This window comes from Apium graveolens, chromosome 5 (genome assembly GCF_009905375.1).
Source record: "Apium graveolens cultivar Ventura chromosome 5, ASM990537v1, whole genome shotgun sequence".
In the NCBI taxonomy this organism is placed as follows: Eukaryota; Viridiplantae; Streptophyta; class Magnoliopsida; order Apiales; family Apiaceae; genus Apium; species Apium graveolens.
Window position 1 is genome coordinate 3577578 of NC_133651.1, and position 72089 is coordinate 3649666.

A 72089-nucleotide genomic window follows, 5' to 3' on the forward strand; every position below is an offset into this window, starting at 1 on the left:
CCAAAAAAATTCAACGGCAACACTTTTGTGATGTTAGTATTTTTGGCGTTGCCTTAGGGTTCAAAGGAAACATTTTATTATCAAGGGCAACACAAAAAATTATGTTGCAAAAAGCAATGACATGTCAAAAAAAGGGGGCCAAAGTGACACGTGGACTGACACGTGGCTTTTTGACACGTGGCAGTTGTGGGGCCCACTGACAGGTGGAGCCTACTGACAGGTGGAGCCCACTTACATGTGGATCCAGCTTGACATGTGGCACTTTTGCAACACTTTTTAGTACCTATTTACAACATTTTTAATACCTATTACAACACAATAACAATGGTCAAATTTTGAAATGTACTTTCTGCATACATTAAAGCCCAGTTCTATATTAGAACTATTTTCCCAATCCCAATCAAATCATTAGAAAGACAGTACAATATCACCACTATGATGAACTGCATCATTTAGACAATTTCTAATTACAAAAAAAATTATATTTGCAAATGTGATATTACTAGACAATTCCAAAGTACCAGAATTAATACAGCTACTACACACGTTCAGACTTGAAAATTACTACATAACTCTGGTTTACAAAATCAACAACTACTTCAGCAGATAAAATGGCATGTCCTTGGCCTAGTGTCATGGCCATTATTTGACCACTATAATGAGGTAGTTCTTATAAAATCTGTCGTCATGGGTGGTTTCAGACCAGAATCCTTTAACGGGCTCTCGTCATCATAATCTTCACACAAAAAAACTCTAGTTAGTCAAGGGTATATCTTGTATACATACAAATTATGTGTGCAGAAAAGAAAGGCTACCACATTTGTGTGGCGAGCGTGGGACTTGGATATTGATCAACGCATTTGATTCCTAATATAGAAAATATCAAGAATCCTAAACACAAAATTGGACACGAGTGCAGGGACAAACCTGCAAGGGTGACAGAGTAATCTAATTTGATAAAATATTTCATTATTAAACAGTGTCTTTTTTCAATAAAAAAAAAAGGATTACCAATAAAATTGTTTTACATAATCATATAACTACTTTAAACACAACATCAAAAAGATAAAAAAAAATTAAAAAAAACATCAAAAGGATAAACTAGAGCCAGTTTTCAAGAGGTCTTGTTCCTTAAAAATAAGTTTCTCAACGACTTTAAATCCTATTTGTAGCATAAAGTGTAGAACTGCAACATCAAGGATCAGATTCAGAGCCCAGCAGTCAAACACACACTGATTTGCCGAGTATGGTAACACAATAAGATAGTGAAATTAAGAGATTCTAAAATTACGTCTTGCTAATAATTCTTTTTTTCTATTTTGGATAACAAATACAAGATACGCAAATGAGTGAATTTTGCATTCCTCATTTGTTTAAAAACACTCACCTTTTTACCCATAATCCTTATTATGTGTAACAAAATAACCACTTTTTTCTTCAAACTCATACTCCCTTCGTTCTGAAAAATGTTTATTTTTTGTATTGGACATAATTGTCAATGCACACTTTTGATCATTAATATCTTTAATTTCGTACTAATAATAAATGTAAAAACTTCATCCTATTAAAGTAGTTATAAATACGAATCCAACAAAATCACTCATGATTATATTAAATCTTACAGATTAGGTATAATTTAATAATTTATCTCATGTTATGAATACGTAAGTGACAGAGGGAGTACCCTTTCTTAAGCACATAATGCACCCAGTGAGCCCAGCAAAATAAATGTACATGTACATATGAAACTCCCTATCTAACCAAAAAAACAAGGCATTCATGTAATTGCATACTTTTCTAATATTTTTATTATCAACAAGACAGTGAACACATAATGATCATATTTGCTTTCTCAATCTGAAATTATTAATAATCATGTACATACAGTTACATTCATGCAAAGCATTAAATAAGTGATCTTTATAAAAACTACACTTAAATTTCGATACATCGGGAACATACAATTTTATTAATTTATCTCAATTGTTATTTATACTAAAAAATAATCTGACATTGGGAGCAATTAATTATTAATTTAACAAGATTATTAGTAAAAATCAACGAAAGTTTTTGCAGTTACCTGACAAAGCAGCTTGTGGTTAACCACTAAATTGTAGAAAAAACCATTGTACTAAGGACATGTACTATTTCTTGCACAAAGAACCCTTACCTCTAATATGTGCAGGTCCTCATCCATCAATTTGACATCTGCATCAGAAAATGCACAAGAGGGCCCCCCATTCATAAGTACCCAAACATAGCCAACCTATACCAGGACATTACCATATCAATACATCAGAGCTTGGGCCTTAAATGATGCCATACAAATGCTTGCCACCACAAGATCTCTAAGTATGTCATCCACATAACAACATATATTATCACTGCACCAGAAACTGAATCAGACAACACCTATTACACAATGGTGGCCAATAAAACTGTTGTCTCAAAAAATCAGACAACAATTAATTGGTAGTTGACCAAAAAGCCTTGTATCATTCTTTTTCACACAATGGTGATTCAACTTATTCGAAATTGTTGTCTAAATGGTGCCCCTGTTCTCCAATGAGACAATGGTTATATTTATCCTCATTGTGTGACATCTATTGGCATAAGTGTTGTTTAGGTCATAATAAACCGGTGTGCTTTCTATGGTTTTACACAATGGGTTTTAAGGACTGTTGTGCAACTTAGACAACGGTTTTCAGGTACCAATGTGTTATTTATTTGAGACAATAGTGCAGAAAAACCAATGTTAGAAATAAAGCATAACAGACAATAGTTTATCACCCCTGTTGAGTAAAAGAGTTTCAGACAATGGTGTCTTACTCGTTGTCTGAATCACCTGCATTAGAAAATATGTTACAACAACTTTTATGAAAAACCGTTGTCTAATTTTCAGAGGGTTTTAAAAAAATTGCCTAAAACATAAATCTTTAGACAAAAAGCAAACCAAATGCTTTAAGAACATTGTCAAATAAATGCTTCCAACAAGTTGTCAAACCAGATGTACAAAAAACTTCTCAACCTAACTGAAAGGTACAAATTACATATAACAATTCTTGGATAAAAATCAAACCAAATCCTTCAAGAACAATGCCAAAACAAATCTTACAATAAACTGTCCAACCAAATTTGATTTAGTACAAATTATAAGCAAAGGGGATAACATAGGCACTTATAGGCAACATCTGATCAGTTGATATAATTATGGAAGTTGAATCATCTCTTCTTCCTCCCGCATGTAACTTCTATTTTCTTCCTCGACTTCATCAACAGTTGGGAACATGGTGACATCTACCTCATTTTCAAGTTCAATTTCTACGGATCCCTCATTTTCATCGTCACTTTGATCATCGAACTTGTTTGGTAATTTTAATACAACTGACCAGAATTTTTCAAGAGGGTCATCAATGTAACAAACTTGCTTGACATGTTTACCTAACACAAAAGGGTCGTTCAGAAAACCTAACTTGTGTAAATTAACAACTGTGTATCCTAAATCATCTATCTTAACCCCTTTGTTCATATCTACCCAATTGCACCGAAAGATAGGGACTCGAAAATGGTTATAGTCCAACTCCCAAATACTTGTGATTACTCCATAAAATGTATGTGAAATATGCTCAATGTTCTTATCCTTATCCTGCACGAGCATTGTATCAGCATGAACACAAACACCGCTGCATTGAACTTGTCGCGTATCATCACGATCTTTTGTGCTGTAGGTAACACCATTGACTTTGTAGCCACTGAATGTAGGGACATACTTGTTAGGCCCTTCTGCAAGCCACATTACCTCCTTAGATACCATACTTTTCACATCAAGCAATTCTGACGAAATCTTTCCAAAAAATAAAATACTAAAGCAATTAGACATTTACTTGATTTCTTTAAATTAGAAAAAAATTATTGTCTAGCTATTACCTTCTTTTGAAACCAATTAGGGAATGTTTCATTTTGCTTGTTCTTAAGCCATTCTTCATCATTTTCATGTAATGGATATCTTTCCACCAAGAAGGCCATATGTTCACTGTGAGTATATCAATTTCAGCTTTTGTTGAAAAAAATCATAAAATCATGGAACAAAAAATAGATGTATTTATTACTGAAAAATCAGAAATCTAAATAAAGAAACTTACTTGAAATATGGGGTCAATTCATTACTGTTTTGAAGAAGACACAGATGTGCTTGGTGCAAATCCTTGATGCTCGGCTTTATCATTATTGCACCAGATAAGGGTCTATATTTCTCCTTGTTCTTATCCCTTCCCGGTAACCCAACTGTTGGTTCTTCAAAATTAACTAAACACTCAACCGCCTCTTCTGCAATATAGGCCTCAACGATGCAACCTTCCGGATGAGCCCTGTTTCGAACATATCCCTTGAACGTCTTCATATATCTCTCGAAAGGATACATCCAACGTAGGAAGATAGCACCACAAAGCTCAACTTCTCTTACAAGATGAACTGAGAGATGGATCATTACATCAAACAAGGAAGGGGGGAAGTGCTTTTCTAGCTGGCATAAGGTCTCCACCAATTGAGACTGCATTTTTTCTAATTTATCGACCTCAATGACTTTACTACAAATTGCCTTGAAAAAAAGGCAAAACCTGATAATAGTGCACCTGACCTGTTTTTGAAGTACTAACCGAAGTGCGATGGGGAGCAAGTGATGCAACATTGTGTGACAGTCGTGAGATTTCATTCCAACAAGTCACAGAGTGTCCATTGATACTATACCCTTAAGGTTCGAACAAAAACCATCAGGTAACTTCATGCCAATCAAGGACGAGCAGACAATCTTTTTTTCTTTATGCAATAAGTTCCAAGATGCCATCGGTAACTTCTCTTTTTTTCCAGAATTTTTTGGTCTCAGCTCCATTCTTATTCCCATTTCAGCCATATCAATACGAACAGATTCTCTATCTTTTGTCTTCCCGGGAATATTTAGCAATGTACCGGTTAAAGCCTCGCATATATTTTTTTCTATATGCATCACATCGAGGGTATGGCGAAATGGCAAAAACTTCCAGTACTCAAGCTGAAAAAATATAGACATCTTTTTCCAAATTGGTCGAGGTTCCCCTTTTTTCCACCGAGGTTGGTTTTGTGTCTTACCATAAACATGGTCCGCTAGTGGTAGTACCCTTTCTAACACCTCCTCTCCAGTTAAAGGAATAGGTTCTGATAACTTCTCCATGGTGTTATCAAAGGCTAATTTTTGCCTTCGATATGGATGATTTCTGGGCAGCCATCTACGATGTCTCATAACCACCGTCTTTTTGTAAGTAGCCAACCTGGTAGCTTTTGTTTTATCAACACAAACTATACAAGCATTATATCCTTTAATGATGTTACCCGACAAGTTTCCTAAGGCTGGATAATCACTAATTGTCCACAATAAAACTCCTCTTAGTATGAAAGACTCTTTCTTAAATGCATCATAAACTTGTTTCCCATGCCACAATTTCTGCAAATCTTCTATAAGTGGTTGAAGGTATACATCAATATCATTTCCAGGCTGATTTGGTCCGGATATCAATAGACTTAGCATAATGTACTTTCTCTTCATACAAAGCCAAGGTGGGAGGTTGTAAATTGAAAGCAACACAGGCCATGTTGAGTGATCACTTCCTGGTCCATGGAAAGGATTAAATCCATCGGAGGATAAAGCTAACCGAAGGTTCCTAGCCTCTGCAGCAAACTCAGGCCACCTTTGATCGACATCCTTCCATGTCTTTGAGTCAGCCGAATGTCTAATTTTACCATCATTTTGTCGCTTGGTTTTATGCCAAGTCATGTCCTTCGCAATCTGAGCTGTATTGAACAAATTTCTCAATCTTGGTATCAATGGAAAGTACCATAGAATCTTAGCAAGGATCCCTTCCAATTCTTCTCCTTTCTTGTTTAACTTCCATCTAGATGCCCCACATATTCGGCAAATCATCTCATCTTCGTCCCTCTCACCGCGGTATAAGAGACAATCATTCGGACACACATGTATTTTTTCAAAATCCATGCCTAAAGTACATAAAGTTTTCTTGGCTTCACCAAAAGATGAAGGCATACTGTTGCCTTCCGGAAGCATTGATGCAAGCAAGAGAAGGACATCAGAAAAGCATTTATCAGAAATACCATGTTTTGCTTTTAAATTATACAACTTGACTAAAGCTCTCATTTTTGTAAAACTCTCGCATCCAGGATAAAGTGGTTCATTTTCACCTTGAACATGATTCATAAAATCAGAAGAATCTAATGAAATATCCTCATCATCGACAATATCCTGCCCCATTCTCATGTTTGTAGGATCAACGGATGATTCTGAAGTTTCCTGTTCAGAAACTACATGACTCTGTACATAATTTGACTCTCCATGCCATATCCAACACGTATAGGTTTGATCAATACCATATTGATAAAGATGATCCTTAACAGTCTGAGCATTCCAAGATTTACTATGAGCGCATCTTAAGCATGGACAACTAATTTTATTTTCTTTAAACCCATTCAGAAATGCAAAATTTAACAATTCTACCACTCCAAGTTTAAATTCTTGTGTTCTTCTATCTGCTTTCAACCAAGATCTATCCATTTTTACTCAACCAAGTTTAAACCCATTCTTTTGCTCAAATTCCACAAACATATATATTCCATAAAACTCGATATGGACCCTTATTAAAATTCTCCAAATAGATATGAACCCTAATTTCAAGTTTTCCAAATCGATATAAACACCAAATCCCCAAATTGATATGAATTCAGCAGAAACTTACCTGAGTTCAGTAAAGTGAAGTTCCCCTGGATTACTTCAGACATCAAAGAACTGAGACAAATATATGGTTAAGAAATGGTGTATGAAGGAGACAATAAAAGAGGCATAATAAAACATAGATACTTCAGACAGACAATGATCACGTATAATAATGCTAGTCAAACTACTTTATTGCTAGTCAAAATTATTTACACTTTCCCCCTCTTTCACCAGTGTTCCCACTTATATTTTTTTTGAAAAAAATAGAAATTTTCTTAAAGTAAAAGAATTTGGTGTCTTGGTTTATTTAAAACTCAGGACAATGGTTTCAACAATATTGCATTGTAAAAAAATGTAAACACAATGGTTTGTAGCATAGTTTATTTAAAATCTTGGACAACGGTTTTAACAATTTATCATTGTAGTAACACCTACAAACAAGTGTTTTTTCAATAAACCATTGTCGTATTATATCAACTTTTTCGACAAACACAAGGACTATAAATGATTTTGTAGGCTTCGAAGACATGCAACAAAAGGAACAATTGACATGTTAAAACTTACATTATTAAATATATATTTAAATATCACTAATTGTTTATGAAATAATTTCAAGTGTCTTCTTTTAATTTGTTACATTGTAATCATATACTATATGTGCATTCAGTGGTTACTTTCGAACTATATAGTCGATAACTCTATATAAAAAATTCGGGATTTGTTAAGTTTTTAAATAGACACTATATCCGTTACAAAAGTGAAACGAGTCATTTTAATGTCGACAAATTTGAATATTTCGCCTTTAATTTTTGTTAATTTTTGTTTGATCTAGGGTCATAGGGTTTAGGGTTTAGGGTTTAGGGTTTGGTGGAATAATTTTTTCTTACATAAGACAACGGTTTTTGTAATTTCCCATTATAAGAACATGTAAATTATTGTGTCATCCTTATCATGTCGTGTATTCGAAATCCAAACACAAATACTAAATTATCGTGGTGTGTTAAAAATTGTCGGGTGTAGCTTATATAAACAACTTTTTAGATACACTTAATTTATACATGACCTCGTTTACTTACTAATTCATTGCCTTTTTCTAATTTTTGGAAAATTACCTTCGGGCATGATACTCAAGATTCCTGGTATGTTATGAAATATTCCCTAAATTTTGCCAACATACCAGGATTCTTGAGTATCATGCCCGAAAGTAATTTTCCAAAAATTAGAAAAAGGCAATGAATTAGTAAGTAAACGAGGTCATGTATAAATTAAGTATATCTAAAAAGCTGTTTATATAAGCTACACCCGACAATTTTTAACTCAACACGATAATTTAGTATTTGTGTTTGGATTTTGAGTACACGACATGATAAGGACGACACAATAAGGTACACGACACGAGATACACAACTGAGAAAATTCAAAATTATGAATTAATTAATATCGAAATTATTTAGAAAAAAAATCAAAATGTTACTTCAAAATTTTCCCAATCGTAGATTAAGGATAGATTTAATAGTAACCGTTGTTTAAAAAATATTTAATATTCTCTTCTTTTCAATTAATTTCAAAAAATTATGAATAATTCACTCATCAATCAATTAAAATACACCGTTGGATTGGTAAAACACTAACAATCCAAGCCGTTGGTTTATTCCCCAAAATTATTTCACTTCCCCCTCTTTTCATTTTCATTCCCCCCTTTTGTTCCCCCTTTGTGATTTCTTTTTTCTTACCCGATAATACTTCATTCCCCTTTTTTATTTCTCTTCCATTTTCTTTTCTCAATTTCTAATCGAAGCAAATCTAAGAAAGGTACTTGCATGTTTTAATCTGTTCAGTTCTTGGTTGTTGTTGCATGTTACTTGATTAAGCTTGTTCTGTTCAGTTCTTGTTTGCTCTTGCTTGTTCTTCATTGGTTATGTTCAGTTCTTGCTTGTTCTTGATTTGTAATGTTTTTACTTGTTTGTTTTGATTCTTATGCTCTTCTTTTCATTTTCATTCCCCCCTTTTGTTCCCCCCTTTGTGATTTCTCTTTTCTTACCCGATAACACTTCATTCCCCTCCTACTTCTCTTCCATTTTCTTTTCTCAATTTCTAATCGAAGCAAATCTAAGAAAGGTACTTGCATGTTTTAATCTGTTCAGTTCTTACTTGTTGTTGCATGTTACTTGATTAAGCTTGTTATGTTCAGTTCTTGTTTGCTCTTGCTTGTTCTTTATTGGTTATGTTCAGTTCTTGCTTGTTCTTGATTTGTAATGTTTTTACTTGTTTGTTTTGATTCTTATGCTCTTCTGCTGTGATTCTTTTATATTTTGGTTCGATTCTTGTGAAACCCTCGTATGTTATGTAGTTCTTGTTGGATTTTTATAAAACTCTCATATGACTTGTTTCTTTGGTATTTTTTTAATTGTTGTTACTTGCTACTGATTTAAATGGTTCACTTTGATGATGTCTTGGTTAGTTATTAGATTTTGTTTCTCATAAAACCCACATTATTAGAGATTTTTTGGTGGTTAGATTTTGTTTCTCATAAAACCCATATAATTTCTTAGCTTGGCAAATCCTTCCTTATAATGGTTTGTGGTACACAAATTATGGCTCCTCCAAAGAAGAAGACACAAGCTTCTCATAAAAAAACAAAGTCTTCTCCAAACAGAACAACGATGAGAGTTGTGAAGGCTATAAGGAAAACACAATCATTGAACAAAGTTAACCCCTCTTGTTCTTCTCCTATATTTGTCAAGAAGAATCCGATATCTGAAAATTTAAAGAAGAAGTTGTCAAAGAAGAAAAAACAAGTGGATTTTAAGAAAAAGCAAGTGGATTCTAAGAAAAATCCAGAAATACCGGAAGGACTAAAACTATTGAAACGTGGTTGTGTCACGATACACAGAATTCTGAGACGGAAGATAATGAATTAAAAGCTTACTGTGACCTTCAATGCAAAAGGGGAGCCGTATGGTGATGAAGCTGGAGAGATGCAGTCGTACATTGGAGTTTTGGCAAGGACCAAAGTCCCCATTTGGCATGATAGTTGGAAGCAAGTTCCTGAGCAGACAAAGAATAAAATTTGGGACTGTGTGCAGGTATAGTAAATTGTCTACACACACATGCCTATCTTTCTCTTTGATATTGGTTTTTTTCTTTTCTTTCTATAGATTTTGTTCATTCGTTAACTTGCATATTTGAATTTTTTTGTTTCTTATGTACGTAGATGGCCTTTATTGTACCTCCGACAGCAAGGAAACTGGTATGGGAATCCGCTTGTCAAAAGTGGAGAGAGTTCAAATCCCGGCTCACGACAGAGTACATCCTTCCACACCGGAATCAACCAGAAAAGCTCACTTTTCCTCCGGCTGACTACACGTTCATAGAAAAGTCGCATTGGGAGATGTTTGTTGCTGATCGTCTCGGAGATGATTTTAAGGTAAACTTTTTATTATTTTTATTTATTTATCAATTTCAATAATTGGATAGGTATTTAGCGTGATGTTTTAACCTTGTTGGTGCTTTTTTCTACAGAAAATTCATGAAGAACAGGTGAAAAGAAGCCGGATGAATGAGTATCATCATCTAATGTCTCGAAAAGGTTATGCCAACCTAGAAATGGAATGGGTTAGTGATGACAGCCTAAATCTACTTAGTCTTTTTATATACTTTGTGTGATCAATATGAATTTGTATCTTTGAATCATTAATAAAACATGTCGTACATGCAGTTGAAAAAACATCCAGAAGAACCGATAGATCGATCGGATGCCTGGGTCCTTGCAAGGAAAGACAAAGATGGTAATTTTAAAAATGAGAATGTTAAAGAAAAAGCTGAGAAAATAGTAAGTTATTCATTTATATTTCAACCGAGAATATTCATCATAGTTCCAATTTGATTTATAACTTCTTCTATACTGTGGTGTTTTTAGGAGTTGCTCAAGAAGAAGGTTAAAGAAGGGGAATTGGTAGAAGAAGGTAGAAATGATGTGTTAACCATGGCGCTCGGTAAGCCTGAGCATGGAGGCAGAGTACGTGGGCAGGGGAGCCACATGAAACAGTCTATCTATTTTGATCTGCCGAGACAGAAAAAATCAAGGACTATTGAGGAGAGGATACATGAGGGGGTTAAAAACTTTATGGCTGACGAGACTCCGAAAATTATAAAACAGAGAGATGCATTTTGGACTGCTGAAATTGAAAAGATCAGAGCAGAATTGAAAATGGCTAAAGGTATTGGTCAAAAGGGTAGCCCAATCATTGATTCCCAACAAGGAAGCTGCTCAGATTTAAAGGGCGTGCCTCAGTTCGTAAACGAGAATGATAGGAATGATATTGTGAGGAAAAAGCTGAACGTGGAATCTGGGGATGAAGGTTCAGATCATGGTGATGAGGAGAATGTAGAATGTTTTTCTAAGGACAATATTGGATATAAAAATATTGAAGAGGAGAATGAGCATAATGTTTTTTTCAAAGGTGAGGAGGCCTTTATGGTTGACGCTGATACTGAGTTTGTTGAAATTGAGAATCATCCTAAAGGGTTGAAGTTGGATGGTTTATCCGGTGTTTGTCAACTGGCAATAGGATCAGTAAGTAACATCGTAGCATATGGCCGGGTTGATGAAATCCCTCTTGCTGAAGGATGTGAGCCGACTCTTCACGGAATATGCCTTTCGAAGGAAAATGCAAGAGTGTCCATTTCTTATGCAATTCAAGAGGATGCTAAGATCCCATTTCCCGTAGGAGATGAAATTGTAACTGTGAAACAAGCAATAGGTTCTTTTATTGCATGGCCAAAAGATCTCGTGGTGGGGAACACAAGCAGTACCCAAGTTTTGTCTACTCCAAAGGTAAAGATTGATGATAGTGTGTGTGTAATTGATATATTTTGTTATGTTTTTACTGTGTTGACGTGCATGTTTTTATTTTCAGAATGTCAAAAAGCGTGGTGCGAAGAAAGTTGGTTCCAAGAAAACAAAGAAGCATGTAGTGATAGAAACTGATGATGTGGAGGATGAGCTTCATGTAGAGATGGGTGTAAATTATCCATCATCTTTAAAACGGTTGTGGATGTGGGCAAAGGATGCTTTAAGCGATGGAAGAACCGTAAGTTTTCAGTTATATGAACAAGCATTTGCTGTCACAAAGAAGCAGGTGATCTTTCTGCAAGATATACATTCCCTATGTGGTAGAGGTGAAATATCCGGATCGATCATTACCATATTCATTCAGTAAGTTTCCACGTACATTATCTTTTTCAATTTGTTGTTAATTATCTTGAATTAAAAATGAGTGCATTCTTATTTTAAATGTTCTCTAAATAAAATTAAATTAGATTCCAACTATTGTTTAATTTGTTTACAGCTTCTTGTATGAGTTTTTGAGAAAGAATAAAATGATGAATATGATTGCTTTTGTGGATCCGGGTATGGTTGGAGCCATTGGTTGTGGCAATGCAGGGGAGAGGTCATGTGCGCTTGCCAACCATTTTATGAATGCTAAGGAAGGACAATGCTTTCTTATTCCTTTCAATGATGTGTAAGCATTTCTCACTTTATAAGTACACTTCATATTTTATGATCTCATTAAGATGTTTAAGTACTTGTAATTTAATTTTCATTTTTTTTTATATTTTTAGTGAATTTTAGAAATTTGTAGAATATATTTGTATGGATGGAACTTTAAATTTGGTAACTTGTAAATTAATTTGCTAACTTGTAAATTGTTAAATATATAATTAAATGAGATATAAGTAATTTATTTAATTATTTCTTTAAGTTACCTTTTGTTATTTTTGAGGTAACATCTAACTGCATAATTAAATTTCTGAATGACACATCTTCTCATGCTTTGATAGGAATCACTGGTCACTAACCGTTGTTGTTCCAACGACGGAGGTAGTATACCACATGGATCCTCTTAAGTGTCGTATTGCAAGCGATAAATGGGTAGAAGTTGTTGATAAGTGAGTCAATATTTTTAATTGCTTTAGGTAATTTATGCAAAATGTTTTTTGTTGACTTGTACTACTTTCTAACAGTTTGATAAAGATGTACAAAGAGAGGCTGAATAAGGTTGCCAGGAAGAAAATTTGTTGGGAGAATATGGCGGTAATAATATTTTTTTATAATTTCTCATATATGCAAGTAAAATATGTGATTAATTTTATTTTTTATTTTTTTTTCAGGGAGTTCCTTTGCAGACAGGGGTACGGGACTGTGGCCTTTTTGTCATGGGATATATGAAAGAAATTTGTTATGACAAAGAGCTTCAATTTGCAACTAAGGTATGATTTTTTCTTGTTTTTAATTTTAAATTACAACTTTATGTCGGTTGGTACTTTATTTTCACTATCAACACAGTGGCTTACAAAATTGTCAAAACTTTATTTGATTTTCAGTGGATTTGTAGAGGCAATCTGGCTTACAATGAGGATGACTTAAACGTGATCAAGATGGACTTCGCCAAATTCTTCATGAAGTTTTATTCATGTTAAGTTAGTCTCGCGAATAGTTTATATGTAATTTGTGATGGTAAGATGAACTAGTTTAAGTTATATTGACATTGTTGGTATGGTGTTTAAGTGGAGTTTTTCTGAACTTTTTATGGTTGTTGAAGTTTGGTGGATATATGTGTTGGAAAATATGGGTATAAGTCCCATATTGGTAAGTCATATTTTTGAGCATTATGACTAAAAGATGTGTGAGATATGATGATATTCTCTTAATAATGGAAATTATTATTTTCCATTAGAATTTGGCTCAAATATTATGGCATAAATTAATTTGATTTTGTTTCAGATTAATTGATATGGTGTATGTCTTGATATATTTAATCTGATTCTGTTTCAGATTATTTATGGAATAGAGTAGCTTGCAAGTATTACACCGATTCCATAATTAATGATATTTAATTATGGAAAAGAATAGCGCACAAGTCTATCTACACCTATATAAACACCTCTAAGGCGTTAGGGTTAGACACACCAAAAACATATTCGCCTCTAAACACAAATCTCTCTCTCTCGGTGATAGTTTCGTGCCCGTTCAAGCTCGCTGAAGGTGCTCGTTATCCGTAACGCCGCCGCTACCTCGTTTTATCCTGGGAGGCTATCGACTCCCACATACGGTGAGAGGCGAAATAGCTTTAAGGAGACAGTTTCAACTGGACTCGAGGATCTCTCTTCTGTTTATATCTTTTCTTCCTCCGTTTGATTTCGTTTACTCACGCACACACTTGTTTGATTATTTGTATTAATCGCAGATTGTTTTCACAATCTTAAAGCTATTTATTTTATATACATCTGTGACTGATACATCTGTATCTGCTTGTTTTGTTGAGTAACAGATCGATGGAGAACCAAACTGTGAACGATTCGATGAACATGACGGCTGATCCCAACGCACAGATCACTGGATCTGATGGGGTTCACCAGCAGCCGATTAACCCTAACGCACGGATCGTACGATCTGATGGGGGTCAAACGCCTGTTGGACATGTGCCTTCGGGACATGTGCCTTCGGGACATGTGCCTGTGGGACACACTATCATTGGACAGTTTAGTATTCCTCTTGGACAGATATCGGCAGGATTCACTCCTCCGATCATACCTGCGGTGCCTACTGGTGTGCATACACCTGTAGTATAGACGCACGTACCATCTGTTCCACCCGTGGTGCCTGCTGCACCTGTTATGCCAACTGTGCCTGCTGCACATGCTGAAAAACCTAAGAAGTTCAACGGAACGAACTTCAAACGTTGGCAACAAAAGATGCACTTTTATCTGACCACGTTGCATATGGATCGCTTCCTTAAGGAAGAACCACCGTTGCTCACTGCTGAGAGTAACATGCAGACTGTGTATGCTGCTGATGCTTGGAAGCACTCCGACTACATCTGTCGGAACTATGTGTTAAATTGTTTGTCTGACTCGTTGTATAACGTATATAGCGCGAAGCCAACAGCTAAGGTCTTATGGGAGTCACTTGACCATAAGTATAAAACCGAGGACGCTGGGGCAAAGAAGTGGATTGTTGGCCGCTTTCTTGATTATAAGATGACAGACTCTAAGACTGTGGTCAGTCAGGTGCAGGAACTGCAGGTGATCATTCATGACATTCATGCTGAGGGAATGGTCATAAGTGAGTCTTTCCAAGTTGCTGCTGTTATTGAAAAGCTTCCACCTGGATGGAAAGATTTCAAGAACTACCTTAAGCACAAGCGAAAGGAGATGTCTATGGAGGATCTTATTGTTAGACTTCGTATTGAAGAAGACAACAGAGGGTCCGAGAAGAAAGTTAACGTTGCCACTGAGAAGGCAAACATGGTGGAGCATGCTCAAAGCTCTAAGCCCAAGAAGGCTAATTCTGGTAAAGGGGCAAGGCTGGCACCCAAGGGAGGGATTTCGAAGTCGAAATTTTAAGGGAAGTGCTACAACTGTGATAAAGTTGGTCATAGGTCTTCTGACTGCAAGAAGCCCAAGAAGCCCAACAAGAATAAAGAAGCAAACATGGTAGAGAATATCTCCAAGGAGATGGGTGACATAGACCTCTGTGCTACGGTCTCTGAAGTGAACCTGGTCGGTTCTAATCCACGTGAATGGTGGATTGATACTGGTGCTACTAGGCATGTTTGCTCAGACAAGGCGGTTTTCTCTAGCCTCAAAGCTTCCGATGCTGGTGAGAAGCTCTACATGGGGAATTCAGCAACTTCTACCATTGAGGGTGAAGGCACGGTGATCCTGAAGATGACCTCTGGGAAGAATCTGACTTTGAAGAATGTACTTTATGTGCCTGATATTCGCAAGAACCTTGTGTCTGGTTCTCTATTGAATAAGCATGGCTTTCGCATTATAATAGAGTCAGATAAAGTTATTTTGTCTAAGAGTGGTATGTTTGTAGGCAAGGGTTATTTAACTGATGGGCTTTTTAAGCTCAATGTAATGTCCGTTAAGGACGATAATGAAATGAAGAATTCTTCTGCTTACTTGCTTGAGTCTCATAATTTTGGCATGCTAGATTAGGACATGTAAATTATGACACTTTACGACGTTTAAGTGCAAAAGAATACATACCTAAACTTACTATCGATCCAAAACATAAGTGTGAGACTTGTGTTGAGGCAAAATTAACGAGATCATCATTTAAACGTGTGGAAAGGAACACCAAAGTGCTAGACCTAATACATAGCGACATATGTGATTTAAAATTCGCTCCAACAAGAGGAGGAAACAAGTATTTTATTACATTCATTGATGATTGTACAAAATACTGCTATGTATATTTGTTGAAAAGCAAAGACGAAGCTATAGATAAATTTAAAATCTATAAGGAAGAAGTTGAGACACAATAAACTGAGAAAATCAAAACGATACGAAGTGATCGTGGAGGTGAATATGTTGAACCGTTTGGGGAATTCTGTTCACAACATGGTATAATCCATGAGGTCACTGCACCATACTCCCCTCAGTCAAATGGTGTGGCTGAAAGGAAGAATCGCACTCTGAAAGAGATGATGAATGCGATGTTGTTAAGCTCTGGGCTCCCACAATCGATGTGGGGAGAAGCCATCTTAAGCGCAAATAATATTTTAAATATTACGATACGCAAGAATAAGGATGTAAGTCCTTATGAAATGTGGAAGAAAAAGAAACCAAGTTACCAACACCTGAAAGTGTGGGGGTGCCTTGCAAAGGTACTGATCCCTACACCGAAGAAGGTGAAGATAGGTCCTAAGACTGTGGATTGTGTCTTCATCGGATATCCTCCACACAGCACTGCATATCGGTTTCTTGTTCATGAATCCAAGATTCCTGATATTCAAAAGAATTCCATTATGGAATCAAGGAATGCCTCATTTTTTGAGACGATGTTTCCCTGTAATCCAGGAAACCAACAACCTACGACGTCTAAACGATCTCATGAGTCTGTAGATGACGATAATGAGAATGACGAAAGTGAAGACGAAAATGTGGGGGTAGTGAGAAGGAGCAAAAGACAACGAACGGAGAAATCCTATGGGTCTGATTTTATGACCTATTTGCTCGAAGAAGGTGACCCAAAAACTTATAAGGAGGCGGTTACCTCACCTGATGGGCCTATGTGGAAAGAGGCCATCAAGAATGAAGTTGATTCAATTATGCAAAATTATACTTGGGAATTAGTGGACTTGCCAACTGGTTGCAAACCATTAGGTAGCAAGTGGGTTTTCAAGAAGAAGTTGAAAACTGATGGCACTATTGATAAGTATAAGGCCAGACTTGTAATTAAAGGATACAAGCAACAAAAAGGCCTTGATTACTTTGATACATATTCTCCTGTAACGAGAATAACATCCATAAGGATGATGTTTGCTATTGCTGCAATGCGTAATCTAACTGTACATCAAATGGATGTGAAAACAGCTTTCCTAAATGGAGACATAGATGAAGAAATCTATATGGAACAACCTGAAGGGTTTGTTGTCCCAGGACAAGAAAGGAAAGTGTGTAGATTGGTGAAATTATTGTATGGTTTGAAACAAGCGCCTATGAAATGGCATGAAAAATTTGATGAGGTCGTGCTGGCCAATGGTTTCAAAATCAATGAATGTGATAGCTATGCCTATTACAAGGATAACGAGAACAGCTATGTCAAGGAGAATGATAATGGCTATGTCATGATGACACTATATGTAGATGATCTACTTATTGCTGGAAGCAATGATAAAGTTATCAAATCTACAAAGGACATGTTGAAATCAAGGTTCGACATGAAAGATATGGGACTAGCAAATGTAATTCTGGGAATTCAAATTTCTAGAACATCAGAGGGTCTCGCATTAAGTCAACCACATTATGTTGACAAGATCCTTGAGAAGTTTCTTAAGGATGACTTTGAGAAAGCTAGGACACCTGTGGATATGACTTTGCACCTATCCAAGAACAAAGGTGTAGCTGTTTCCCAATTGGAATACTCGAGGATAATTGGTAGTCTGATGTACCTCATGAGTTGTACAAGACCAGACATTGCATACTCAATTAGCAAGTTGAGTAGGTTTACGAGTAATCCGGGAGCTGATCACTGGAAAGCGATTATAAGGGTACTAAGGTACTTGAGGGGAACTCGAGACTATGGACTGCACTATGGCAGATACTCAGCAGTATTAGAAGGATATACTGACGCAAATTGGATATCTAGCAAGAAAGCACTTAAGTCTACGAGTGGCTATGTGTTTACATTAGCTCGAGCGGCAATATCATGGAAATCCTCAAAACAAACGGTGATAACTCATTCCACGATGGAAGCTGAGTTTGTGGCACTAGATAAATGCGCCGAAGAGGCTGAATATCTACGTCAATTTCTGGAGGATATTCCAAGATGGCCAAAGCCTGTAACTGCAATAGGGATTCACTGTGATAGTCAATCCGCTATTGGCAGAGCACAGAGCACGATGTATAATGGAAAGTCTCGTCATATACGACGACGACACAGTTCCATTAGACAATTGATCTCAACCGGAATTATCACTATTGACTATATACCGTCAAAGGATAATATCGCGGATCCACTAACCAAAGGGTTATCAAGAGAAGTGGTTGAGAAATCATCGAGAGGGATGGGCCTTAAGCCTATTGCTTAACGGCATCATGGTGGACACCCAACCATTGCTGACTGGAGATCCCAAGAACTTGGTTCAATGGGACAACTAAATTATGATGACCAAATCACTGTGGGGGTAACCCCTGGCCTGTTCCTATGATGAGTAAACAGTGAGACTCGTAAGGTACGAGGTTAAGCTTTGAGCCTTTAATGATCTTTGATGAATACATGGAGCTCAGGAGTGAACGCATGGAATTCAGTTGAGTAAACGCGGGTTACTCTATAAGATAAAGATCACCTATGTGGGAGAGAAGTGGGGCCGCTTCAAAGGAGAATTGTGAGGCACAATTCTTTAGAAACTTCTGCAGAACCAGGACGATGTTCCATGGCCAAAATGGACATACTCATGAGAGCTGAACGAGTCAGAAACGATATAGTGATAAGTATATCATCATTTACATAAACGGTCGAACAGTTCAAGGACAAGCACGTCTACTGTCTACCAGTAAAGTCGGTATGCTTACTCGAGCGAAGGTTCAAGGAGCATTCTCTACCTATCGTATGCTATATCTGATCGAAGAAACTATCACCAAGTCAAACTCCGTGTCTGTCTGTCTGTCTGTCTAGTGTGTGCTACTAAGATCACCAATCTCACCCATGTGGGGGATTGTTAGAAAATATGGGTATAAGTCCCATATTGGTAAGTTATATTTTTGAGCATTATGACTAAAAGATGTGTAAGATATGATGATATTCTCTTAATAATGGAAATTATTATTTTCCATTAGAATTTGGCTCAAATATTATGGCATAAATTAATTTGATTTTGTTTCAGATTAATTGATATGGTGTATGTCTTGATATATTTAATCTGATTCTGTTTCAGATTATTTATGGAATAGAGTAGCTTGCAAGTATTACACCGATTCCATAATTAATGATATTTAATTATGGAAAAGAGTAGCGCACAAGTCTATCTACACCTATATAAACACCTCTAAGGCGTTAGGGTTAGACACACCAAAAACATATTCGCCTCTAAACACAAATCTCTCTCTCTCGGTGATAGTTTCGTGCCCGTTCAAGCTCGCTGAAGGTGCTCGTTATCCGTAACGCCGCCGCTACCTCGTTTTATCCTGGGAGGCTATCGACTCGCACATACGGTGAGAGGCGAAATAGCTTTAAAGAGACAGTTTCAACTGGACTCGATGATCTCTCTTCTGTTTATATCTTTTCTTCCTCCGTTTGATTTCGTTTACTCACGCACACACTTGTTTGATTATTTGTATTAATTGCAGATTATTTTCACAATATGTACTTATGGTTGAAGTGGATCTTTGGTGTAGTTGGTAAATTATGAAGTTTATCGGATGTTATGGTATTTATCGCATGGTACATTTGGTTTTTGAATGGTTTGGTATTTGATTTTGCAATTTGTATTTGTAAAGGCTTTATTTATAAATAGAATAGGTATAGAACCATTGCTATGTTTGATAGACAATTGTTTAGTAAGATAAAAATACCTATTGTGCTAAGTTATACTAGACAACAGTTGGTACATAAGTAAACCATTGTCTTAAGCTATATCAGACAATATTTGGCACAAAAGTAAACCATTGTGCTAAAGATATTCGACAATGATGTTTTAAAAGGCATACACTTGTATGAACCAAACTTATACAACTGAATAGTAGAACTTAAACATTGTGCCTTAATGATTTGCACAATAGATCAAATTATTAACACCATTGTATGTACAAATCCTAACAACACTCTGGGATCACTACATACCATTGTTAGATTAGCTTCTAACAATATCTTGGTCATTACAAAAACTGTTGTGAGCATTGCTAAAACACAATACCCAAAAACAAAAAACTGTTGTCTAAAGTATGTCATACATTTGTTTTCTTAATAAAAACCATTGTGTAACTAGATGAAATAAATACATAAACCGTTGTAGGAGTCAATTCACATAACACTATTTTTAACTATTGTGCCTCTACATTGTTACAACGGCTAAAAAACTGTTGTTTGTAGAATATTAGAAAGGGTCATATGCGTTGTGTGAATAAAATGAGATAAAGGCTTTATATTCAGTTGTGTGATGTATTTGTTACAATGGTGCGTAACCATTGTATGAGTACCAAACACACCGCCCCCGGATAGACAACGAAATATTCATCTTTTAGACAACGGTGTAAAACCATTGTCTGATTCAATATTTCTTGTAGTGACATGCAGTGTGTGTCTGTACAAACTGAGCAAATAAGTAATGAGAAACTGTGATAGAGTGGAAAGACCTTTTGTCACCGAGTAATGCTACGTAACCCAAAACTCGTACCAAAATAGTTACAAAGTGACGTGACATGACACGTGTTTAAATATAATTTGTAGATACATATGAATGCACGCGGGGTCCCATATTATTATTAGAAAAGTTACCATTTATAAAGTATTTGGGAACAATTTTTGTAATAATATTTGGGGCCTCTAGCAATTTTCTTTGTCACCGGACTATCCGGATTGTCAACTACTTTATCAACTCAAACTGTTTGCACTTTTGACCACCCTCGGGCCTCGAAATGCATGATTTACCTATCACAATCATCGAATGTTCTTAAATTCACTTGTTACATGATAGTGTGATAGGATGCTATATATATTTACAACATTTAATTGGTCAGTTATGTATAACTTAAGATTTAAAGTTTATATCGATAGCTGACATGTCTTGGTAATAAGGAGGTATAGGAGTAAACTAATATTTTTAACATATTGATAGACGTAGTAGTTCAGATTGTTGTGAGACTTCTTCTAGGGTTTTCTGTTCCATAGCAACTTAGCAAGCTTGCTATTAGTTTCTTTTCATGTGTTATTGCTATAGCAAAAGTCGAATTGCAGTTTACAAACTCCGTAAATCTGTATGTAGCAATTATCACAAGTGACATCTGTCGCGAATGATTCAGGGTTGTAGTATAGTTTTAGAATGTTTAGTACCATCTAACGGGGTGTCAACATCGGTAAGTAACGTACACAAATTGTCATCTTCATATAGTATATACTTGTTTGAGGTGGAGGCTGTTTGATATGAAACATGAGTTTTGTGAATGGATAGCAATAATTTGATATCGTGTCCTGGATCTAACAAGAGATTCAACATGAGTCTGTAAAGAATTTCTAACACCATCTCTTCAAGCAACATTGAAGTAATATTTTTCTGCATATCTATCTAATACTATAAAGCTTTATCAGTGTTCACATATCACATATCAAAGATGCTGATATTTGCTCACAACTTCACGTATATTAGAGGTGTATAACAGTATCAGGATTGATTTTCTACCCTCTATAGGTCTCGATCTATGTGATCCTAAGTAAAAAATCCTACTTTTCCTCCTAGTCCTAGTCATAACTTTCTCACAGTTTCAAAAAAGAGCATTTGTTGCCTTTCTCACAGTTTCTGCAGAAGTATTGAGGAGAAACTTATCTTGTAGTCGCCTCTAAAACCAATGCAAGCTTGTGTGGTTGATTGTGAATTACAAATTCAAGAATCCCGCCAAATTTGAAGCTTTCGTACCAACGTACGCAATCATAGTAGAAGGACTGACCACATACATCACAATGATAGAGCAACCACTGATTGCTAACTTGTTCTTCGCATATTTCACAGCAAAATGCTCCCTCGTAGAAGAATGGAGGCTCTGTTATGGGTTAAGATCATACTTGGTGATTCATCCTACTTGGATAACTTCTTTCTGCAACATGAAGAATTACTCGGTTCCTATTCTTCCACTTCAAAAATGTATAGTGGAAGGTTTTTGGTATATTCTGCTTAAAATTAAAAAGCAACTTAAAATTTTGAAAGTTCAAGATCTAAACAAGAACACTTCAAATTGTATCTTATAATGCTCCGTCCAACTACATATGTCGGTTTCATAGAAACGATGAAAAAGGGCCTATTCGATTCAAAAGCATTAGCAGAGGCAAGTGCTCTATCTTTCTCTTCTTCACTTGCAGACACTCCATCTCTAATTGCTAGAAAGTTCCAAATTTGTGATTTAAATCTTAATACATGCAGTGTGTGTCTGTACAAACTGAGCAAATAAGTAAATGAGAAACTGTGATAGAGGGGAATGACTTTTTTCTTGCTTCAGTTTTGGTCCATCGCGATGAAGGCTTCTCGACTAAAAAAGCTTGCTCTAGTCATCTTAGAAGGCATAGTTCACAGCTACTTGAATCATCAACTGCAGTTGGTATTTTTCTTATCCAAGTGACATGTTCTTCATCATTAAGTTTTGTATACTTTATTTCAGTCGTGCTTGTATCGAATACACGTACTTGAAAATTACAATGTCCCATGTAATCGAAAACTAGAAGATAACCAAAACTTATAGAATAAAATGTTGCAAATTGAGGCCAGCCATTTTGTAGGGAAACCTCGCCTTTTCTTCTTTCCACATCCACCCCAAGCTGCACCACCTGGAGCCTTCAATAGAACACGTTCCGGTAACTCTTCTTGTTGACTTCTTACAGACCTTTTGGTATTAATCTTCATCCACAGATAAACATGTGTTACACATACAGATGCATGCATGCAGAGACATAAATTTACATAAATTAAAAAAATGTATCAGATAATACATAAAGAATCTTGAAGTAGGGGATTATGATACTCACAAGCTTGCTTTCTGGTAATATCAGACACTATAATCTTGAAAAAACTGTCCATAGTTGCAGGATGAAAGATACATGCAGGTTAAATGTAATTCAACATTAAAAAGATTGATCTTGGGAAAGCAGTCTGCCTTGGCAGGTGAGCTCTTCTGCTATTTGTGAGTGGACTGAAAAAATTGATGGGAACTGAGAACCAATGTGGTTACATAGAGTTAAGATCCCTTTGACTGCTTGATAGTCTGGTTCTGCAAATAAAATTTTACCATACTGACTTTTTTAAAACCAATCACAATATCTTGGGGAAAATAACAGGGTCTAATTTTCCTTACCTCATTTTATATGTCAAACAAACATAGTCTGCAAAACAAAATCCTAACTAGTTCTTCAAGAACAGGACTTAACCCACCATTATCATGAGATGACTTTTCATGATTCTGTTGACGTTTTCACAGTGTAAATTCGCTTATAAAAATGCAGGTGATGATTATAAACTAATTCTTGACCTCTCTGTGCGAGATTTCAAGTTAAGTGTTCAGGGAAATGGTATCGAATCAATTATAATGAAAACTATAATTACTTGAGTTAGGTATTCGTATTACCATTGATCAATCAACAACATAACTAGTAACTAGACTGAGTAGCTGGTAAGTACTTTGTTCCCCATTCTGGTTCTTATCAATTTCAACATTCAGAATTACAAAAGTACGCGTTGCTGCTACAACAAACTAAAAGTATCATAACCAGAACACGAAAGCAACAACAAACTAAAAGTATCATAACCAGAATATTAATGCTCTCCCATAATGTAAGATCAGGCAGCTTTTGCGCGATATATGAAGACCTTGAACAATTTTCTAGAGCAATTGATCAGCTCAAAGACGCAAACATCACCTTCCTTGAGTAAATTGTCTCTTATGAATCTCATCCATCCAGCGTTTAGAGTACACCGATCCCCATTCAGACTACAACCAACTGGCCAATTACTTCTTCCAACTTGCAAGATGACTTGGCCCCTGCTCTTCCACTTTCTGTAAGTGTCCTTGAAGGCTTTCGTTATTTCCTGCGCAAGCAGAAGTACATGTTAGGATTATAGAAGTTTCAGTTCTGGAAATGTTCAAGCATACCTATAGAGTACTTACCACGCCATTTCTGCGTACAGCTGACCGTGTCAAACAAGAAATAAAGAAGGGGTTCTGTGATTCAAAAGCTTTGGCCAAGTGAAGTGCTCTCTCTTTCTCTTCTTGACTTGCTAATCCTCTATCTCCACTTGCTGAAAATTACCAAATGGATGCGTTAGGCTTCATAGTAAACAATGTGCAGGTGTTTATACAAATCTATCCGATATTAGAATACATAAGAGGAACCAAGATTGAGGAGAAATAACCTTGTTCTTGCTTCAATCCTGGTCTATTATGAAAGGCTTCTTCAGAACTTGCTCTTGTCTTTTTACAGGCCCTGGTTAATTCACATCTACTTGACTTGACATTTTCAGCCACTCTTTTTTTCACTTCAGGGTCTGAAATCTCATCAGTCACTACTTTTTTTACTGTGGGGATTGAATCATCATCAGCCAATCTTTTTTTCACTCCAGGGACTGAATTCTCATCATCAGGGTTTCGATTACAATTAATTAATGGATACTCGATCTCAGTTGCACTTGGGTCGAATACAATTACTCGAAAATAAGAACGTTCCACGTATTCAAAAACTAAGAGATAACCAAAACAGAGAGAGTACAATGTTGCAAATTCAGGCCAACCATTATGCAACCAAACCTCGCCTTTCTTTCTTTCTACCTCCACTGGCCAAGGTGCACCACCTGAAGCCTTCAACGTAACGCGTCCACGCAACTCCTCTCCGTACTTTCTTACGAATTTTTTCGGAATCATCTTCCATCCAAAATATACATTTGTTACAGAAACAAACGCATGCACAAAGACATAAATGTATAAAAATTGCATTTCATATATAAAACAATGTTATATATAACCAACACCTCTTGTTGTAGCAGTATTTCCCTCACTCCTTTCACGGGATGTCAAGAGTTTCAACATTGTCATAGATGAAACAGGTGTGTAAAATATGTTAAACTAAGAAAAAACTATAACAGGCATGCGAGTGTGTTTAACTAGGAAAAACGAAAACGAGAACTATGTTATAGATAACAACTGTTGAAGAGTTTGTGAGAAACTTACAAGCTTGCTTCCGGGACTAATTTCAGAGACAATGATTTTGAAAAAACCTTGGGTCTTTGCAGGATGATTGGATCTTAAAGCGAGCTCCATGCATGTGTATTTTAAATTGAAGCATGCGAAGATGAGATTATTATTTCAGTTATAGATAATTAGCCTCGGCATTGAGTTATTTTTATATATGAAAGTGTAATGACCACTCTTGTATTTATGTAACGGTTTCAAGTGGAGCCTTAGACTTTTTGAATTCTGGGCCTTTTTGGATTAATCGTATATTTTGGATTTTGATGGTACAATACACAAGTATTCTAAATGCGTATAGGGGTTCTTTAAAAAAATGCATACAGGGGTACAATTGTACCAGTGTTTGATTGCTATATGTAAATCTGCATGTCAAAAGAATAATCTGGGGAAAACAGTTTGTCTGATAATGACCAATGGAGATGATGCAAATACAAGTTACAAAGATCACTGTTGTTTGACCGGAAGCTTTTGGGAACTGAGAAAGTGATCCATATATAAGGCATGTGTCATTTGAACGTAATTTAGATTATGGAAAGGCTTAATAATCTTTTAAACATTAAAATTTGCACATATACTTATTTGTCCTTATCATTTTAAAATGTTTCTTTTTTATCTTAAAATATTAAAAATGTGTCTTTTTTATTTTTAGACCGGGGAAGAATGTATTATAAAAATAATAAAAATAAGTTACGGAATTATACTTTATACGTCCCCTAAAATGTATGTCATACACTCTATCTGAAAATAAAGAATTGAGAGGGACGGATAAATTCTTCATGACCTGTATGTAAAAAATATATGATGTTGTATGGGTAACATGTGTTGAACAAAATGCTTACGAGAAACAAATTGATTATGCAACTGATGTTTCATGTCTCATGCTTGTAATTATGAGTGCTGAGCTTTAGAAGCAACAAGAGTATAATGATGCTTATGATATGATTGAGCACCTTCAAAGGATATTTGAAGGATAGGCTCGTCAGAAAGATTTGACAATAATAAGGCACCATACTTTTGCATTAATGGGAGAATGATGTCCGGTTGGATAACATGTTCTAAAGATGATAGGTATATGTACCTTGATATTTTGGGTTTCAAGAATAGTCTAGAGACTCAACTTGATTTGATCAAACAATCTTTGAACAACTTCTATTCTTAGTTTGTTAAGAACAAAAGGAATGAGATAGACAGAACACTCACTGAGTTGTTAAGCATGTTTAGAACTGCTGAAAATAACACGGTAAAGGCATGAATTACATCCATATTGATGATGTACACATGGAATGCAAATGGGAAAGGAAAGTGGATAGGCAAGGTGAAGATTTGATCTTATTCGGTGCTAAACCAAAGTCCGATCCCAAAGGGCTTTTGAAGCCTAATAGTCGTGTTGCTAAAGGAGATTATTGTCATTTCTGTGGAAATAACCGGATGAATGGAAGTTAAATTATCGAGCTTATTTGCAAGATCTAAAGAAGAAGACTAGCAATGGTCAAGTTTCAGGTATAGGTTTAGAATTGGAGCAAAAGTTATTGCTCTAGTTGAAGGAACTCGATACATAATTTTGCCCATATAGGCGAGATTGAGAACTTGATAAATTGTTATTACGTGCCTTCCTTTAGGGGATACATTAAATCAATTTCTTGTAAGTACAAGAAAGGTTTTCATTTTAATTAAATAAACAATAGTTGTTTATTCTATTTTAATGATAAGGCTTATAATGTTGCATAATTAGTTAACAATTTATATTTTTTAAGATGACTCAAATCAAACATTACCTCTACCATTGTCGTTAAGCCATATTAATGAGAAACGCATTTCTGAGTTACATATAGATGGATACTTGGATAAGTTTGATTTTGAATCATACGAAAGATGCGAACTTTGTATCACTGGCAAAATGACTAAAGCTTCTTTCGCATTATCAGGTGAAAGGGCCACCTAACGATTATGACTTATACATAATAATGTATGTGGTCGAATGCGTATGATGGCAAGGGGTGGCTTATACTACTTCATAATATTTACTATGATTTTGGTAGATATGGATATGTGGTTCTTATGAAGAACAAATCCGATTATATTGAAATGTTCAAGAATATAAGGCCGAAGTTGAAAAGCAAACGAGGGAAAAGTATAAAACTTTTACGATCAGATCATGGATGTGAATACTTAAACCTCAATTTCAAGAGTTTTTTGAAGGAGTGTGATAGTTTATCATAACTTACTCCTTCTGGAACACCTCAATGGAATAGAGATTCTGAGAGGAGAAATCGTACCTTGTTGGACATAGTGCGATCGATGATGAGTCAAGCGGATCTTCCATTCAAATTCTAGGGATATGCTCTAGAAACGGCTGCATATACGCTTAACCAAGTTCCGACTAAAGTGGTTCAAAATACTCTGTATGAGATATAGAGTGATAAATGTCATAACATGTCATTTATGAAAATTTTGGGATGTGAAGCGTTTGTAAAACATTTAGCCTCTGACGAGCTTGGACCAAAATTAGATAGATGTTATTTTGTGGGATACCCAAGTGAGAATAGGGTATAGTTTTTATAATCCTTCCGAGAACAAAGTGTTTGTTGCTCGGGCCGCTGTATTTCTTGATGGAGAACTACTTTCTAAGAAAATCAGTAGGAGGATAACACATCTCGATGAAGATCGATAACCACATGATAACATTGAACCAGAGTTGGAATAAGATCAGGATGTACATTAAAATATTGAAAGTAATCTTGTCCAAGAAACACAGGTTATTCGTAGATCTAGTAGGATTCACCATGAGCCCGAGAGAAATTATGAATTTCTTTTGACTCAAGATGGTGATGTGATGCTTACAGATAATGATAAGCCTCTCACCTACCAAGATGTTATGAACAGTTCAGACTCCAAGAGATGGCTAGAGGCCATGAAATCCGAGATGGGATCCATGTATCAAAATAAAGTATTGACTTTAGTTGATCTACTCGAAGGGGTAAAACCTACAGGGTGCAAGTGGGTTTTCAAGAAGAATACTGACATGGATGGTAAAGTACAGACCTGTAAGACGCGACTAGTGGAAAAAAGTTTCAAACAAATTCATGGTATAGACTATGATGAGACTTTTCACCGGTTACTATGGTCAAGTCCATCAGGATTTTGTTAGCAATAGTTGCTTACTTTGACTATGAGATTTGGCAAATGGATGTCAAAACCGATTTCTTATATGGGAGCCTTAAAGGGGATGTATATATGATACAACCTGAGGGTTTTGTCAATCCAAAGTGTGTTAAGATAGTTTGTAAGTTACTTTTATCTATTTATAGATTGAAGCAAGCCTCAAGGAGAATGAATATTCATTTTGATAAAACGGTCAAAGTGTTTGGCTTTATTCAAAACGAAGATGAACCATGTATTTGCAAGAAGGTTAGTGGGAGCCCTGTGACATTCCTAGTATTATATGTAGATGGCATATAACAAATAAGGAATGACATTCCTTCTCTACAGGCTGTTAAGACTTGGTTGAGAAATAGTTTCTCGATGAAAGACTTAGGCGATGCTACCTATATATCAGGGATCAAGATCCATAGAGATAGATTGAAAAGATTAATCGACCTAGTCAGAGTACATGCATTGATAAAATATTGCATCATTTTAGGATGCAGGAGATAAAGAAATAATATGTTTCGATGTCTCATGGGATAGTGATCTCAAAAGATAATTGCCCCTTAAATCATTAGATGATAAGGGTTATTTGAGAAAGCTCCATATATTTTAGCAATTAGATATATAATGTGTACAATGATATGTATTTATCATGATGTTTCGTATGCTTTGAACATGACGAGCAGATACCATTCTAATCCAGGTGAGGGTCACTGGATAATTTTCAAGAATATTCTTAAGTACTTAAAGAGGACTAAAGATGTATTTTTGGTGTATGGAGAAGATAGGGAACTGGTTGTAAAGGGTTACACCGATACTAGTTTCTTAACCTAATTTCTGGATAGACAAGGATGATTATGTGTCTATGTCTGGTTTGTGTTTTGTCTAAATATAAGTGATGTTAGCCGGAATAGTTCACAGCAAGAACATTGATGATTCTATAAAGGATGTCGAATATATTGATATTTTTTTGAAACAGCCAAGGAGACTGTTTAAGCATGTCCTTAGGCGATATCACCTTATTAATGAGATTAATGATCAAGGAGATATAAATGTAAAGTGCATAGTAATGATAGTGTTGCATACCCACTGACTAAGGCTTTGTCGTAGCAGAAGCACGATGGTCATACTAGTTCCATGAGTATTAGATACATGGGTGATTGGCTCTAGTGCAAGTGGGAGATTGTTAGTGTTTGTGCCCTGGAGACAATACTATGATGTTTTAGTTTAAGACATTAGGATTATTAATATTTGTGTTTTATCGATTATTCCCTTTATAATTTATTAATTCTTAATTTACTGTGATATAAATGTTAGATTAATAAATATCCTTCAAATGTGATATGCAATTCTATATCTCTAAGTATGTGAGTTAGAAATGAGATTATAAGAATAGTATCAATATTCCTAAAGGTCTCTAGTCGAGTATTATTATTAAGGGACAATAATAATGCATTAAGACTTGTGTGTTTGTTCACTGATGATCACATCTCATTGATCATAGGTATAGTGATACTAAAGTAAAAAACAAAGGCATATGTATATGTACATGGTGCTGGACAGACCCGATGTGAGATTCTACATGTATGTTGTGTCATAAGTAATTCTCACAGTGATAATGATGTAATGGTCCTTAGACCTGAAGTCATTATAATTCTGTACGATAATTAATATACATTGATTCCATTAAAAGTTATCCATGATCGGGTAATGATATAAGTGGACATTGGGTATATTATGAATCGTATGAGAAATATGAATAATCTAGATGGGATTTAACCCTCCTATTTTAGGAGTGATATTATTGCCCTCTTGTGTGAGCTAGACTATGAAATGCGTGGTCACGCTCAAATATTGATTTAATATGATAGTCTACTCATTGATCAAGGAAACTTGGATTAAACTATGATGAGGATGACACATTACATGCCTCTAGTTTAATCTATAATATTTGGTTAAAGGGATTATATTACATTGTACATTATTCACAAAAGGTTTAATCGATCACCTATTCAATTATTATTACTTGGGTAACAATGATGTATTACTAGATGCCACTCATTGTTTACGATTTTAAATTTGTTGCCAACGTAATAATAACCTATAGGGTCACACACTAAGAATACTTGAAGGATTATTTAATTTAAATTGGATTTAAATTATATTAAAATAATTCGAATTATTTATAATATTAATTAAGTATGACTTAATTAATTAGATAAATATTGATATTCGAATTTACTAATATTTATTATGAAATTTATTTGTTAAATAAATAAGTGAGGCTTAATTATAATACAAATAGGAATTTCGAATTAATAATAACTCCTAATTAGTTAAGAGTTATAATTCGTTTTTCTACTCTCTATATAATATCTCTTGTGTGGCTGATTTTTTGTGTGAAAAAAAGGATTTTTACTAAAACCCTAGCCACCAAGGGAGAAGATGGAGAGAGCAAGAAGAAACGAGTTTGTGCTAGTACACATCCAATCCTTGAGTTCAAGCATTCGTGTGGATACCGATAGAGCGTAGATCGCGAGAGCGGGATGCGTGGCGATTGAACAAGCTTTGGATCTCCATTAGTCAACCAATTGGTAAAGCTTCTTAAGTAAACAATTTGATCTACGAATTAAATATATATTTTCGCATGGATCATGCGGTGGGTTTCGAAAATTATGATTTTTTACATTTTTAATTATTGTTTTCGTTGCGTTTATGTGCTTGAAACCCATCATGATCTTGTCCATTTTCTCATTCACCAGTTTTCTGATTCTGTCCTCATGGCCAGTAAGCTTGATTTCAAGAGCCTTACCAAACAGATGAAATGTTTTGAGCTGAGCTTTGTATACATCTGTAATGGCATCATAGATAGCTTCTGGACTCAAGTCTTTTGCATTGCTGCCCAGAACAGTAACATACTCTTCTCTGAATCTGGCCAGAACTTGATTCATCTCCAAGACAAAATCAGCAGACAACCATGCATCCACATTTCCATCTTGCTCAGCATTATTGATAATTTTCTCCTTTTGCCCCTCAACTTCTTCATTGTAAGCAAGCATGATAGCTTGATAGTCCTGGTTGCTCATATTTGAAGTTAGGAGATGCTGTGAAATGTTGGCCAGTCCAGATATCTGCTCTACTAGTAGATCATCTACAGATGCTGGTTGAGAAGCAGATTCTTGCAACCACTGAGAAAGTATATGAGGTTGTTGAGGTTGTGAGGTGGATGGTTCATCAAAAACACCTGTGACTGTGGTCACAGTTGGAATCACAGATTGCTATGTGGTTTTGACAGTGTGTTGTTCTTCACTTGTAGTGGGAACCTTCAATTGAATTGGAGGGGATTTGATCGGGTTACTGTCATGTACACCAGCCTCAAACCCTTGTGTGTCTTGCAACACACTGGCACTTGAATGTGCTATACTTGCCTTCCCTAAGACAGGATCATGGGCAATTATACTCCTAGCTTCAACTGCCAAGGCAATATCTGCTAGGGTTGTGAGGGGAGTTGTCCCTACATGAGGAACCTCCAATTGAATTGGAGATGATTTAAATAGCTCCCCCTTAGGAGTACTACCCTCAAACCTTTCAGTCTGTGAAGACTGTTTTGCACATGAAGGTGCATTGGAAGTATCCATGGGGTCTTTAGTAGAAACTGATGAACCCCCCATGTTTGCGATGGTGTCATCAAGGTCTACCCCAGCATGTAGACTCTTACCATCTAAATGGAGTGTCAGGGTGGTGAGCAAACCTTCTTGAGCTAAGTCACTTGATTTTTGTAGCACTTGAGAAGTGGATTCAAGTGGAATTGGAATAGAAGAAATTTGAGTCATAAGAATTTGGTGCTCAGTTGTGAGTGTTGGCAGCTCCCCCTGAATGAATGAGGGGGCTTCAAGAAATGTGTCATCATAATGTGTGCCTTCCTTGTTTCTTCTACCATACACTTGAATTGCTTCTCATGCTGGCTGTGCAAATTCACTCGTGGTTGTTTTTACAACTACATCCTGTTGGGAGGATGCAGAGGTGGCTAGAGTGGTCAGCTCAGGTTGTTTACTTCTTTTGGATCTTTTGACCAGAGGTGATGCTTTTTCAGCTATCTCCTCACCACTCTCAGTTATTGCAGTTAGGTTTATCCCATTTCTCTTCTCTTTACTCACCTCATTCTTTTGAGAAGATGAAGTGAGTGGTTGCCTAGCTTCTAAAGGGTTTGAAAGAAAGGTTGCAGCTTGGGAAGATCCATGTTGGTGTTCCTGTACTTGTACTTCTACAGGTGCAGAAACATAGCTAAGCTAGATTGTATGTTAGATCTCATGTCAGGCATAGGATAAGGGTAAGTCCTAAACCTCTCCAACATAAATGAAGTGATTTTCAGACTTACATTTACCTTATTCTTTGTAGTGAGTGAGCCAAATATTATTTTGGACACTTGTTTACAATTACCTATTTTTGTGCTATCTATTCCATTCAGTAAGTATATTTCTGCTACTTTATTATTTAAAGTGGACATAATAAATCTAGGGAAGAAAATTTCCTTACCTCTAGCTGATAAAGGCATTGTTAGCATGGTTGCAAGCTCTTCCGGGATCAACAGACCAACATTCAAATGTCTGTTGTGGGCAATTGAATACACCAGCTTTTGCACAACACTTGAGATGTTGTCATATCATATTTTTCTGCATGTAAAGGCCCTTACCACATAGTCAAAGATGAAAGACCACTCCTTCCTTAGATTGGTCATGTTTAAGCTTGACAAGTTGATTCTTCCACCATAGTTGATCAGCTCATCAGGAGTTGGTACCTCCACCAGATTCTCAGTTGGCAGCCCCAAAGCTCTATTCACATCTTTGTCATTGAATTCTATTAGTTGACCTCCAATTGTGCATGTCATCACCATATAAAGAAAGTTGTTGTTCACATCAGTCCTCACTACAGCTGTAGTCCAGAATTCATGCAGCACATCTAGATACAGTACTGGATTTGCAGTCAAAGCACCTGTAAGATAGGATTCAGCCAACAGTTTCACAAACCCCTTGAAACTATCAGGGGCTTGGTTTGCATCAGTAAAAGCAAGATAATTGGTTCCTTTCTCTGGGATAGATGTCCTTGCAATATTTAGAGCCATTGTTGATTGATGAGAATGAGTGGGTAAGAAAAATTTCTGAGAAAGGATTGAAAACGAGAGAGAAATCGGTTTTGGATTGAAAGCTAGGTCACTTTAGATCTCAAAAGTTGTCAGTATGTGTGTTTATCGAGAAGTCTGGGTATTTATAGTAAAAGCAGATGACTTGTCGAGAACTTAAAAATAGACATTTGGAGTTTGCTTGTTGAGAAGTCATTTTTAAGAGTTGAAATATATATCGAGAAGTCATTTTAAATTACTCTTTTAGAGAACTCAAAATTTACTTATCGAGATGTCAAATAAATACCCAGTTTGTCCAAAAAGTGGACTGAATTAATTCTAACTTTTATTTGAATAAATCCAAAATAAAGTTGGAAAAAAATCTTCAAGAGTATTTTACCAAAATAATTTATTAAAGTAAATTATCTCAGTTCTGAGTTATTGATAGGTCAGGAATTGTACTTGTAGAGAACTCTGTGGATAAACACTACTAGAGAACTCTACAAGGACTTATCGATAGGTCATTTTTAAGCCTATCGAGAAGTCACTCGAGAAGTCAGTAAATTGACTTATCGAGAACTCATTTGAGAAGTCTTAAAATGACTTGTCGAGAAGTCAATTTTGACTTATCGAGAACTCAGTTTTCTATATATAGTTTTGGTTTTTGTTATTCTGCCTTGTGGTAATTTTACATATTAAGAATGTAAATTAACAACTGAGCAGTTTACTTAGAATTTGAAAAATTCCAAGTTAAATTTGAATTTGAAAAACAAATATGCAGAGATTTCTGAAATATTTATAATTCATATTTCAATTAATTTCCAATTGAATAAAATTAATTTTGATTTACCGGAGATTAATCTGCTGCAAAACATTAGCTGAGTTCTTGCCTTAGGATGAAGAATTAAGCATACCAATTTCACCTACAAGTCTAGTGAAGGTTGCTTCATCTAAAGGTTTAGTAAAAATGTCAGCTAATTGTTTTTTTGTTGGTACAAAAATGAGCTCAATGGTACCATTTGTAGCATGTTCTCTGAAGAAATGATACCTCACATCAATGTGCTTTGTCCTATAATGATTAATTGGATTAGCTACTATAGATATAGCACTAGTATTGTCACACATAATAGGAATTTTGTGTAACACTAGGCCATAATTCATTAGCTGATTTCTAATCCAAGCACTTGAGCACAACAACTTCCTGCAGCTATGTATTCAGCTTCATATGTAGAAGTTGATACAGATTATTATTTCTTGCTATAGCAAGATACAAGTCTTTGTCCAAGAAATTGACAGCTTCCACTGGTACTCTTTATGTCAACCCTGCATTCAGCAAAATTTGCATCTGTGTAACCAACAGCTTCAAAACCAGTTCCCTTAGGATACCATCATCCCAAGTTTGGAGTTCCCTTCGAGTGTCTGAAAATCCTCTTTCTCCCCTTGAGTTTGTGCAATAAAATTCAGGTGTATGAGATGAGCTTCCATTTTCATGATTTTCCTGTTGAGTAGTCTGTTCACTTCCTTTCTGACAGGCTTCACAATCTTTAACTTGTGCAAACTCCAGTTTAGGCATGTCTCTTACCAACTCCCTTTTTAACAAGGTGTTAATTGCCTTAAGGTCCAAGTGAGACAACTTTTTATGCCAGAGCTTACTCCCTTCTTCTGATGCCTTGGTGTAGAAGTAACAAACACCATCCTTATTTGTTGAGTCAAAATATGCAACAAACAAGCTTTCTTTCCTTGCTCCTTTCAGAGCAACTTCACCAGTTTTCTTGCTGATAATAGTGCATTCTTCTTTGTTGAATAAGACTTAAAGCCTTTGTCTGTAAATTGGCTAACACTGAGAAGATTCACTTCAAGACCAGCTACCTACATCATCAATGACAACATTTTCAAAAACAATCTTGCCATATCCCATTGTGAATCCTTTGATGTTGTCTCCAAAGGTCACCAAAGGGCCAGCCTCTTCCTTAAATTGTGATAGCAGGGCTTTATCACTTGTCATATGCCCGGAACATCCACTGTCTATGATCCAGATGACTCTCTACACTTTTCCCTGCACACAATGAGTCTTTAGTGTGTTTGGAAACCCAAACAGTGTTGGGTAACTTCTTCTTGGTAACTTGTTCAGCAGAAGTAGAATGAGTTATTTTAGAAAAAATAGTGTTCAATGACTGTTGTGCATGTTTTCTTTTGGATGTGGACTCAATTCTTGTTTCTTTAAGGTCTACTCTCAGTTTGTGGAAACTCTTCATTACTTTCAAGTTGCAAGGAATGCAGTCAAACTTGTCACAGAATGAATAGGGATCATTTGAATTTGCTTCAGTATATTTACAGGCTCCCTCAGTTGGCTTGCTAACTGCCTTTTTACAAAGATGAGTTAGATGATTCCCAGAGCCACATTTTTCACACTTCTTTCTTGGAGCATCTGCAACATAAGCAAAATTGTTGCTTTTGTTTATCCCTATTTTCCCATTTCTATTTTTATTTTTCCTTCTTGCATCTTCACTTTTAGTTTCTTTGACAGGGATCTTGGAACTTTGTTTGTCCATGAGCTTCTCTTCAATGTTTAAAGACTGAATTGATTCTACAGTTTTTTCTTCTTCATCCTCATTAGCAATTTCTTGTTTGATTATCAATTCCTCTTCACTGAAGTTGACTTCACATGCTTTAAATATAGGTGAATTAACTTCCTTTAAAAAGGTTGGAGCATTTTCAGTTTTCTTTATTTTCCCTTTGTCACCCACAATCTTCTTTTTATCATTCAAAGCATCATAGTCAAGACCAATGGCAATGTTTGCACATGACTTGGTTTTCTCATGATATTGTCCAACCAGTTCAGATGCATTTCTGAAGGATTTCAGCTTCACTTCATTCTTTTCCAGCTTCTCATTTAGCACTGCTTCAATTTCACTTGCACACTTGAGCTTGTTCTTTAGATATGCATTTTCTTGTTTTAAAGTTTCAAGCTCCACCACCAACAATTCAATTTCTTGTTTTTCACTTTCAAGCTTCTCATTTAACTTTGTTAATCTTCTAACTTCTTCATTAGCAGCAACCATGCTAGTGTGGATGTGAAACATTTATGTGATCATCTTCTCAACAGTTTCCTTATATTGATTCACAGTTAAATCAATTGTGGTAAGAGTTGGTACCTGTGATTTAGATGAGGATGATTCTCCTTGCTCCAAGGCCATGAATGCATAATTACCAAATTCTTCATCTTCATCATTCTCAGGGTCATCCCAACATTTACCCTCTGCAATATAAGCTTTACTTTGTTGTTTCCTTAGAAGAGCTTCATACTTTGCTTCAAGTTCAAGATAAGCCTTGTCTTTCTTTGCTTTCTTGGGTTTCCTGCATTCTGTAGCAAAGTGGCCTAGTTCATCACAATTGAAGCATCTTATATTAGATATGTCAACAGACCCAGTTTTGTAGCCATTCTTGCTATCAGAATTGTACTTCCCTTTTTCCTTCCAGCTGCTGTCTTTGTTGAAAGACTGTCCTTTACTCTTGAAGTATCTTGGCTTATTTACTCTAATGTTAGAGAATTTTCTAGCCAAATAGGTCATTGACTGATCCAGCTCATCCAGTTCTTCAAGAGTATAGAACTCATCCTTTTCCAATTCCAGAATGACTTGCTCCTGTGAATCATTTATTTTTTGTTCACTTGTTGAGGCAACTGGAGTTTGAGATCTTGGTTCATCATTGGATGTTTGGATTTCATTTACAATTAAAGCACTTGAGCCATCCACAACATGTCCTTGACCAGATCTCAATGATTGTCTTTGAATCATCTCTAGTTCATATGTTTTGAGAATTCCATATATCACTTTCAGAGTTATTCTGCTCAAGTCTCTCCCTTCCCTGATTGCTGAGATTTTCTGTTCCAAATGATCAGGGAGAGTAAGCAAGAACTTTAGGTTCACTTCTTTAGCTTCATGGTATTTGTCATGAAGCTGCAAGTCATTTATCAGCTTATTGAATCTTTCAAACACATCAGTATGCTTTCCTTTGGCTTTGCCATAAAACCCTCATACTGTGAAATCAGTATTTTTCTTTAGTTTGACCTAACTTCCTCAGTTCCCTCACAGAGTATCTCAATCTTTTCCCATATTTGTTTGGCAGTGTCACAGTTGACAATGTTGTTGTACATCACATTATCAAGTGACTCAATCAATATTAATTGCAAGCTGCTATCCAGGGAAACTTTCTCTTTTTCAGGGTCAGTATACTCAGCAGGATCTTTTGGAGCATAATGAGCTGGGATAACCATGTCTCCATCTGTAGATTCCTCAACTCTAACCATAGGAATGAAGGGTCCATTCTTGAGGATCTGAATGTAGATTGGATTGGCCATCCTGATAAACAACATCATTTTCTTTTTCCAAATAGTGTAGTTTGCTTTGTCAAAAGTAGGAATTTTGATGCTACTGATTTTCTGTGTATTCATTCTTCCAAGATCTTGAATCTGTTTACTTTCAGATTTTGCTCTGATACCACTTCTTAGGAAATGAATAACACACAGGGGGGTGAATGTGTTTTACTGTTTTTGTGATTTTCTTAAATGTTTATGGTTGAACAAAGTAAATTAAATCTTGTAGTGAAATGTGTTCATGCAGAATTTAAGCTTGCAGAAAATAAAGAACACAGATCTTCAAAACTCAATTAATTTTATATTAAAATTAAGATTGTTTTGCTATAAAATTTCTAGGCTCTTTGTTGATAAAGAGCTTAGCTTCTTCTTGAGAGTGTTACAAGAAATTTTATCTAATAAGTTACAACTGACTAAAGGACCGGTGTTAACTTTATAACTTAGTTAACTGCTGGTTTACACAATGTACAATAAGACATGCTATTAGCTTTTCTAAACTGTCACTTGTCATTTCTATTTATAGAAAAGTAGATCTTCCATTTTTGACTTAGCATATCTTTAACATCCCGTGTTCACTTTGATATTCCTTTGTCAGTTAATCTTTACCATTGATCTTGCACATTCTTCAAGCTGTTTTTTGTAGACTTGTCAATCCAGCTGTTTGGATTGTTTGTTGATTGTTAATATTGGATATTGAACTAATCTGCAACTTTGTACTTTGAGATTTTACCTCGACATCTCCAGTTTGGGTTTATAGAACATTTGACATCTCGATAAGTATAATGGCTTATCGAGATCTTTAGTACTCTATATTTAGTTTGGCTTGTAGAGGTCTTCAGTTCTCTATAAGAGAATTTTAGCTTGTCGAGATCTCTAGTCTTCACATCTTCACTTTGATTTATCGATAACTCTTAGTTCTCTAGTAGCTTCTTGACTTGTCGATATCTCAGAGTTCTCTAGTCAAATTTAACTTGTCGATATCTCAGAGTTCTTTAGTGAATTTTGACTTATCAATATCTCTGAGTTCTCCAGTGGAACTTGACTTATCGATAACTCAGAGTTCTCTAATAAATGTAGATTTGTCGATAACTCTGAGTTCTCTAGTGAAGAAATGACTTGTCGATATCTACAACCTTCATGTCTTCTTGACTTGTCGATATCTCTCTGAGTTCCCTAGTAGCTTTCCTGACTTCTCTATACTGCAGTTCTCAAATGACTTCTCTATAACATTAAATCTGTGACTTGTAGAGATCTTGATTAGAGTATTTTTCTTAAAACGACTTTATTCAACTCCAAGCTTCTTCATAATTCTTCTGAGGCATGATCTTCTTGATCTTCTTCCAGATAGAATTTTTAGGCTTGATACTGTTTATAGAAAAGGCTCCAGTCTGCTCCTTTGACATTTTTACAAACTTTAAATGTTACAAGTACAAAATACAAATTAAGATAACAATACAACTTACTTAGGGTTGACAAAATGTCTTAGTCTTGTTAAAGTACATGCATGTCTCTTACAACAAATTCATCTCGACTATATTCAGATTAAGTTTTACGCAGACAAATTCTTGTATAGATCATTTCAGTAAAAGTATAATTTTGAAATTGGATAAGAGATGGTCTAATTATTTTCTAACAAAAATTGTATTATTCACTTAATGATCAATTAAAAAAATTGTAATTGCAAAATTATTTTTGGATCAATTGAAATTTTGTTAGGATTTTTTTAATCCATTTCACATGATTAACCATGAAACATTAAAAAATATTGGCAAAATATGAAATCTTTCTGAATGGAAAAAAATTAAGGACATACAAAATAATTTAAGATAATATCGGTTAATTTATTAAGTATATTCGTTTATGCGGAAAATAATTTTTTTAATCATTTTATTTGAAAAAGTGAAAAAAAGAGTTTGATTATTAAATTGATTATTAATTACATTTAGAGAATCATTTAATATGGATGTTAAATGCATTTATTTGCACGGAATACAAGTGAAGACATTCATTTACACAAAATATAAGTTAAGGTCAAATTTGAAGGTCAAATTTATAATTAATGATCACTGCATTGAGTAAAAATTTACTACATTTAACAAGAACAAATATTATATATAGAAGAGAGAAGGATACGAAATAATCCGATGTTTATAGCACATTTTAAAAACAAACAGATGGAGGGAGCAATTCATTGAGCAATTCATTTTAACAAACACACACTGTCACACTCCCCTACATTCCGGCCTAAACCCTCCCCAACTCCATCAAAATGCGCCACCTCCTCCTCCCTCTCCTAACCCCCCACCGCCGCATCCACCCCCAATCTCTCCTCTCCCTCCACCTCCGCGCCGCCCACTTCAAACCCCACAAACCCCAACCGGCCCCACCACCACCTACCCCACCAAAACCCCCAAAAAGACCACAAACATTCTCATTACACAACCAAACATGGGAAGACCAATACAGTTGGATGTCTAATCTTAACGACAAAGTAGCAATGCGACACATGGATGTTTATATGGAACAAGAAGAGAAGTACACTGAAGCTGTCATGTCTGATACTCTTAATCTCCAGGCTAAATTACAACACGAAATGGGCCCTCGTATTCAGTTCCCCCTCTCCTCTCTTCCGTGCCGCTGGGGCCCTTGGTAAAATTTATTATCTCTAAATACACAAACACGAAATGTGTATTTAGAGGAAAACACGAAAAACAGTTTTAGCGCGAGAACACTGAAAATAATTTTTGTACACGTGTTTAGCACTTTTATATGTTGTCGCGCTAAAACGTACTACAATTATTTATTTGAAAGTGTTCTCGCGCTAAAACATGCAAAAATTATTTTTACGTCTCGCGATAAAATTATTTTTACATTTTGATATATGTGTTGATTGTGTTTGATAAAATGCAGGTTGTATTATCGCCGAGTTGAGGAAGGGAAACAGTATCCGGTTCTATGCAGGAGGTTAGTTAGTAAGAATGAGGAGTTTATTTCGAATAAAAGCCCGTCTGCCGGGTTTGATTTTACGTCAGGGAGGAGGATTGAGGAGAAGCTACTTGATTATAATAAGGAGGCTGAAAGATTTGGGGGTATGTATTGTTGTGCCCGCTTTGTGTTTGGTTTAATGTTTTATTGTGGTGATTGAAATGGAGTGTGTTTTTGTAGGTTATGCTTATGAGGAATTGTCGGAAGTGTCACCTGATCATCGTTTTCTTGCGTATACTATGTATGATAAGGACAATGATTACTTTAAGTTATCGGTTAGGAACTTGAATTTTGGATCTATTTGTAATAACCCTCAAGCTGATAGAGTGTCGGGTTTGGCTTGGGCCATGGATGGGAAAGCATTGCTTTATGTTGTAACTGATGATGAGCAACGGCCATTTAGGTAAGTCTGTACTGGTGATTGTACTTAATTTTTGGTTGCTTTAAGTTTAACATAGTGTCGTTGGTTGGTTTTTGTTAGGTTATATTGTAACGTTCTTGGAACAAACGAAGATGTATTGCTTTATGAAGAGACTGAAGGAAATATACATATCAACATAAGACACACTAAAGATTTTCGTTTTATAACTGTAATTACCTTTTCAGCCGCATATTCAAAGGTATATGTAAAGAACTCTCGTATAGACATCCTAGAGATTTTGTATTATTCAATATATTTTTTATATATTTCTTTTGCCAACTATATTTCCTCGTGACCATCCTTTAGGTATTTCTGATAAATGCAGCTGATCCTTTTTCTGGATTAACTAGTGTCTGGGAGTGTGCAACAAAGGCCCACTGCATTGTAGAGCATCATAAAGGATATCTTTATCTTTTTACAGATGCTCCTAGAGAGGGTCAGCTTTCTAATTACCATTACCTTCTGCGCACTGCTTTTGACTCATCTTCACGTCCAAAAAAGTGGGAGGTCTGTGATCAGTGATGAAAATTATGCTAAATTGTATATAAGTATTCGACTATATGTTGTGCAAGTGTTTTGTTTTTCTACTTCAAGTCAATTTTTAGTAACGGTTTCTTTTTTATGTTAACTCACTATTTCATAAAAGATATCTGAACAAGTGAACTATTATTATTCATCATTATCTTCTTTGCAGAATGTGTTAATTGATGATCCAGAGTTAATTATCGAAGATGTTGATTTCAGTGACTCGTACTTGGTACTTCTTGTAAGGGAAGGTCGAAATTATAAACTTTGCTCGGTTGACCTGCCTCTGCCATGTGGTAAGGTAATTTCATATTTTTTATCACACATCGTTTTTCGTATCAGTGCTAAATAGTTCCCAATTTGTCCAAATTTAGATGGTGGTCTGTTGAGAAAACAGGATAAGGAACATATGGCCTTTGCAAATTTTGTTATAACAACAATTACATAAATGGTTCGATCAGTGAGATTTGTGCCTTTTTGAGTCACACTTCATTGCTTAAATACTTTAGTCAAATTTTTCCAAGGCAAAGGATGTCCTTTTGTGGTTCATTGTGTCGTAACATTTGCACTTGCTTATCAAATGATGGCCATAAATTGTTATATTTATTATGTTCCTCTTTTGGAACTAGGATTCCTCTCTTTGCTCTTGTTGGTTTTTGGTACAAGGGTCCGATGACATGCACTTGTAATTGATGTTTTTTGAAACAAAAATAAATTAAATTTATATGCTTTATTGGATTAGACATCCATAAATCTCTAGTTGTCTTATAAAACGGGTTGAACGACGGGAAGAAACTCGTGTACTTGTTGTGATCAGCACTTTGTGCCCAAGTTCGAACAACATGGTATTAGAGTGAATGCTACCTTTTGTTGCCCATATTCACTGGTCTTAATAGTAGTTTCCTTGTGATCAAATTTCGTTAAGATGTCATCATGCATGTTTTGCACTTCTTATCACATGAAACTCAATATTAGAACTTAACTGTATCGTTGTAGACTAACTTTTGGGGAATTAATCAACAAGTGTATCTAAAATGTGAGAATTCATAAGCTCCAACTTGAGACATACGGGTAAACTTAGCATTACTATCACGCACGATGACTAACTTAGGGTCTGTTTTGCATTGCTATTGCAAATAGCAATAACAGTTTTTTGTTGAAAAGCAATGATAATATGTTTGGTAAAATTGAGAACATGCTTTTTGGAAAAGCATTTTTGGCCAAAAAGCTGCTAAATATGTATGTAGAAGTATTTTGTTTAGTACCATAATACATAAAATAGTTTCAAGCTTCTAAAATTAAAATAAAGGTGATTTTAAGTGGAATTTGACCCTTCATACTTAGAGCAAGTTCAATGCTAAATGTAAAATAGCTATAGCTATTGTTCTAATATAGCACTAAAAAAATGATTTTTGGTGCTACAATAAAAGTTGCACTCCGATGCTAGTTTCATAACTAGTTTTAAATTTACATAGCTCTTTTAACTTTTACCTAATTCAATATAATTTTGGTACTTTGTCAATACAATAATTTTAACTATTTTCCTCCATTTCTAGCTATAGATGATGTGGAAAGGATGTATATATGCATCCTTTGTTTTCTAATATAGAACCAGTGATGCATATATGCATATTTTCATCTAAAAATGACACCCCTTGGGAGTTGAGGTTTTTTACATTTGGTGCTATAATTTAGTAATGAACCATGGATAACATTGCATTAGACTTGCTCTTATTGATATATTATAATACCTAAAAGGATTATAGAGCTATAGAACTTATCGGTCCAATGCATAGTTTTGAAATTGTAGCATTTGCTCTAAACAGAACCAAGTTATAAATATATATTTATATTAGGAAAAAAAACATGCTAGTTTTAATCATCCATTTCGCTCATTTTTTCCACTTATAACTTATATGACAATTATAGCAACATCTACACTTGGTTCTAAATATATCTTTGTGTATAATTTCATTGGATATTTGTGTCTTTTTTCCCACGTATATGCTTAAATAACAATTATAGCAACATCTGCACTTGGTTCTAAATATATCTTTGTCTATAATTTAATTGGATATTTGTGTTCTATATTTAATTTCAAATTATGGATAAAACATTACTTTTACTCTTGCATTGGACATGTTAGAGCATCTCCGATGCTAATGTTGAAATACATATAGCTATTGCTATATTATGAAATCAAAAGGTGATGTTTCATGTTAAAATATAACTAGCATAATAACCCGTGCGAGGCACAAGTCATTTTCTAGAATTTTTTTATGCATCATGCAATTATAATGTTCTTAATTATTTTCTTATTTGTAAATGTTGTACAATGTCTAACGTATATCAAATACAAGTTAATTGTTTATCAATGTGTATTATTTTCATAAAAGACAACCAAATTACACAACGTTTCAAATATAACTCATTAAGCAAAAATATATATATATATATTCTTGTTTGTGTTGTATAATTTGTATTTAATGAATGAATATAAATAGGGTAGTCAGTGTACGTTTAAAATGAAACGATTATACTTAATCTGTAGAATGCCATTAGTATGTTTACAAATAAAAACTTAAAAAATAACATTTATGTTGAATACAGAGTTAACCAAAAATTTTGAATTTTATGTAAATAAACTATATGTACTGGTCTATATTATTACTGATTTCACTACTAACTTACAATTAACTTACTCAATTTAAAAAAATAAAAAATGCATAATTAAAGTCAGGATGACTTACAATCATAATATACAACAATGTAAAATTTACACTATTGTTAATATAAAAGTTGATTTTAATGAAAAATGTTAGTTTTTGAAATTCAACGTATGTATGCATGGAAAAATGTTAGTTTTTTATTTACATTACGGTTACCAAAGTAACATTAAGTTATATGTGTGTGTCAGCATGTTAGTTGTCGTATGTTACATTTCTTAGTAAATTACGATGGTTTCAATTATTTCTATGCTAAATATCTGATTTATGTACATTTTTAATCACTATTAACATCTAGTGAGACAAATGATTACTTAAATAACATGCATTTATAATTATTCAAAAATTAAAATTATGTAATAAATAAATTGTAATAATTTATATATGGTATTCATATTATCACTGACAAACAATCTATATCTAGTTTTTACGCAATGGAGTATTAATCATGGTTGTAACATAAAAATAAATTATATATTATAAAGACTCTAATATTTAAACCGTTATTTAAACCGTTTTTAAGTTCCTTTCATTACTACTTTAATATTTCTTCATATAATAATTTGATAACATTGTATACTATTTTCCTAAAATTGAATATTTTTCAATTTGATAAAATTTTATAAATATCAGTTGAACTGGTTAATTCATTCAGATTATTGAACAATATATAATTTTTCTTTAAATAGTATAAAATACATTGAATCAAATGTTACAATATAGTATAAATATAACTTTTATTTGAATAATTCAAAATATAAAAATAATTCAAAATATTTGTACAGTATTATCTTGATCAATGAATATTATTTATCTAGAAGAATTCTTTTTAAAAAGCTAGTATTTTTAAAGTGGAAAATAAAAAATAAATCGATTTAATATATCATCGTAGTTTTAAAAAATCTCGTGAGATCTCATATCAAATTTCGAATATTTTTAAAATCGGGAAAAGGCCCAAAAATAATAATGCGCTTCCAGTAAAGTTAGTAATTTTAATATAAATAATCAATTGACTTAATCTTATAAACACCTCAAACACATTAATTTATATAAACATAAGATACTAAAAAAATTCACATTATTGGTAAGATATTCTCGCCGAACTTGTAATTTAAATTTACTAAACGTAGAATGTGAAAATGTTTTTCGGCCGGGTCATGTAGTCAAATTTCGTGTATTTTTTGAAGAACGGGCCAAGTAAATATAATTCAAATTTAATACCATTATAATTGGAATAAAATAAAATGTTTTGACTCATTATAATTCGAACTTATCTAAATATATAATACCATTATAGATTATTTATATATAAGCGATTCTATTTTCAATATTTTCTTTAAAAATATATATGTACATTTTAATTACTTTTTATAATAATAAAATATGTTAAAAATATATGAGATACATTTTCAAATTAAAGAAAGATTAATAAATAAAATAATAATTCATTTATTTACTATGTTTAATTTTGTATCCGGAATTTAATTTTTTAAAATTAACTATACAATTATTAAAGTAACTCTATTTTTTTTCGGAATTCAAGTAACTATCTTTAAAGTTAAATAAAATATTCATTTAGCACGCTTACATATTATGTGTATGATGAAAAACACATGTGACATTATGGTGTAGTGGTATGAGGTTGTATAGGTGAATGAAATATCTCGAGTTCGATTCCCACAAAGCACATTTTTTATATAAAAATTAAAAATAGAGGTAGTTTAGTCTTTTCAATGAGACTTTTTAATCTCACTAATTATCCCCTTGTTCTTCTATTATATATAGAAGAAATTTTTATTCCATTGCATAGTTTTAAAATCACACCAAATCGATTTGAATTTAGTACTTTTCAACCATCTCACCTTTAAATGCACAATTATTTATCATCCTTGCTTTAATTATTCATTTCCCTTCATTTCCTCGCTTGCATGTCTGTGTGGTAACTATAAGAGTAAGTCCAATGCTAAAGGTAAAATAACTATAGCCATTGTTATAATTTAAGACAAAGAAGTGCATTTTGGTGCTAAAATAGAACTTCAACTCCAATGTTAGTTCCATTTTGCAACAAAAAAATTCCAAATTTACCTAAATTTTTAGATCTTTCTTCTAAATTTCATTTAATGCAAAACAACATTTATTTAATTTAAAGTTATTTAATGATGTGGAAAGGATAACTATAGATATGTTTAGTCATAAATCTAGGACCAACTATCCATTTATGCATTTATAGGATTAACTATAACCATACATTGGATTGGTGATGAGTTCCATATTATAGCTATAGATACAATTAAATGCTTGAAGTTATGTTATATAGATAATATGGCGCCAAAAATATAATGCATCACTCCAGGCAATGCAGGCATGAATGTAAAGTAGCAAATGCTATATTTAGTGCAACATGTAGAATCAAATATAGATGTTATAATTGCTACACAGACATGCAAGTGGTAAAATAGAGAGACGTGAATAATTAAAACAATGATGACAAATGTAATTGTGAATTGAAAGATTGGATGGTTGAAAGTCAAATTTAGATTTATTTGGTATAATTTAAAATATGCATTTGACTACAAGTTCTATTTAATATCAAAATCACTTTTTGATTCCATAATATAGCAACGGTTATACATATACAATACCATAAGAGCAAGTTTAGTGGATGTGCTAAAATGCGTATATCTATTGCTATATTTTGAAATGAAAAAGTGATTTTTGATATTATAATAGAACTGGTGTTGCAACGTATAGTTTTAAAATGACACTAAATATATGGAAATATGTTTCAACTACCTAATCTTTAAATGCACAATTATATTTGTCACTATTACTTTAATAATTAATTTCGCTCTATTTTTTCACTTACATGCTTATGTGAAAATTGTAGCGATATATATACTTGTTTCTATATTTAGCATCAAGTATAGTATGTTGCTAATTTACATTTTGCCTCCATGTTTAGCACTTCATTGGAGTGAGATTTTTTTCTTGGGTGCTATATTATGGATATAGCTTCATTTTGAGCACCCCATTGAACATGTTTTAGGTGATGTTGCTATATCTATATTTTTAAAGAAAAAAGAAAACATAACACTCCAATGCAATGCTAAACATGGATTTAAAATAGCAAAATGCTATAGTTGATACTAAATATAAAACCATGTATACAAGTTCTATTTTAACATCAAAAATCGTGTTTTGATTTCATATTATAGAAACATCGATGTGTATTATAGTGCTAGAGACCTAAACTTAGATATATTTTAACCACCTAACCTCTAAATGCAAAATATGTGCCAACATTACTTTAATTATTCACTAGATAATACATGTGCATACGCACGATTTTGTAGTATATATATATACATACATACATATTGACAATATGTTTTGAAATGCCATTTATAATTAATTGTAAAATACAAATTGGGATGCAGCGTTATTTTATTTACTATGATTATCTTTCATATTTAAATTAATTTTTTTCAGAAATATAATTCAAATGATTGTAAAAACACAATTATCTTTAATTTTCATTTTTTTAGTAATTTTTTCGACATTTTAATAGAAAATATTTTTTTTTTCTAATTTAGAAAATAAAATTATTGATTAGGTGTTAATATTTTTAGGCAAGATAAAACAATTTTTTTTTATTTTTTCTAATTTATATTTTAGATAACATTTAGTTGCATTTTATATTTTCATAAAGAAAACTTAAGTTCTCCTCCACTTATATTATCGATATAGTAAAAGTAGAAAATAATGATTAAAACAATTTTCTTAAAAGTCATTAAAATATTACATAATACGACATTATATCATCAAATGAAACATAAGAAAAGCTAAATGAAGGAAATCCTAAATCTTCACAAATGCGGAGAAAAACTGAGTTTAAAGAATTGATCTTAAAAGGATGTTGTCGTCCAGTAATCTGTCATGCGCCAAATTGAAAGTTATTATAATCTGATTGGTTTTCAATTAGCAATGTAGAGTAATTGTTAACAAATGCGGATAAATTCATTACAATTTCTCACTCATAGTCTTTTACTTGTATTCTGACAGGGTGCAGTTCATCTCAAAGAGCTGAATCCACGTTATCTATCCCTTCCAAATCATGTGTGCCAAATTTCACCAGGACCAAATTATGACTACTACTCCTCAACTATGCGATTTACCATATCTTCACCTGTGGTATCTAAAGCTTACATGACACTTTCTTTTTCAATTATGTTTGGTTGTTATGTTCTCCTTCAATTTTATTTAGTTGGTACTTCCGGTCTTCCACAGCTGCATGTTTTACTTCCTTGCCCGGCTTACAAAGGATCAAAAGGCCAAAATAATGCAAAAAGAGAGTCTAGTCAAAAATGATAGCCAAAATCAGTATATTTTACATGTAGTGTGTGTTTGTATGTGTGCATGTGAGACACAATATCGTATTTGATGAGGCTCGAGTTTTTATCTGTTGGATTTGAACTTTAATCTGTGGGCTGAAACTGCTCTTTGTATCCAATTAAACATTCTAGCATCTATAGATAGCATAATGTGGACAAATGGGTAATTGACGGCATCAATGAAAGAACCCTGCTGATATCCTGATATAGCTTTTTTATGGCTTTTTATATGTAGATATGAATGCTGTATGAGTTACATGAAACATGTACTGATGAAAGATTAGGAACTTTAGGGGTTATATTATGTATCTAAAACTATAAAGGAACACTTATAACATACACTATTATACTTGTCTTTGAAGGTTCTAGTGCAATCGAAGTAGATTCTACTGGATTATGTAATGTCACAAGCATTGTTTAGATTGGATGAAGAATTTATAATATTATTAAATTAGTCTAGTATTGGTTACTTCCTTCACAAAAGTTGGTAATCCAAATATTTTGCTTTACAGATGCCTGATGCTGTTGTAGATTATGACTTATCAAGTGGTAACTGGGAGATTATTCAGCAACAGAATTTGCTTCACGAGCGAAGACGGGTTTTATATGGGTCCGCTTCTGCTGTTAGAAACCCCGCAATTTCATCAATCTCCACAAATGAACTTGATTCTGATCATGATAACTTGTGGAACAGCCTATCCGAATACTTTGCTTGTGAACAATATGATGTCCCCTCACATGATGGAGTTTTGGTTTCTTTAACTGTTGTATACTCGCGCAATAAAATAAAAAAGACCCAAAATCCTGGATTACTTCATGGCCATGGAGCTTATGGTGAGTTACTTGACAAAAGGTGGCGCAGTGAACTAAAAAGCCTTCTCGATCGTGGTTGGGTTATTGCATATGCAGATGTTAGGTTAGTTTCGGACTTTCGGTTAACGAAGTAGAGATCACTTATGGTGTTATTTTGGTCTGCTTCATCTTGTATGTGAATCATTGGCAATTATAACAGGCCAATAACTTTTTCTATTTGCTTAGTAATCCATTGGTTTTGTAGATTAAATGTCCTCATGTTTTAATTCCAGAGGTGGAGGTGGTTGGGGTAAAAAGTGGCATCAAGATGGTAAATGCACAAAAAAATACAATTCCATTAGTGATTATATATCGTGTGCTAAATTTTTGATTGAGAGGGAGATCGTGCAAAAAGACAAGCTTGCTGGTAGGGGATACAGTGCAGGTGGATTTTTGGTTGCTTCAGCCATCAATTGTTGTCCAGATTTATTTCGCGCTGCAGTTTTAGAGGTACCTGTCTGGCTGTTTGGCCTACCTAGTTTAAAATGATGGCTTGCTCATTTTTTTTCGACTTAATGCTAGAGATCTTCTGTAATATGTTTTGTGGACACATGTATTATGTATATATGTCTTTAAATTGATGCACAGAAATATCACTAGAAATTTTATAAATGATATTATTTATTAGTATCAATCACGGGTACACATCAGTTCTTTTATCCTTCTCAAATCTCAACTTACCTTTCTAATAAATGTTTATATGTCAATGTCTATTCTCTTGGTGTTAGGTTCCCTTTTTAGATCCAAGAAACACACTTCTCAATCCTGTAATACCACTTACAGCATATGATTATGAGGAATTTGGTTACCCTCACGATGTTGAGGATTTTGATGCTATACAGAGATATTCTCCCTATGACAATATTCAAAAGGGAGTTCTGTATCCAGCTGTTCTAGTCACCTCGTCCTTCAAGACAAGGTAAAGTTTCAACTTATTGAGATTCCTGCTTTGATGTAGAATGGAAGATGAAACCCTCTGACATACTGAATACCCTATTTTGTGGGCCAAGTATTATTTTAATTATCTGAAACCATGTGTTTTTACATTTGATCGCAATAGAGAGACTTAATGTAGTTGACTCTATAAATGGCTGTCTAGTCCGGAAACTTGATACCAACTTCTTTGCCTTTGTGATCTCATTTGCAATTTAATGTGAAATGGAAGAGGTGCTGCTGTTGTCATTAGGATACTGCAAGTTTTATGAGTGCATGCATATAGTGCAAGTTTAACATAAAGCTTTATATACAGCAAAAACATTTGAGATGAAACTGCAACCAGTCACCAATTATTTCAAAGGGATAGGTAGCTAAGCCTAAATTAGCTACTCAGCGGCTCAACTCTCATTATTGAGTGATTGATCATTTATCTTAGATGGCATGCAAACATATAATAGGTTGTATGTATTATATATTTTCACTCTTTGAAGGTTGTGAAGAACGTAAACAGTGTAAACCATAGTCCATAACATAATAGATATCTCTTTTCTGATTAAAAAAGCAATCAATATTGAAAACTCCGAAATTAAGATTATGTTAATATTGTTTTTTCTTCTATGTTGCTGTTTAAAAGTTGTAACTGCCTTGTACAGTAGTTTCCATCATCTCATGACACTCACTAAAATATAAACATAGTGATGTGAATTTGTGAAGAAGGAAGAAAACTGATTTAATGTCATAAATTGGAGAGTAGGATTAAATGCTTATTACTCAGTAGTGAAGAGGTCTACTGTCTATTAATGTAGTGTTTGCCTGAAACCCTTGGAATAGAGATCTTTCTTTTGTGCTGGTAGTGTTTTTTGATTTCAGTGTATAATTGGTTTTAGGGGATTTTAAATAGAACTGGCAAGGTTGTCTGCAGAGAATTGTTGCAAAAAAAAATTCAGTACTATAGTGAGACTCAGAGTACTGGGCCATCTATCCACATTAGGTTTCATCTCAGGTGTATTATCTTTTCTCCTTTTCCTAAAGCGAGGGAGTTATGTTAATTTTAAATGTGTCAAGTTGCTGTATCTGTAGCAGAAGCCATTATTTATCTACATTGGAGTGCACAGACATTTGTACTACAGTTACTAATAATGACCCTAGGTTTCTAAGATAATATGCAGAGATCATCTTAAAGAATTTTCTGTTCCTCATAGATTGTGCCTTATAAATAATTTTAGTTTCTCAAAATCATAGGCGATAATTAAACATTTTTATACATAACATGGCTGCCAGGTTCAAATTTATAAGTTGGGCTTAAGACAGTTATTTCTGCTTTAAAGTTTGAAAGCAGTAAATCACAATTTTTCAAGTCAGCTTGGTCCCTGAGTTGTAATTTTTGTAACCTTTTGCACAAATACTGTAAATCTGTAATCGACACAAGTTGAATTGTTCAATTACTGCAGGTTAAGGTCTGAGTATTTGCGCTGTAAATTCTAGAAGGGAAATATTTATAAACTTGTGTCCTTTTGACTTGTCAGTTTTCTCCTCCTCATCCGCACATGAGCACTTTTCTTTGTATTTTTCAAGTTTTTTTCTGGCAATCGATGGTTTTTCCCTGTGTGTTCCCTGCATACAGTACTATACTATTTTCATTTATCACTTTTGATCCGTCTTCAAAATGGTTTTTGTGCAAATCATAACGTTAATTTTGCTCATGCAGGTTTGGTGTTTGGGAAGCAGCAAAATGGGTTGCTCGAGTACGAGAGGATGCCATCTATGATTCTAAACGTCCAATACTTCTTAATCTATCCACGGATATAGTGGAAGAAAACAGATATCTACAGTGCAAGGAGTCGGCATTTGAGACTGCTTTTCTTCTGAAGGTGATGGATTCATGATTATGCATTTGTCAACCTCAATAACACTATTCATCACAATCTGAAGGAAAACACTTGCAATGAAAAAAATATGCATCCCTTCCAGAGTAAGCTATCGTGACCTCCAGATGTAACCATGTTCTATTCGTGTCCCGGAAGAATAGAGACATATCATTTTCACGGTTAGCTGCAAAGTCACTTCTATATTAGGAATCTTCCTTTTGTTGGGTCATTGACAAATCAGTTTACCTGGTGTATATTATAAAATCAACAGTGTTAGTGTTTAGAAGCGTTTAGACAGTGAAATACTGAGACGGATGCTAAGTAATTCATAGTGTACTTTAGATATGGCAATTTTTTTACATGTATCACTATCATATATTCATATCAGTTGTAGCTCTTGTTTGCTACTCCCTTCGTCCCGTATAATGTTTCCTATTTTGACTTCTGACACTATTCATGGTCATATGCACCTTAAATTGCGTGTAAGACACTCTCTAAAAAATGTAAACAATTGAAAGGGACGGAGGGAGTAATAAACTATATCAAACAGTTCGTCATGATGTTGTCCTTGATCCTTAGTCTACGCTATTACACTTGCAAAATTAAAATTGATTGTTAAAATGTGAAGATGTGTGATTTGATCTCCCTGATGCAAATCTTTTTTTCCCACACTATTCTCCGATCCACTAAAACAATAAATTACATCTTGTTAACAGGACATTTGTAACTTTGATTGCTTGATTTTTATGGTAGAAAAAATTACTAAATTACAGATTATTTTTCGAAAATCTCGTTTTTGAAATTTATAATTTTCACCTTTACCGTAAATTATGGTAAAAAAATTTACCAAACAACATATTGTGTTTCGAAAATCTCGTTTTATTAGAATTTATAATTTCATCTTTCTCGTAAATTATACTTTTTTTATAAAATTTCGTTATTGCTTGATCGAATTCCATATCATACAACGGCTCTCGATCGAATTCAATATCATACAACGGAACCGAACCGATTATAGTAAAGATGCTGAATATTCGTTACTTGATTCCCATAATTGCTAATATTCAGAATCTGAACGTTTCAGACTTTTCACACATTCAAACCACTATTAGTCAGTAAATGGCAAACAAAACATAATGGCCATGGCCCAATATTAATCATGATTAGCAAAAACCCAAAGAAAAATTCAGTTGGAGCATATCTTAATTTCCAAACACGTTATTATTGACATTTGACATTGCTGTGTAGTGAAAAGGAAATTAAGGAATATAAATAAGTATATATTGGTTGTGTAACAGCAAGGCTCCTAATGTCAACTTATGCTAGCTGAGTGGGAAAGTGACATTATTCACCACTAACAAAATTATGAATGCTCAAGGGATTAATTTATTAATTATAGTCTAGCCAAATGGATTAATTGTTTACTTAACTTGATCCTGCATGATGCAACAACATAGTCACATATTTTACACTACATAATTATGTGTTTTTATAAGTATTAAACATTAATGAGACCCAGATCTGTAGGTCACTGGATTTGAATGCAACCATTTTAATGGTAAATTACAGGTAATTGTGAAAACATAATTCTGATAAAAAAAAATTGGAAAGGGAAGGAATACAAATTAAACACGCACTCTAAGTTTTTTGAATGCATAGTTAAAATGATAATATATTTTTTTTTAAGTTAAAGTTTTAGTTACATATTTTTATTCACGATTTTTTTTATAAATTATTATTTTACCATGCAATCAAAGGACTTCAAAATATGTACAGAAAAATCAAACGGATAAAATATGAACATCGAGAAATCAAACGACAAATAAAATACGAACATAGAGAGTATAGCACAACAATCAATAAAAGATTGTTACACAGGTTGAGTTATTATCCCACTTATAACTTCCGATATGTGCGCGTGTAATCAATTAGAAAAAAAAGGTATAACACAACAGTCAACAGGCAGGAATAGTGAGCTTAAAATTAAAAAGTGAGCATAGGAAGAGGGAATCAAATGAACAGAAGATGATATGCAATTATCACTAGCACTGACCAGAAAGCAACTGGTTTGTTTGAGGGGGGGGGTAATTTTCAATTTCCACAGCTCTCTTTAAGATAGAAGTTTCCACTATGGAAAATTGAGAAGAATGTTTTTGGGGTTCCTTTAAGATGAAGAAGAAAAAGAGGGTGGGTTTGTTTGAAACATCACACTGATAACAGAAGACATGGACCTTACACCTTGAAGTACCGTTATATCTCTCGCTCCCTTTACAAGATCTCGAGATTCGAACCTTCTATCATTTTACATTATATGCCAAATGTACATTATGGAATGAGTATATAGGTAAATACACACTCCAACAGTAAAAATTCAAGAATTAGCCTTACATTTAAAAAATAACAAGGCTTTTTTACTCTACATCTTTCAAATGTCAGCATAAAGATCTCAGAAGACATGCAGGTAGTGATTACAAGATCCTCAACTCAAACTCAAAGTCAATGATAATATCAGCCGACCAAGAGTCAAGACTCGTTTGCTAGGTTAGAAATTAGAGGCAGATGAAGTAACTTTTCTAGTACTATTCTTTTGCCATTTCATTTGAAGTTTCAGTAAATTAGAAACTTCTAAAATGGTTGCAGTAGATAGATGTAGAATGTAGATTGGCTCAAAGTCAAATCTGTATATGTTAGACTTTTAAACTTCCATCAGAACAATATGACTAATCCCTTATAAAAGGCTTAATCACAACCAAAGATGACAAGGGACTGAGGCAACCTCCGTCCCAAATACAAGTTTCTTTGACATTTTACGCATACTTTAAGGTGTATGAAAGTCGTAGCTCTGCATACTTTTTTCTAAAAAAAAAAATTCTTGAATTAAAATTTAATACGTACACTTTTATTCAGAAAAAAAAAATTGAAAAATGATTTGTGAAGCTATACTTTTTATTTAAATTAAAATATACGTAAAAAGTCAAAGGAACTTTAATTTTGGGACGGAAGTAATATCTTTCTTATCAAAACTACCACTATAAATTATTTTTATCAAAACTACCACTATAAATTATAGTCTAGAGTTTATGATCCATTAAATCAAATCAAGCATTCAATAGCAATATCTCTGATTCCAAATTAAAGTCTGAAGAAGGCTGCTAGATCATAATCATTCAATGTAACATGGATACTATATTGACATGCAAGCATAACTAAAATAAACAATAATTGAGCAGTGAGTGACATAAGTTTATAGATAAACATTATGACTGACTACAAATTTAAAAAAATACAATTATTTCATGTATCTTATCTGGCATTTTATTAGCTACTAAACTATTTGTGACTATCTATCTGGAGTTAACAAGTACTAGTTGGCCCTTTAGGCATATATATTTGTATATATTCAAATCTCTTTTTCAACTCCTCAGTGGATAGTTGAAGTAGCAAAAGCCACCAAACATCTTTTGAAAATTGGCAAGACCAAACCAGAAAGGCAAAGAGAACTTAATCAACTCTTCTTTAATATAAAAACCAGGTTGTATTGACAATAACAATGCCTGGCTGCTAAGAATACAGTTTGCCTATCCTAGATTTTACACATCGCAACACTAATCAGGAACAAGCTGCTTATATAGAAATAATGGAAAGCCGAAATGCTAGCAATACAAACTCAATTTATACAGCAGAAGTACGAACAATCTGGTTTACAGCAGCAAAAGATTGGAAACTGAGAAAAGCCATTTTCCTATTTCATTCAGCTTTAGGTTCATTGTGACTTTTCCGAGGTCATACAAATTTCTAGAGCAAACTTTATATAAGAAATTCAAAATAAAAGAATAAATTCACCTGGTTCATCATAGTGAGTCCAAGATAATATCGAGCTAGCTGAACACAAAAATTAACATCTCAGCTTTTTTGTAAATATCCCCCCGGACTCTATCAAATCACGACTATATTCTTGTCCCCAGATTAAACCATACATTTTTCTTCAAAATTGACACTAAAGGACCTGGGACTCACAATTCTTCATCTTCCACAACAGTTGCTAGTCCACCATCTTTGATAAACGCTGGATTTAGAAACTTTGCCACAAAGGCCCACAGCTTGTATACATCATCGAAGTTTGTCAGAAAGCCGAGAGAGGCGGTAACAACCTCCAATCTAACGAAACCATTTTTACTATCATGCTGGCCATTTTCCATAGGCTTGCACAGAGTAGTATCTTGTAGATTGAGACCACGTTGCTGTCTTGAATTATCGATTATTTTTATATGACTGAGAATACCAATGCCAAGAGAAATACCATTTGCCTCGGCTAATTTTTGAACAACTTCGGGATTAATAAGACCCCTGTTTCTGTCTCTAACATTGAATGCCACAGCTGCACCCCTTTCATATTTGATCTTAGGACCATAAATCTGAACAAGTGGCACACTATCCTCCCCATTTGATCCAGATAATCTCAATTGCAGTAACGAGGTCACAAGCCAATTAATCAGATAGCGGAGCCGGAGAGTGGTCTTGTTGAGGCCTGACATGTTTACATGATCAAGGTGCCTGCATTTAATCTCAGGCTCTCTTCTTCCTGAGTCTTGGTCATCAGCATATTCATCACTCATGTATTCTTCATCATCCAAGCTTGTTGCAGAAAATTCTCCGCGTTCAGAATGATGGTTTAGCCGTCCTTTACGGTCATCTTCCATACTAAAGGATACTCGTCTTCCCCGACTGTCATGTTCGATTTCTTCTACACCAAAAAATCTACTACCAGAAATTTTGTTTCCTTCCCTCCTCCCTAGTAATCTGAACTCGCCTTCTGTTTCCCTTCGAATGGCACTCTCTTTTGCCTCTGTACCATTTTCAGATGCTATACCATTGCCACTGATGCCTTGCCGATATGCAGAGGATCCATCATAAAGGTTAGACGAGTTCAACAGATGAGCAGGATTGCTGGATACGTCATGTTCTTCTTCAATCTCATGTACATGATGATGATCTGTGTGATTCCCAAATCTTTGTTCTGGGCTTGTATCTGCATAATGTTCCTCTTCAGGAATTTTTTTGACGTAATCCACTTCTTGAGATACTGATCGAACAGCAGCATCAAAAGACAACATGTGAGCATCATGTGGCTCTTTGTCATATATTGGGCTGTCAGATATCTTTGATGATGGTCTTGGAGAAATCTGTTTGTTTTTATTCCTGCCGCTAAACCAAAAAGGTGGTAATGGAGATGTCCCCTTTTGTTTGCTCCGCTGCCCATTATAATCAGATCCCGGCGGGCTCTGACCCAGATCAATCCATAACGAGTTGTCAGATGACTCATCTTCACTAAAAACTGGACTCCTCATCACCTCTCCGACCGAAATACTCTCAGTTTCCTCAAAAATGGTGCTAGCCCCGTCCCTGTCAGAATTGTTATCATGATCCATCTCAGTGTCGAAAACATCCCTCACCTGAGCAGAAGTGTATGCACCGGAAAAAGCAGGCAAGTTAGCCCCTGCACGAGTTTCAGAAGTCACTTCATCCCCGTCAAGCTCATCACCTTCAACTCCGGTCAATCCGGGTAGACCGTCAATTGAATCACTAAGGTACAAGGGAAAAACAGGAGTAATTTTTACTATACCAGACCCAGCATGGCCAGACTGATTTTGGAGGCTTCCCATTGCAGACTTCTTTATAAGAAGGCATCCAAAACCAGTTGGATCATATCCGAATACCTTGTAAAATGAGGTGACAATAAAGTCTGGCCGGAATAGAGACAATCCAAGAGAATCCATGTCCTTAGGACCCAAAGCACCGGCATCAAGCAATACATGCCAATTGTTCTGCTGAGCAAGGGCCATCCACTGATACGAATACTTGGCCCCTGTAACTCTAGACTGGACAGGGAACACAAAAAGACCAGTTGCTGAATCCTTCTTTCTCTTCTTTTTATTAGAAATCTGTTTTCTTAAATCAGTTGAACAGGGTTTGAGGGTTGGCCATTTAAACCAGGCACTATAAGCTTTTGCACCTTTTTGTTTGGCACACTGAGCCATCCAGTTAACAGACTGACTCTCATGATCAAACATAGTCAACAACTTTTTGTTGGTCTGAAAAGGGTATGATTCAGCTAACAATTTGAAAGCAGATCCCCTACTTACAGTAAAAACAAGCCCGTATTCATTCTCAGGGATGTTCAAGTAATCCATTATCCTACTCTTTATATCATGTTCAATTGTGCCTTTCTCAGCACCACCATAAAGAGCATGATTGCCTAAATTTGCAGTTATCTCAGACAAACTAAATGTAGAAGACTCCCAATAATGCACAGTCTGCATAAACGAAAAGAGCCCAAAACCACAATAATCAAGACACACCTTAGGCACACTCTCCGACAAGTGTGAATACTCCTCTGATCTCAGCTGATCAATCTTCTCCGAAGACTGGTACTTTGGATACATTGTAAGAAACTTCGAGAACGACTCAACGAGCTCCGGAATAGAGTCTTCAGATTCAAATGTCCGCTCTGCAGCAAGCGCAGTAGCTCTCAAAAATTCCTTCTGAGCATTCAACCTAGCAAGTGACCTCGATCGACCCAACCCCTCGTCTTGATTATCCAAAGTCTCAGCATCCATGACTTGCGATTTAACCAAAGACCCATCTTCAGATGCTTCCTCAAGAGCTTCCCTTATCTTATGCTCCTGCAATCTCCTAAGCACAGAAGGGTTTCTCCTAATTTCCTGTTTCGACACCTCAGACCCATCCTTTCTTCTGCTTTTTTTGTCCAAGATTAACGAAGCGCAACGAGAAATTGGCTTCCATAGTGAAAGATGCATGGAAGCAACAATCTTTACAAACCCCCAATTACACAAAAACAACCCACAAAGCAAGAATCAGCAGCAAAAGCTTCACCAAAGTACAACACAACTATAATCTCAGACCATCATCAAATGCCAAGAAAGCAGATCTAAATTTCAAATCTTGACTAAAAAAGCAAAAGAAAGCAAATCAAAGAATCAATCTTTGCTTTCAAAAATCAAAACCCAGATTAGGTTTAATAAAAGTCTCTTGACCCAATTGCTTTAACACAAACACAAACTCAGTCAAAAGGCCTCAACTTTAACCTGATCTAACCCAGCTTAAAAAAAGAAAAAGCCCTAAACTTTGACCTTCTCTTAGATTCAGATGAAATCTTTACATACAATAACCTCTTTAATTAACAATCCCCCACTTCATTAACTCCCAATTAAACCCAAAAAAAACTAAAAAAACCCAAAAATATTTTAAAAAAAATACTCAAATAATGCCAAGAAAATAAACCCCTCTAGAAAAGTCCAAACGTTGACAAAATTGCAAGAAACCCAATAAAGCTGAAGCAAAAATCACGACTTTTAGAAAAAACCCAGATCCCAAAATGTACTAGAAGTGCCAATATAACACATAGACACACAATACACAACTATGGGGTGGTTTTAAGCTTCAAATCATGAAACCCCACCTGAGAAAAAAGTGAAAAAAGAGGTGTTGAAGCAATCTCTCTAGCTAATTGTTGAGAATTTTGTTTGTTTTGATTCTTGTTTGTTCTCTGTAGTTGTGTGTCACTGTAGCTTGGCTGCAACACCATTAAAAGCTAACCGACCAGACCCAATGCGCATTAACTCCTTCAATTACCACCTCTCTCTCTCTCCCAATCTCTCTCTCTCTGTATAAAAAATAAAATTATATGCTTCTGTACTTTAGCCTCTTTTATTCACCCTTGTGGGCTATTGCAATTTATTTGACCCGGTTGATTTTATTATATCTCCGGTCACAAACATTTGTTATCTTTTTACGATATGTTATTTAATTTTGTTTTTAATTAAAGTATATGTGGTCCACTACTTGCTTTTAATAATTTTTTGAGCAAGAAATCACTAATAATTGATATGACACTAGGTGTCCGTTTGGGAAATTTTAAAATAAATAACTTAGATTTAAATCGAATAAATGACTGATAAGTGATAAGTTGATAAATGCTTATAAGTTATACAAGTGTTTGGATAATTTAACTTATAAGTTATAATTTTTTTTATTTAAGTTAGATTGATATTAAAAAATATATATATTAAAAATAAAATTGATAAAAAATGAAAAATAAAAAATAAGTTGAAAAAAGGTACGTCGTTAATAACATTCAACTTATTCAACTTATAAATTGGGCCGACAAACACTCGTCAACAAACTGACCTATAAGTCAATAAGCCAACTTAACTGATTTGCCAAACAGGCCCTAGGACTTTAAACAGATATTACCCTCTTTAAACTAGTGAAATTAGCATTCATTTTCGGTGTGTTTACTAATTTTTTGGAATTTACTTAATTTTTGGATGATCATTCTGTTTAATACAATCTTATTTAGTTTTAAATAGATCGATGACCAAAAAATACCCATCACTTGAAGAACATGCCCAAAATAAAATTATAAGTAATTGCAATATTTTTATTAAACAGAATTTAAAATTTGCATTTCCCTTTATTTAATAATCGAACAAATATTAATTTAGTTACCAAATATGTTTGCAAATAAGTTAAGAAATTGAAGAATTTTTGGTACTTTCTTAAATTACAGGTGGGCATAAGTTTGCATGAGTGACACTGACATGTGATATAAAGTTTAGTTAATATTTATTTAAATTTATTTGGGACCTTTAAAACTTTTAGGAAAAGTTTATATATTTAATAATTTAGCAAAATAATTCATTTAGTTCATTTTTAAATGAATGATTTATATAATTTGATGAATTTATTTTTTATTCAAGTTTCATATTATTTATACATGCATGTAGTCTTTTTTTTACACATGTAGCCCCTTAAATTTTTTGTTTGGTTAAATGTGTATATTCAAATTATATAAAAATTAAAAATGACCCCCCTTAATTTTTGCAAAAAAATAATTGCCCCCCTACTTAAAGTATTTTGATGTCAAGAATCTTTTCATTGGGCAACATTTATAAGTGAAAGTTATACATTTTTTGTTTTAATAAGTTATGAGTTACAATTAAAAGTAAAAGTTAGGAATAGATGACAAAAAAGGATAAGAATAAATATTGAATGAGCATTTCTAGTGAGACCACTTTAATATGATTAATTTTGATTTTGATAGAATTATAATGAAGTTAATAAGAAGTTGATTCTTACCTGTCGTGCCTTAATCCACATAATTCTTTATCAACTTTTGATTAAAATTCTATCTTTTAGAATTTGATCAAATACGTTTTCTAATCACTCGAAGATCGGCTTTTTAAATATATAGCTGACACAAGAACCAAAGTTGATTTTCAAAATTTGGATGTTATTCTTGACCTCGTTCAAAAGATGGTTGAAAAACACAAAGATAAGGGTGTAATTCAGTCCGAGCAAGCCGGGTGTAATTCGAGTCGGGTGTAATTAAGTCGAGCCGGCTCGTTTAGTTAAACGAGCCTAAACCTCTACTCGAACCCGACTCGTTAATTTTCACGAGACGAGTCGATCCGGCTCGTTTATCTAAAGAAGTCGGTTTTAACGAGCCGGGAGAGCCGACTCGTTCAATTTTACACTAAATCGAGCCTAAAACGCTACCCGAATTCGGATCATTTAATTTCATGATTCGAGTTGAGTCGACTTGTTTAATTAAACGAGCCAAAACCTCTACCCGGACTCGAGCTTGTTTACGAAATGAGTCGAGCCCGGTAAAATGAGTTCGAGTCGTGTGAGCTCGCGAGCTGTTCGGATCGTATTACTCCTTTACACAAAGATATTGAATATCCTTGAATTTATATGTTGGTAAAATTTCCAGCGATTCTAACGGTTATACCTGCAACAATTAAGAGATGATTTTCAGCCGAAAATATTCTCAATAATCTAATAGATCAGATCGGGTTTTTTATTTTTTTCGAGCCGAGCTCAAGCTTATTTCAAGTCGAACATGCCAAATGTTCGGCTCAAGCTCGTTAGAAAAAATTATGACCCCATTATATTCGAAGTTGAATCCGCCACTGCCTACTGATGAGGATTTTTGGAACAGGAACATATAAAGGGTGTGACTAGTGCGAGAAGAGCAAATGTATGATTACACTGAAGACTACATGCTCACGATGTTGAGAAAATTTGATGGCATGCTCACACCGCTGGATTGCATGAACATGCCAAAATTGAAAAAAAAACAATAGCTTTTAAGGATCATGAAAAGAGATATCACATGCTCATGCTTCAGGGTGCATGACCATGCTGCTTTTAATTATTATGTATTTTTAATAGGTTGTTTTTATTTCATTTTATGATTTTCAATCCTTATATAAACAATCTTATGATGTAACGTATTAACAATCTTTTATTAAAATTAAACCCTAAGGCCGTGTTTGTTTCATGTCATTAAGTAGTCCTTTAAATTTTCAATCCCATATGTGTTTTGTAAAAAAATAATGAAGGGTTATCAAATGATTATAATCCTTTAAATTATCCCATCGCATGTTTGTTTTGTTTAAGTAAAGTATAGGATGTTAGGTCTGTAATACAACTGTAGGGAGTGAATACAGTTTATGCAAACAAATCGATAACAGTTAACAGAATCAACAGTTTTTATATTAACAGATAAAAAGTGGTTACAAAAGTACTCTCTCAAAGGATGAACAATTATCCTTAAGAGCTGCTAGATTATCTGAAAGATATTACAATTCATTTACGCAACACCTATAGTGTAAACCTAATTTGTGTTTATGTAGTGCATAGTTACACAATCAATAAGGAATCATATTCGATTACAGTAAGGAAGTCTAATACATATCTATGCATGATTGCTTCTGAAATAAAGTTCTTCACCGCCTTGAATTCTGCAATCCCTTTTCTTCTCGAATATCTATTGAAGTGACTGAATCCTGACGATATCAAATGCTGATCATAAAGTACTGATAGACAAGTACTGATGACGTCACCTTCAGTAAATCCTGATAATATCTCCTGGTAGTTTATTTCTTGATATCATCAATTATATCTAGCAATCTCCCCCAACTTGTGCATTATGTAAATATGTACAAGTTCTAATTGATGATGTCAAAAACTATCTAAATGCAGAAATCAAATAAGCATATACAATCTTACAGACAGTGATTATCAGACTTTGTTCTTCATTCATGAACTCTAACACAGTCTTCAGCTTCTTCGAGGAACTTCTTCAAAAGATTTTCCTCCATAACATCCAAGTACCATTGCATCATATGCTTGATATCCTTCAGCACGTATGTGGATTCATCATTCTGATAGATAGCTGCTCTGAGGTCATGTAGCTTTGAATTTCTAAGTGATAGATCATCCAGTTCCATAAATCCAATTATATTTCTATCAGGATTAAAAGTAAGAACTTCTCTTCCTAGAGATATAATCACCTTGGCTCCTCCAATAGGCATATCAACAGCATATTCAGTTTCATCAATGTACTTTAGAATGTAGTTTGACTTGTTAGTCATTCCTTTCTGCTTCAACTGTATTAGGTTCTTCAAAAATGTAGACCATCTGACAGTTACAGAGTTGTTTACCTTAAGAATTGTAGCAACAAATTCCAACTCATGCCATGGTTTCTTTCATTTGCTCTTGTGTTATCCTCAACCTTTTCTCAGACTCCATAAAGTAAATCAGTTTCTCTCCAACATGATCAATAACAATTTGTACTGATATGATCTTCTGTAAGTCTTCAAACTTCACAGTATCTCCAATTTCTGTCAAATTTCCTCCAAAGAATCAAAGCATCAGCTATAAATAGATCAGCACTTAACCTTCCCAGACCACTTGTGATTCGAGGTCTTCTAGAATGAGAACTCCCACTGTAAATTTTCTTTAATGTTTCAGAGGAATCTCTTCTAGGTGCAGGCTTCTTGCTTCCCCATAGCAAATTCTTCTTCTCTTATAAAGTAAATACTGGCTTATCAGAATTTAAGTTCTCAGAATTAGGATTTGTTGTCTCAGCTTGAATTTGGTTTGAAGAATCAACAACATGAAGAGAACATCAAGATTTGCTTATTCATTAACTTGAGCAGAGTCAGAGGTTAATTTGAGTTTATCAGCCTAGTCAACTCCATGAATCTTTCTTCTTTGTTTAGGCTGACTGACTTCTTCTTCTTCATCAATTTCATCAGTATCAAAAGATTGAGCAACTGTATAGATTGGATCTATCAGTATTTGTGATTTAAATGTCTTAGATACTGGTTCCCTCTCAGCAACAGCTTTGGCTTTAGGCTTTGGTGATTTGTAATTCTCTCCTATCTTCTCTTTCCCCTTATGACTCCTATCAGCATTTAAGATTTCTTGAGACCTGAGAGGTCTTTCAGCATCTGCTTGACTTGCCTCCCTTATAATTACCCCTTTGTTTGGTCTGTTAGTAGGATCATCTTCATAACTATCTTGAGAGACAACAACGTCAGTATTTGTTTTCCTCATAGATTTAAATTCTTCTTCCAATTGCCTAACCTGTTCAAGATCAACTCCTGGATTTTCCTTTTCAAGGATTCTTCTACTCACCTCAGAGTCAAATGCTTGAATCTTTGGGTCTTTGTAAAACAGAGTTATTTTTCTGCCTTTAACTTTCAAAGTTTGTAGATATTGACTTGCTTTTGCACCAACTTCTATCTTCAGAGTGCCTTGGTCATCATCAGCAGTTGTGACTTTCAGTGAGTTGTTGTAGTCACATTCAGTTCCTTTTATTGTTGAATTATCCTCTCACTTCTCCTGTTACTTCCACCTTGTCTAGATTGAATTCTAGTGGCTTTTGGTGATCCACTAGTCCCAACTAGATCTTCTTCTCTCCTCTTCACAATCTCCTTCCATCTTCTCTTATTTCCACCCTCAGGATTTGTGTCATCGGCTCCTTTCAAAGTCAGCTGTTTGTATTTAGGTTTAGCAATCTTCTCCCCATTTTTGGCATCATCACAAAGCAGTAGAGAAATAATCATCTCCATTGAATTTTGAACCTCGTCAAATTGTCCAGACATTTGCTCCTGTTTAGCTTCCAATATAGCCTGATTGGCTTCAATCTGAGTCTGTCTTAGAAGAATTGGTCCAATTTGTTTCTGTATCTCCTGTTGAGTAGTCAGCTTTGTATCCATGAAAGATTCTTTGATTTGATTGATTTAAGAAGTGGTGGATTCCTGAGCAGAATGCAAAGATCTTACCAATAGAGTAGATGCTTTCAGATGATTAAGCATATCAGGTTTCTAAATGGTCTTCTCAGCTGTATCCAGATGATTAACAACATAATTCCTTGAAATGGGATAGTCAATATCCTTCCATTTCTTATTTCAGATATCATTAAAAAAATCATGTTTCTTCTTAGCATCTAACTCTTTCAGCTTTTGTTGCCTTACATATCTAGGCATATCTTCAGGGAATAATAGATCATCCTCAGGAATCTATAATAGCATTTGAAGTATTAGCTTCTTTACCATCATTAGATTATGTCTCATGGACAGATCCTTCATTAACAATTGGATCTTGAACTACCTGCTGAACTTCATCTCTAGCTTCAGCATTTAAGATAGAATCAGAAATTGGGGTTGTATGAGAACCAGCTGCCTCAAAAACTTTCATACCATCAGTATTTAGCTCCACATCTTCAAGAATTGTAGACAGATGAGCTGGAGCTTCAGGATTTACCTCCAGAACCTTAGTACCTATGGAGTGTTTGGTGATCATGTAGTGAATAGATTTTCATGAATGGACTGTTGTGCTACTACATCTTCAGCAACAACATGGAGAATAGCAAGTGATGGAATAGTAGAGTGAGTGGACTGCAGGAAAGTATCAGTACTTATACCTGCAGGGAGATTATCAGCACTTGGTACATCAGAGTTTAACCGAGGGTCTACAGATTGTTGTTCAACAGTTGTTTCTTTTGTACTCAGTGCACCTGCAAAATATAACAAGTAAAACTTAATCTCTATGTTCTTTTAAAGTAGTCTCACTACTCCTCACACCACACATCTCATAACTTTTAATAGTTAGAGTTTCCTCACAAGAATTACTAAATCATGTCACTCATCTACCTCTCCTTTTGCCAGGAAGGATCCCGCCCCTCTTAAATTCTATTTTTCTCTAAATCTTTTCACACAACTCACATGAAAGGCTCAGATAAGTTATCATACAGAAATAAGAGGTGGCTAAAGAAAGGTTGTATGCGGTCATACAACTAGATGTAATCTTTAAATAAGGTCTGGATATAATCATACCAACAGGATCTATAACATGCAAGATAAATGCTGATAAAACAAAATTAGTATTTAAAGTAAATGCTGATAAAGTGAAATCAGTATTTATACCTTGTGATTCTGAAGATTCAGCTTCTTTGAAGACATCCAATTAAGGGCTGATAAAATATCAGTAGTTGGAGGGGATGGATGAATTCTTCCTTCAGCATCTATCACTAGAGTTACTGCAGCAGGAGTTGAGCCTTCATTGCAACTTTGATGTAATGGTTCTTGTGTTGCTGTAGAATCAGGAGTTGTTGGATGACTTTGACACTCAGGTTCTTGTGTACTTTTCTCCATAATTGCAGTGTTTGACTCATGAGCAGGCTCTTCTGGAAATGCAGTTGGATCTGTCTACAGAAGTCCTTAACCTTAGATACTTCTACATGGATCTTGACAGCGATAGCTTCGTGCCATTCTTCAGCTGGATACTGATTAAGAGGCTTTTGTTCTTCAATATCTGATGCACCACTTTGAGGTGCATGTTCTTGTGGGATTGAATCGGAATATGTAGATGTTGTATCCCTTTGAGATACAAGTTCTTGTGTGCTTGATCCAGGGAAAAGACATTTCCCTTGTATCCTTTTGATAGTTTCTTCAACTTGCTCATGAGAGATTTCATTTGCTCTCTTGCTTTGCTGCTTGACAGGAGAATCAGACAAGTTTACAGGTGCATCGGAATTTCATTGAAAATTAGGATTTGGTATAAATGCTCCATGTGTCTCCTCAACAATTTCCTGTTTGATCTTGAGCAAGTTCTGATTGTAGTAGGCTTTAACCAGCTTCCTTTTATTTGGCCCTGGGCTTGTACCAGATACATCAAAATTTCTGGCACTTTGAATAACATCGGTAGTTGTGCCCTCCTCGGTTGGTAGCACAACTGGTCTTGGAGAAGAATCAGATGAAAGGTTTCAAAATTTAGAAGATAATATAGCATTGTCCTCATCTGAATCTGATTCTAGTCCAGCAAACACAAGTTTCATCCTGACAGATTCTGAAGGTTTAGAAGAATGAGGAACTTATGTTGCTTCAGCTTTTGACTTTGTTACATCAGGATTTGTAGCCCTCTTAGCCAATTCGTTATTTTTTTTTACAACAGGTGTCTATTGGGAGTCACATGAGGTGGTAAAATGTTTCGATTTAAGGGAAGACTGTGGTCAGGAAAAGGGTTGGATGTATCATATTCCATAGCGTCAGAATTTTGAAAAATTTATTTGTTTAGGAATTTTGTTAGACAAAAACACCCGCGATTCATAATACTCACGAGATTAAGATTAAACCTTTTATCAATTGATTCTTCGACATCAGTTGCTCCTTGATATTTTGTATATGTTCTTCAGTTGTCGTATGTTACTCAAGTAGAAATCAGTTTCACATGCATTATTGAAATATTCAGAAATTAAACATGCAATGCAAAATAGATGATGAACAGTCACAAGTTGTAAAGCACTTAAGAGTAAAAGAACAATTAACATGCATCACACTTTTAAGAGTAATTAAGCAACATATTTTCATTGATGATAGAAGATGAGTACAAAATACAATTATCAAATAATCCTAACTCCTAAAAGCTAGAATCTACTCAGTCTTCATCTTATTTGCAGCCTGCTCCTTCTGCATCACTTGACAATGGAAGATGCGAGACATAGAGACTGCAAGAGAAATTATATTCTCTTGTAGCTCTAGTACTGCCAAGCGTTGCTGCTCTGCCTCTTCAGCCAGTCGATCATCTTCAAACTGGACTTCCTTTGTGAAGAGGTGCAACTCAAGTTGATCATCCCAGCAGAGACGATCAAAAACCGACCTTGGAATTTCATCCGGGTGGAAAATTTGACCATCAATAAGGACCCTTCATCGAAAAGAATTGAAATAAAGTCTTCCTTCCACAGGATTGAGGACTGGCACATATACTCCATACTTACGAGTACAGAAGTGAGCCATTGGAATGAAGAAGAGGAATTAGAAATTTTGGATTCAGAGCTTGGGTGTGGAGAGATTACTAAGAGATATGAAGAGTGATTTTATTTTTGAGATGGTTGTGTGATTATATAGGGGAGAAAGAAGAAACGAAAGAGACCCTTTATTAATCATGTAATAATTACTATTGTAATAAGTACTACTGCATGCATGATCTTACGCGTATCTAGGCAAAAATCAAAGTCACTTTTCTAAACTCGTATTCCCAATATAAAACAGATATTCAATCGTTTTTACAGATATGCACGTCATTAGTTACCATATGTAAGCAATTAATAATTACTTACCCATTAACTCACTGCTTATTTAAAATACTGATTATATATATATATATTGAATAAATTCAAAATATCATCAGAAAATAATAGTCAATCAATGTTTGACCATTATCAGTATTTAAACACGTGCTTTCAGGATTTATTAGTCAACTCACCCTTGACCAATATCAGACTTTAATCATACAATCAGAGTTTAACATGCATACAATATCAGGATTTACTAATCATGAAATATTAAGCATGTATACATTACATCAGAGTTTATTATACTTATCAAAGTTTAACAAAACCTGATACATAGAGAAGATACCACACTCTGATTTGTTCTTTGGTCTTGGCACAAGATCCAGACTTTATTCCTTTCAAATTCATTAAGCTTCTCTTGCATTGTTGTAACCCAATCAACATCTTGAAGAGCTTCTTCCACTTTCTTCGGTTCAGTTTGAGATATAAAAGAAGGGTAGAGACATTCATTCGGAGTGGCTTTTCTGGTTCTTACACCACTGTCAGGATTTCCAATGATTAAGTCAGGTGTGTGTGACTTGGACCATTTTCTTGCAGATGGGAGTTGACTCCTTGAAGTAGAACTTCCCCCTTGATCCATGAACTCTCTAGTATTTCTTTGACTTGTACCACTGTCATGTCCTGATGCTCCCCCTGAATCAGTATTTCCAGTGCTATCAATATTTGAGGAACCAGAATTTGATGAATTATCTACTGATGTTCCTTAAGTTGAATCACTTGTAAAAGACTATTGATGTGTATATGTTATTCCCCCTCAATATATGCTTCAATATTTATAGAATTTCCACTGTCATGTGGATCATCAGAGTTTAGAGTGATATCAGGATTTACTGTATCAGGATTTGTCAGTATATCAGGATTTAACTTTTCAACATATGGTACTTCATTTTCAAATCTCAACTCATCATGGTCATTTGCATCTTCTAGACCTGTGATGTTCTTGTCATCAAAAGATACATGTATAGATTCCATGATTGTCCTTGTTCTCAGATTATACACTCTGAAAGCTTTTGTTGAAAGTGGATAACCAACAAAAATGCTTTCATCAGCTTTTAGATCAAATTTAGTAAGCTGTTTTGGATGAGTTTTGAGAACAAAATATTTACAGCCAAAAATGTGAAAGTACTTCAAATTTAGCTTATTTCCCTTCACCATCTAAAATGGTATTTTTCCATGCATGTTGATCAATGTTGCATTTTGTGTGAAGCAAGCGGTTTGCATAGTCTCAGCCCAGAAGTATGTAAGAAATATTGCTTCCTCTAGCATGGTTCTTGCAGCTTCTATGAGATTTATATTCTTTCTTTCAACAGCTCCATTTTATTGTGGAGTTCCAGGGGCAGAAAATTCTTGTTTGATCCCCTTGTATTTACAGAACTCTTCCATAACATTGACTGGACCAAAAAGATCAATATGAAGTAAATGATATGGTTCAAGAATAGAGGATTCAGTTTTACTCTTGAAAGATGTCTTCCTTTGCTTGGCTTTCTGGTATGAGTCACATAAGCCATCAGGAGTATATATTGCATTGGGAAATCCTCTTACAAGATCTTTTTTCACAAGTTTATTGATGTTGTTGAAATTGAGATGAGAAAGTCTTTTATTTCAGTTCCAGCTGTCTTCCACAGATGCTCTACTAAATAGATAAACTTCTGATCCATCAGTATTTATGGAGACCCTGGCTTTAATTAAATTATCATGTCTTACACCAGTCATTGCAATCTTGCCATCAGATTTACTGACAATTTTATAATGTTCTTCATAAAAGTTCACATGGTAACCTCTGTCACAGATCTGACTCACACTGATCATATTATGCTTGAGTCCTGCAACCAGAGCTATATTTTCAATGATGACATTTCCAAGATTGATTTTGCCATATCCCAAGATTTTTCCTAAGTTTCCATCTCCATAAGAAACACTTGGGTCGGCCTTCTCCTTAAACTCTGATAGCAAGGATTTATAACCAGTCATGTGTCATGAGCATCCACTGTCCAAAACTAGATAATTTCTCTTGTTACCCTGCTATCAGTATTTAAATCGGTTAGTATTTTTAAGGACCCGTACTTGCTTGGATCCTTTGGCCTTTTTAAGTTTGTTAACATATGCAGCAGAAGACTTCATATCAGAGTTTATGTTAACATTCTTACTATCAGTATTTACACATGAATAAACAGTTTTTGCTTTATTTAAAGAGGGTTTTAGTTCATAATAATTAAAGTATAAACAATGATACTCTTTACATGTATAAATAGAGTGCCACACACTACCACAATGAAAACAAGGATTTTGTGGTTTATATATAACTGTTTTATTCCCAAACTCTGATTTGGGAGGAACAATATTTATCTCTTTATTCTTCCTGCAAGAATTAACAAGATGATTAGTGCTACCACAGTTCAGGCATGTCTTTCTAGGTGCATTGGGAACAGTTTTATAAGTACCATTTTCTTTAACACCTACTTTACCATTCATATTTTTCCTAGGCTTTTTCTCTTTGTCTCTCATGTGTAATTCCTTCAGCTTTTGCTTAAGCTGTTTCTGAGTCATTAAACCAATATAAACTGATCTTTTGTGAACCTGTTCACTCTTATCAGTATTTAAGTTTGATTTAGGTGCTGAGGTTGAACCTACCTCAAAAACTGACTTAACAGCATCAACACTTGAATTAAACTTAATAGGCTTCAACAGAACCTTGTTCAGTATTACCTTCTGATCAGTATTTGTTGGTTTAACCTTCTCAGTTTCTTTTCCATTTTTCTTATCAGAATTAGATCTATTTGTATATCCTAATCCTGATCCCCAACAACCTTTTTCTAAAATTTCCTGAGTTGTTTTTCCTGAGTTAGTCCAAAGCTTAATAACCTCTCTTTATTTAGCTAACTCCTTCTCTAGATAAGAATGCTTTTCTAACAGTTTTTCCTTAACATAAACAACATTATCTCTTTATTTTTGAATTTCTAGCATGGAAAGCAACTCAATTTCTAGGTGATCATTCATTTTCTTTAACTCAGAGTTTTC

General features: G+C 34.5%; 4 protein-coding genes and 1 long non-coding RNA gene across 5 annotated transcripts; 1 reads left to right on the top strand and 4 right to left on the bottom strand.

Moving 5' to 3' along the window:
* Positions 1 to 364: 364 nt before the first annotated feature.
* Positions 365 to 2264, bottom strand: LOC141723368 (uncharacterized). Its single transcript, XR_012576257.1, has 4 exons — positions 2171 to 2264; positions 1685 to 1752; positions 816 to 927; positions 365 to 736 (listed from the first exon to the last, which is right to left on the bottom strand). It is a non-coding gene; the product is annotated as an uncharacterized LOC141723368 (long non-coding RNA).
* Positions 2265 to 4720: 2456 nt separating this feature from the next.
* Positions 4721 to 6598, bottom strand: LOC141659261 (uncharacterized). The gene has a single exon (XM_074466057.1). The coding sequence runs from the start codon at positions 6596 to 6598 to the stop codon at positions 4721 to 4723; it is 1878 nt and encodes a 625-aa protein (XP_074322158.1).
* Positions 6599 to 22176: 15578 nt separating this feature from the next.
* Positions 22177 to 24889, bottom strand: LOC141659265 (B3 domain-containing transcription factor VRN1-like). The gene is made up of 5 exons (XM_074466061.1): positions 24385 to 24889; positions 24140 to 24270; positions 23842 to 24060; positions 22764 to 22875; positions 22177 to 22361 (listed from the first exon to the last, which is right to left on the bottom strand). The coding sequence occupies exons 1-5, from the start codon at positions 24887 to 24889 to the stop codon at positions 22177 to 22179; spliced, it is 1152 nt and encodes a 383-aa protein (XP_074322162.1).
* Positions 24890 to 40022: 15133 nt separating this feature from the next.
* LOC141723780 (uncharacterized) lies at positions 40023 to 52926 on the top strand. Its single transcript, XM_074525669.1, has 11 exons — positions 40023 to 40506; positions 40768 to 40946; positions 41023 to 41245; positions 41324 to 41462; positions 41570 to 41770; positions 41958 to 42089; positions 48577 to 48705; positions 49418 to 49821; positions 49991 to 50207; positions 50486 to 50676; positions 52402 to 52926. Exons 1-11 carry the CDS (start codon positions 40127 to 40129, stop codon positions 52577 to 52579), a joined length of 2373 nt encoding a protein of 790 aa, XP_074381770.1. The 5' UTR covers positions 40023 to 40126; the 3' UTR covers positions 52580 to 52926.
* A 3136-nt stretch (positions 52927 to 56062) lies between these two features.
* Positions 56063 to 60277, bottom strand: LOC141662014 (uncharacterized). The gene has a single exon (XM_074469060.1). The coding sequence runs from the start codon at positions 59377 to 59379 to the stop codon at positions 56575 to 56577; it is 2805 nt and encodes a 934-aa protein (XP_074325161.1). The 5' UTR covers positions 59380 to 60277; the 3' UTR covers positions 56063 to 56574.
* Between the last annotated feature and the right edge of the window lie 11812 nt (positions 60278 to 72089).

Bases quoted from the DNA above. Each gene is read 5' to 3' on its own strand.
- LOC141659261 (XM_074466057.1), bottom strand. From the start codon at position 6,598: ATGGATAGATCTTGGTTGAAAGCAGATAGAAGAACACAAGAATTTAAA.
- LOC141659265 (XM_074466061.1), bottom strand. From the start codon at position 24,889: ATGATTCCGAAAAAATTCGTAAGAAAGTACGGAGAGGAGTTGCGTGGA. The intron at 24,271-24,384 runs GTTATTTCTCCT...GGTAATTTTCAG, and splicing joins AGGATTGAAGCAAGAACAAG to CAAGTGGAGATAGAGGATTA. The intron at 22,362-22,763 runs GTTTCCCTACAA...GGAACTTTCTAG, and splicing joins TGGAAAGAAGAAAAGGCGAG to CAATTAGAGATGGAGTGTCT.
- LOC141723780 (XM_074525669.1), top strand. From the start codon at position 40,127: ATGCGCCACCTCCTCCTCCCTCTCCTAACCCCCCACCGCCGCATCCAC. The intron at 41,463-41,569 runs GTATATGTAAAG...ACCATCCTTTAG, and splicing joins TTTCAGCCGCATATTCAAAG to GTATTTCTGATAAATGCAGC. The intron at 50,677-52,401 runs GTAAAGTTTCAA...TTGCTCATGCAG, and splicing joins ACCTCGTCCTTCAAGACAAG to GTTTGGTGTTTGGGAAGCAG.
- LOC141662014 (XM_074469060.1), bottom strand. From the start codon at position 59,379: ATGCATCTTTCACTATGGAAGCCAATTTCTCGTTGCGCTTCGTTAATC.